General features: G+C 38.5%; 1 pseudogene across 1 annotated transcript; it reads right to left on the bottom strand.

Annotated features, from left to right (window-relative positions):
• Positions 1 to 13,752: 13,752 nt before the first annotated feature.
• On the bottom strand, positions 13,753 to 51,755 carry LOC117033810 (alpha-2A adrenergic receptor-like; annotated as a pseudogene). The gene is made up of 5 exons (XR_004424973.1): positions 51,749 to 51,755; positions 16,088 to 16,284; positions 15,590 to 15,886; positions 15,105 to 15,177; positions 13,753 to 13,897 (listed from the first exon to the last, which is right to left on the bottom strand). The product of XR_004424973.1 is annotated as an alpha-2A adrenergic receptor-like (transcript).
• Positions 51,756 to 72,089: the final 20,334 nt, after the last annotated feature.

Raw genomic sequence — 72,089 nt, 5'->3', positions numbered from 1 at the left:
AAGACACTAATTAACAAAATGAGAAATGAAAAAGGGGAAGTTATCACGGACACCACAGAAATACAAAGGATCATCCAAGAATACTATGAAGGACTATATGCCACCAAATTCAATAACCTAGAAGAAATGGACAAGTTCTTAGAAACATATAGCCTTCCAAGGCTGAACCATGAAGAACTGGAAAATCTAAACAGACCGATCACCAGTAACGAAATTGAATCAGTCATCCAAAACCTTCCCAAAAGCAAAAGCCCGGGACCAGATGGCTTCACTGGTGATTTCTACCAAACCTTCAAAGAGGATCTAATACCAATCCTGCTCAAACTCTTCCAAAAATTTGAAGAAGAGACAGTACTCCCTAACTCATTTTATGAGGCCAACATTACCCTGATACCAAAACCTGGTAAGGACAACACACAAAAAAGAAAACTATAGACCAATACCTCTGATGAATACAGATGCAAAAATCCTAAACAAAATTCTAGCAAATCGAATACAACAATGCATTAAAAAGATCATTCATCACGACCAAGTGGGGTTCATCCCCCGGGCAAAAGGATGGTTCAACATCCGCAAATCCATCAGTGTGATACATCACATAAACAAAATAAAGGACAAAAATCATATGATTATATCAATTGATGCAGAAAAAGCATTTGGCAACATACAACATCCATTTATGATTAAAACATTTAATAAAATAGGTATAGAAGGAAAATACCTTAACATAATAAAGGCCATCTATGACAAGCTCTCAGCTAGTCTCATAATTAATGGTGAAAAACTGAAGTCCTTTGCTCTACGTTCAGGAACATGACAGGGCTGTCCCCTATCACCTCTGCTTTTCAACATAGTGTTGGAAGTCCTTGCCAGAGCAATCGGGCAAGAGAAAGAAATAAAAGGCATCCACATTGGGAATGAAGAAGTTAAATTATCACTCTTTGCAGATGACATGATGCTCTATATAGAAAACCCTAAGACTCCACCAAAAAGCTACTAGAAACAATCAACGAATACAGTAAAGTTGCTGGCTACAAAATCAACGTACAAAAGTCCATTGCATTCCTATATACTAACAATGAAATCTCAGAAAAAGAAATACAAAAAACAGTTCCTTTTGCAATTGCAGCAAAAAGAATAAAATACCTAGGAATAAACTTAACCAAGGATGTAAAGGACCTATATGCTGAAAACTATAAGACATATTTGAAAGAACTTGAAAAAGACACAAAGAAATGGAAAGACCTCTCGTGCTCATGGATTGGGAGAATCAACATAGGTAAAATGGCCATATTACCCAAAGCAATATACAGATTTAATGCAATCCCCATCAAAATCCCAATGGCATTTTTTAAAGAAATAGAACAAAAAATCATCAGATATGTTTGGAACCACAAAAGACCTCAAATAGCCAAAGCCATTTTAAGAAAAAAGAACAATACTGGAGGTATCACACTCCCTGACTTTAGCTTGTACTACAGGGCTACAATAATCAAAACAGCATGGTATTGGCAGAAAAACAGACACATAGACCAATGGAATAGAATTGAGAACCCAGAAATAAAACCACATAAATATGGACAGATTATTATTGACAAGGAAGCTAAAAACATACAATGGAGGAAAGACAGCCTCTTCAATAAATGGTGCTGGGAGAATTGGAAAGCCACGTGCAAAAGAATGAAACTGGACTGCTATCTGTCACCATGTACCAAAATTAATTCAAAATGGATCAAAGACTTAAGCATAAGACCTGAAACAATAAACTGCATAGAAGAAAACATAGGTACTAAGCTTATGGACCTTGGATTCAAAGAGCATTTTATGAATTTGACTCCAAAGGCAATGTAAGTAAAAGCTAAAATAAACGAATGGGACTATATGAAACTTAAAAGCTCCTACACAGCAAAAGAAACAATCAACAAAATAAAGAGGCAACCAACTGAATGGGAGAAGATTTTTGCAAACAGTGCCTCCGATAAGGGGCTAATATCCAAAATATACAAGGAACTCATGAAACTCAACAACAAGAAAACAAACAACACCATTAAAAAATGGGCAGAGGACCTGAAGAGACATTTCTCCAAAGAGGACATACAAATGGCAAATAGACATATGAAAAAATGCTCAACATCACTAATCATCAGAGAAATGCAAATAAAAAGCACAATGAGATATCACCTCACCCCAGTCAGAATGGCTATCATCAACAAGACAAATAGTCACAAGTGTTGGAGAGGCTGTGGAGAAAAAGGAATCCTCATACACTGTTGGTGGGAATGCAGACTGGTGCAGCCGTTATGGAAGGCAGTGTGGAGGTTCCTCAAAAAATTACGAATAGAATTACCATATGACCCAGCAATCCCTCTCCTGGTTATCTACCCAAAAAGTCTGAAAACATCTACACATAAAGACACGTGTGCTCCAATGTTCATTGCAGCTTTGTTTACGGTGGCCAAGACGTGGAAACAACCAAAATGTCCTTCGATAGATGAATGGATAAAGAAGTTGTGGTATATTTACACGATGGAATTTATTCGGCAGTAAGAAAAGATGATATAGGAACATTTGTGACAACATGGATAGATCTTGAGAGTATAATGCTAAGCGAAACAAGTCAGACAGAAAAAGCAGAGAACCATATGATTTCACTGCTATGTGGTATATAAACCAAAAACAACAAAAGAAGAAGACAAGCAAATGAGAAACAAGAACTCATAGACACAGACAATAGTTTAGTGGTTACCAGAGGGTAAGGGGGGTTGGGGTGGGAAATGAGGGTAAGGGGGATCAAATATATGGTGATGGAAGAATAACTGACTCTGGGTGGTGAACACACAATGGGATTTATAGATGATGTAATGCAGAATTGTACACCTGAAATCTATGTAATTTTACTAACACTTGTTACCCCAATAAATTGAGAAAAAAAAGAGAAAGAAAGAAAAAAAAGTTGCTCAACTTGAAGCAAAAACAATATTCTTGGTTTGTGATTTAAGATTTTTCATGTTGAAGAAATAACTGCTGTTTATTGAAATACTGCTTTTAATTATTAAAATTAAAGATTATAAATCTTTAACTGGAATTTTTTCTGAATCAACTAAAGTATAACCTAAATCAGCACCTAATGCCCTGGGGGCAATATAAAGTTTTTGTCGTCAGAAATCTTATTGAAGTTATGTTTTTAACTTCAAACAGGTATATGCAATACAGTCGATCCTCATCCTAAAATGTAAGAGCTCTGTCAAAATTAAAATAACATACTTATGCATTAAGCTGAACTACGGTTACTTTCAAATTATTTAATACAGAAAACCATGGGTATGCTTGAAACAAATTAGAAGCAATGGCTGTAACAGCTGTTTCCCAAGCAATGCTTTTGAGCAGCTCCTAGAAATAGATGTAGTAATATCCCTGGTTTGGTGGCCACAGCAATTTACACAAATTAGAGATACTTAAGCTTTGTTGAATGACTATTCTGAAACCAAATTTGATATACTTTAAGAACCAGTATTATAGATAGTAATTATAACTGCTTCTGACAAGTTATTTGAGAAACCATCCCAGACCTCCAACATATGTAGCACAATATTTAAAGAGGATTCTCCCTTTCAGCACAATTCTGCATAAATCACTCAAAGAAACAAAAGAATAGTAGTGTTATGCAGGGTGTCATGCTGGGTCTCAGCTCCCGCTCCCCACATAAGGATGCAGGATATGGTGAGGCCAAAAACCATAGATAGGGGAGTCATACCACTATAGTCTTCTGGTGGCTGGGTTGGAGACACAGGAAGCAGGAGCCACACAATCTGCAACCTGCCCTCCACTTCTCTCTGACAACCAACCTCACTTGCTAGCTGCAATCCGCCGTCCTAACTGCAATCTGCTCTTGCTAGCTCAGCCACCATCTTCCTGCTAGCCCCCATTTGCTGCTAGCGTAGCCACGGTAGTTGTATTAGTGGCCAATGGCTCACTGGTTACAGCTGACAGCCAACTAGCCATAGTTGATGGCCATTTACTACCTGAGCCAGCATCTTTCCATGTGAGGTCGAGAGCGTGGAAACTGCACTCCTGGCTCTGTCCCCACACTCCACCCCTACAGAGTCTCGCCTCACAATTTACATGACAAACGTATTCCGCAAGGGGCCTTGTGCAAGGAGCCTGGAAGTGAATGCAATATCCTGGACACAGCCAGGCTCTCTGGGCACAGCCAGGGTTTCTCAGGGCACCCCCAGTCCTTCTGGGCACAGCCAGCCTTCCTGGGCTTCTCAGGGTACCACCAGCCTCCCAGGGTATAGCCAGGGCCTCTCAACACCGCCACTCTCTCTGGGCACAGCCAGACCTCCTGGACACAGCCAGGCTTTCTGGGCACAGCCAGGGCTTCTCACATATTCTCGATGGCAGCCAGTCGAGACACAAAAGCAAACATCCGCCACTTCCACTACATGGTGGTACATTCCCAAGCAAACAATCAAGCTGTCCATTAAATTAGGGATGGAAGGCAATTCCCCATAGTCCATAGTCATTCGCCAGAGCTGTGCATTGGCCCCATATCGGGTGCCCTCTCCACAGGGTGAGGACTCCAAGTCCTCCCCAACCTGGGGGTGAGGGCCTTAGCAAGCACTTCCCAGCCCACAGGGCCCCAACGACCTTTGCTTTCTCCAGTTTATGCTGATTGGAGAGCCGTTCACGTCTTCCCACCGCTCCACAAGGGTCCAGCTCTTCGGCAGCTGCTCCTCTTGGTTTTCCTGAGACTGAGTGTTCATACGCACAAACTGCTCCACCACCCTTTGGAGAGCTTTGGCCGGCGCCGTACCCTGCTCGCTGCGCCATGTGTCATGCAGGGTGGCATGCAGGATCTCAGCTCCCGCTCCCCACATACGAATGAACGCAGGATATGGTGAGGCCAAAATGGAACACCCACAGAGCCATAGATAGGGGAGTCATACCACTATATTCTCGCTGGCAGCTGGGTTAGACACACAGGAAGCAGGAGCCACACAATCCGCACACTGCTGGCCGCTTCTCTGCCAACCAACCAACTCCTTGCTAACTGCACTCCGCCGTACTAACTGCAATCCGCTTGTGCCAGCCACCATCTTCTTGCTAGCCCCCATTTTCTGCTAGTGTAGCCACGGAAGTTATATTACTGGCCAACGGCTCACTGGTTACAGCTGACGGCCAACTAGCCACAGCTGATGGCCATCCAATCAAAGTTGATGGCCATTTACTACCTGAGCCAGCACCTTTCCACGTGAGGCCGAGAGCCTGGAAACTGCACTCCTGGCTCTGGCTCTGTCCCCACAAGTAGTAATTATAAAACAGATACAGTTGTGCAACTTGGAGCTCCTAAAACATTAGAAGTGTTCTGGTATATAGTCAAAGTAATCTAGGGCTAGAAAACTTCTTGGAGAACAAGAGGACTTACTGGAATAATATGGAAGAGCTCCCACTTCACTGTTAACATAAACAATTATGGTTCCCCAAAGTGAACTTGCTTTTCACTGATCTTGTTAAAAATATTCACCATTAGATATGGTGAATATAACTCATGAGATTTTTCTCATATGTTCCTATAGAAGATAGGCTACGTAAAGCTGTTTAGGTATAGAAATATCCGGGCATCTTCCAACACAAGACCAGACATTCTTAAGCTAAAAGTGACATGAAGTTGGGATACTTAACAAATGTTGAGCTCTTTGACACCACTTTTCCTTCTACCCTCAGCTTGGCTGAATACTCTTTATTCATTAGCTCTTTAAATGAGGTTCTGTCCTGGGCACTCTCTGCTCTTCTCACTGCCAAGTCTTCAACAGCCACCCAGAATCAGATGTGTCCTTGGCTCTAGCACCTGCTGTCCCATCTCTCCCTGGATGCCCCAAAGACCTCTCTCAAACCTGCACGTACAAAAGCAAACCCATCATCTCTCTGCATCACCTCCACCATTTCACATCACTTTCCACAACCCTCTATCTACCACCACCACCTATTTATTACTCCTCTGTCCTTCAGCTGTGCTTGCCAGAAATTTGGGAGCCATTCCAGAAAGATGCAAGGAATAGGGGAAAAGTGTGGGCTTTGGAGTTACGTTACTCCAGGTGCCCACATTACAATTAGATGCACTATCAGCAAGATTATCCCACTTACTATCTGATTCCATATATAGCGTAGACACTAGAATCAGGCTGGATTCATAGCCTGACTCGGCTTCTTGTGGGCTGTGTCACCTTGGGCAAGTTATTTAACCTTTATGGGCCTCAGTTTCTTCATCTGTAAGACAGAGATAGAATTTCTTACCTCATAGTTTGTTATATTTAAAAAATATTGCATGTAAAGCACTAGCACAGTGCCTGGCACTTAGTAACTACTCAGTAAATATTACTTATTATTATAATTATCTATATTCTTCCCTCTTCCAATCATGTTTTTCTCTCAACATTTTATTATAAAAATTCCCAAACATGAAGAAAAGCTAAAAGAATTGTACAGTAAACACACAACTCCCTATCACCTAGGTTCTCAGGTTGGTGCAAAAGTAATTGCAGTTTTTCTTTTGCACCAACCTAATACTATTGTTCACACCTTACTATGTTGACTTTAGCACATATCTGTCTGTCAGTCTATCTGTCCATCAGTCCATCTTAGATTTTTATGCATTTCAAAATAAGTTGCAACATCAGTTCGTTTTATCCCTACATGCTTTAGCATGCTTAACGTTAACTAAAGTTCAATATTTAGTTTGTTTTTTAAGTAAAATTAACATATACTGTGTTTCCCTGAAAATAAGACCGGGTGTTATATTAAGTTTTGCTTCAAAAGACTTATTAGAGCTTATGTTCAGGGGATGTCATCCTGAAAAATCATGCTAGGGTTTATTTTCCGGGTTAGGTCTTATTTTCGGGGAAACATGTTAGTGAAATGCACAAATCCTAAGTATACTCTTTGATGATCTTTGACAAATATATAATACATACACCCTATGTAACCCAAACCCCTGCCAAGACACAGAACATTTCTACCACCTAGAAAGTTCTCCCATATCCCTTCACAGTTGGGACACCCCTACCTTCTCAAGAGGCAACCATTGTTGTGATTTTTTTCTACCAGAGATTAGTTTAATCTATTCTAGAATGTCACATAAATGGAGTTTTACAGTATGTACTCTTATCTCCAATCGTTTGAGCCATGGTAAAGTTAATATATTTTTTAAAATCTCACTGTTGTATTAGTTAACATTGATTAATACTGAGGATGAACTTTTAAGAACTTATTACTTTGGAATTTTTTTTTCTTTTATGTCCATTGTATTGTCTTGGACTCTGGAGACAGAAGATAGGGACTGGGTTCTTGGCTTACTAGATGTGCAAACTTGGAAAATTACCTGACCTTTCTGAGCTTCAACTTCTTCATCTCTAAAATGGAAATAATAATAGATTTATCTTCTAGACTATTACTCTCTTATAGGATTGTGAAAATTACGCAATAATGCATATAAAGCATTTATTATTGTGGTCCTTTGTAGATTAAGCACACTGTTCCCCAATATTCCCCAATAAAATTTATTTTAAAAAAAGAATAAACACAGTGCTCTTCCCTCAATATCTACATAGCTCATTGCTTCGTGATCTCCTCCTCTCCACTCAATTGTCACCTCAACAGTGAGAACATTCCTGATCACTGTATTTTAACAAAGCAACCAACCCAGCACTATTTCCCTATCTTGCTATACCAGGTTGAATTGTATCCCTTCAAAAGCTATGTTCAAGTCCTAACCCCCAGACCTGTAAATGTGACTTTATTTGGAAATAGGATCTTTTCAGATGCAATTGCATTGAGATGAGGTCACACTGGATTAGGGTTGGCCCTAAATCCAATGATCCTTGTCCTTATAAGAGGAGAGATAGAGAGACACATACAAACACACAGGAAGAGTATCATGTAATGGCAGTGGCAGGGATTGGAGTGATGTGTCTACAAACCAAGGAATGCCAAGGATTGCCAGTAACCACCAGAAGCCAGGAAGAGGCAAGGAAGGATCATCCATCCCCTAGAGCAGGGGTGTCTGCAGCCCGCAGGCCAACTGCGGCCCATGATCCATTCTGAATTGGCCCGCAGCAAATTCCAAAAATATATTTAGTTTACTTAAATAAACCAAGTGAGGCAATACGTACTTCACCTCGAGTGAGTGGCCCGGCTGTTTGTGTATTTTACCACATATGGCCCTTGGTGAAAAAGTTTGGACACCCCTGCCCTAGAGCCTTCAGAGGGCCTATCAAAACCTTGATTTTGGACTCCTACCCTCCAGAACCATGAGAGAATAATTTCTGTTCTTTTAAGACACCCAGTTTGTTTTGGCAGCCCTAGCAAACTAATACACTTGTTTTATTTTTTGGCATAGCACTTACCATCTAACATACTGCATATTTATTTTGTTTGTTTTCCCTCACACTAAAATGGTGCCTGGTACATAATAGATTCTCAATAAACATTCGTAGCAGGAAGGAGGGAAAGAAGGAAGCAAGGAAGGAAGGAAGGAAGGAAGGAAATTTACTGTTCCTATATATTGTGTTAAACACCATGATTTTTGAGTTTGTATTTTGCTTTTTAATCTTAAGATGGTTTTTGATGTGAAGATTTTATGTATTCAAATTCATCTTTTTTAAAGTGGTTTCTGTCATCAGTGTTATGCTTGAAACAGTTTTTCCCAATCTCATGGTCATATATTCACTTTATTTTATTCATAGTATTTTATAGTTTTGTTCTTGTTTTGTTTGCTATGAAAAATTTAAATATAGAGAAACGTGGAGAATAATATAATGCTCAGTTTCATATTTTATGTTCATCCATCTGGAATTTATTTTGATGTGTGGGCTAAGAGAGCTTTAGCTATTGTTTTGTTTTAGGTTTTTTCAACATAGTTAACCAATTATCCCATCAACTTTTATTGACTAATCTATCTCTCCTTTACCACTTTGAAATGACACCTTAACAGTCATCTAAATATATATGTGTGTATATATATATATATATATATATATATATACATACATACATATATGTACTTCGATCCATAGAACAGAATAAAAATCTCAGCCACAAGCCTCTATTTTTGTACTCGCATCAGTTTTAAAATGCTGCTTTAGAATAGATTTTAATATCTCTTCATATGAGTTCCACTTCATGATTCCTTCTTTCTCATTATTTTCTTGAGTGTTCTTCCCTATCTATTCTTACAGATGAACATTAGAATAATTGTAAAGTTTCGAAACCATCCCTTGAGATATTGGTTGGAATTGTATTAAATTTACCCATGTATTTGTAGGCGAAAGCTGCCTCTACCTCTGTCTGCCTCTGTCCTGATTCAAATCCTCACCTCCCATCTGTAAAATAGCCTCTTAGCTGGCTTCAGGCCCAGTGCTCTCCAAGCCAGCCTCCACATTATTGTCAGAGTGATCTTATTAAATGGGCAAATTTGGGTTATGTCCCTTCTCTGCTTAAAATTTTTAAGTGACTTCCCTTTGCAATTGGAACAAGGTTCTGTGACCTGGTCCTGACCTACCTATCCCCTCACACACACCAGACATTCTGGACCAAGTACAGTTCTTTGGAAGGTACTGGATCTTATCTGTTCCTTCCCTTGCCCATTTTTTTGTTTGTTTTTTTCTTTTAGTTTCAGGTGCACAAAACAATGTAATAGTTAGACATTTACACCCCTCACAAAGTGATAACCTCCCTCCCCCAATCTACTACCCCTCTGACATTGTATATAGCTGTTACAATTCCATTGACTCTATTCCCTACGCTGTACTCCACATCCTGTGACCACATATATATTAAATTACAGTTGACGTTCATTGTCATTCAGCTTCAGCCTCAGGTGTACAGCACAGTGGTCAGGCATCTATCCCGTCCATGAAGTGGTCTCCCTAATAAGACAAGTGCCCTTCTGACACCCTACAAAATCTTTACAACATTATTGATTGTATTCCCCAAACTGTCTTTCGTATCCCAGTGGCAATCTTGTGGTTACCAATTTGTGCTTTCTAATCAGTATGGCGATACCTCAAAAAACTGGAAGTAGAACTACTTTATGACCCAGCAATTCCATTCTTAGGTATCTATCGAGAGAAATCCAAAATGCTAACTTGAAAAAATGTATGCACCCTTCCCTTGATTTTTGCATAAACAACTCTCTGCCCCCTAAAGATCCTTCATTGGCCTTCTTGCCTGCCTTGACTCTCTTCAGGCTGCCTCCCCTGACACTGCACCTGGGAAGTACTTCCTGACCCAGCCACACTCCATTCCCAGCCCTGGGGTTATGGGTTACATGCTCTCCTCCCTGCCTCCAAACATGTAACATGGCACTTATCTACTGGTCCCCAATTGTTCATTTATCAAAACCTCAAGCAAGTCACATCTTCCTGGGCTTCTGTTTCCTCAGTTACTAAAGAATGAAGCTGGACTATGAAAGATCCTATGAAAAAAAGGATCTTTTCAGCTAAAATTTTATACAGTAGTTTAATCCATTTTGCTATTTGTCCTTTGTTTCAAAGCTAATATAACTGAGGATTGCCAAAAAAAGCAACTTTCAAGTCAACGTACGTTTGGGCTCAACATATGTTTGGGCTAATTAAACCTATGCCACATGGGCTCTTCTGTCTAGGAAAAATTAATGCTTATACTGATGACCTTGAAAAGCCATGGAATATTAAACTACCCTCTGAATCAAAGGATATTAAATTACCTGGTAGTGCTTCTACTGAACTTACTGTAATTCTTTAGAAATGAGTAAGTTATATATAGTGTATGTAGGTAGTACTAATTTTGCCCATAAGAAATTATTTAAATTACCCTTTTCCCCCAAAATTCTAAACAAATGACTTAAATGCAAAGCACCTTTAGAATTATTTGAGACGTCTGACTTTTAACAAGGACAAATCAGAATTTTTGAATCTAGAGGCCCTAAGATCATCCAGGTCACCCCTGATTTTAGATGAAGGAACTGAGACTCCAATGGGCAGAGTGGCCTACCGCTAAGGAACACAGCCTCTCCACACATGCCCATTAAAAATGGAAACTGCAATAACTGTCTGCATACTAGCCACCTTTGGTAAAGCACCAGTGAACCACTAGAGACAATAAACTTATATTATTAAAGCGGAGGTTTGGTGGTGTTAAGGATTATAACAAATAAGCTTTAATCCCCTCTTTTACTGAGCTACTTTATTAGAGAGGAGGGAGACCTTTGTTTTGCTGCCACATCAAACTTAACTATGATTAGGCACCAACAAAGTTGTAAGCATTAGACAGCACAGGAAATATCTGTAGAGTTCTTTATGCTTGTATAATTGCCTCAAGCATTAGTCACTTTTTAAAAAAATCACACACACACTTAATATTGGAAGACAGAATTTACTACTGAAAGTCTCTTTTCATTAAGATTTCACTTCATCACTAAGAATTAAAATCCATCCCCCCAACCACTACCACCAAAGTGAGCTACATAACCCGCATATCCTTGAGGTAGACCAACGTTATCACTGTTTCCCTTAATGAGGAAACGGAAGCCTTAGGCAACTTGCTCAAGGCTAATGCGCAATTCAGTAAGAACTCCTCTTACTGATTAAATTGGACCCATGTTATAAGAGAAAATTAAAAGGGTCTGAAAATTCAAAAATCTTATGGCGGCAGGAAATAAGAATGACACATATGTGTAACATCTTTAGTTTGCCAACATCTTGATGAGAACTAAATGCTAATGTTGATCCACAGTAAAGCTACCACATAGTTTTGTGTTTTTTTTTAATTTGCCAAAAACACTAGACTTAAAGGTTAACATTAAAATATGAAACATAGAAAAATGAACCAGGACCTGCCAAGACTCCTTTCAATTGCAAGAATTTGAAATTTAAAAGACAACTTCCTTTGTCCTAGCAGCTGAGCCTGTCTTATTGAGCAGCGGTTTCTCAAAGTGTGTTCTCCGAAATGGCGGCAGCAGCAATGTCACCTAGACACAGGTTAGAAATGCAAATTCCCCATCCTAGACCTACTGAATCCATCTCTGAAGGTAGGGGGTATCTAGCTGTTTTAGCAAGTGGTAACATTTAAGAACCACTAGAGGATCCAAACTGCCTTATCTAGGTGGCAACTGGCAGGATTTAACACTTAATGTATTAGTCAACACTTTCTACTTGGTGATCTGTCTCAAAACAGCTAACTAGTAGGGCATGAGTAATTTCTGCTCAAGGTTAGTCACCCTACAGAGCCCCTGAACCCCAAATCCTAATAAGACCACATCCAGGTTTATAACATTAGCCTCCCAAGCAAGGAAGCATCTTTCCCTCTCAGTGGCCCTTCCAAATGCTTTCATCATAGAACTCTGAAATTGAGTTTGATTGACAAGTTCACTGTTAGATCTCAAGTGTGCCCAATTCAAGGGCAGGTGTCCCACTGGTTTACAACTTTGCATCCCTCTCATAGGGATTAAGCACGTGTACTTAAAATAAACATTGTCTTATTATTTGTAAGCATAACAAAATTCCCAGCATTAGGTGTCTTGGTGCTTTATATAGACGTAAACTTAAAAAGCAGCTATGCCCAAGTTTTCCTTTAGGACCTCCCCCCACACAAGATTTGTTAAAAAACCTCTAGTGGTGTTAAATCTTTTTTTTTTAAAAAAGGAGTCCAGTTTTCAGATCCATAAATTTCCTTTATTTTGCAAATTTGAGGTCCATTTACATTAAATAAAAATCGATCATTTGCCGAACTGCCAAAACACACTTCTGATTTCAACTTTATTTAAAAAGATTTTATCATTTCAAAAAATCCAAATACATTTCAAAACATTTTGAATAGCAGTAACTAGAGAAAGGATTGTGCCATCTTACTTTAGTACTGATAGACTGCTGTCAAAAAGGTCCTGCGGTTTCCAGATGGATACCGTGCAATTTTTCTCCTGTTATACTGATCAAAATTGCATCGCTATCCACCCGACAACAGCAAAACAGCGCATTTTACAGTTACCGAATGGCAGACCTTACAACTTTCAAGTTAAAATAAGACGATAAAATCCTCTCTTCTTCCACAGGCCGGGACAAGTGCAATACTTTATGTATAATACAAGTAATGCAACAAATCCCCACCCATGGATGAATGGGCATGAATGCTGGAGATGGGTATGAAGAGACACAAAGCCGAAGAGAGCACACATTATCACAATCAGTTTTGCATGGATTTGCACAGCCATATACACATATATACGCTGAAATGCAAACCTGCAAAACTAACCGTAAGTAGCAGCGTCTTTGAATACTCTCTCCATCAACAAGAGATTCATTATCCAAGAGTACTGGAAGTGCCCACACTACAGTAGAGTAATGCCAAAACTACCTGCACTATGAGCACTTTGGTACTACTAGGACCTTGTCCTTGGTACACAGCTGTACACTGCACACAGTCCCCACCATCTGCTCCCATCAAACAATGACAAAACAAACATTTGAAATTTGTCCTACTCAAATGATTACCCAAAGCATACTTTTTTTTTTTTTTCAAAGCATACTTTTTAATGCTGTGTATGAGACAGCCTGTGCCAGAAGGGGCATTTAGGGCAGTAGATTCTAAGCTGCTTCACTAACTGCACTAGATGCACCTTAACACAAGAGACACATTACGAAGAACAGCTCAAAAGCACCAACAACCTAATTAGGCACAAATTACAGTTCTCAGTAGCCACTGATTAAATCACCATGGTAATGTAAGAAGTGCTTGCATTGCAGTAGATCTCAAAAAGCTACCTGCACTGTAAGCACTTTTACATGGCCAAGGCCTATCCCTGTAGCAAAATGGTCTTCCATGAGCTCTTCTTTTCCATCCTCACAGATCTATTCAGACTCACCTGGTTAAAAAAGAAAAACAAAAAATTAGACACAGAACAAGTAAATGACTAGTTAATAGTCCTGAAACATGCTTTCCTTTGGCTTAGAGTCCAAGCTAGGTTTTAGAGTCAGCCAAATCCTGAGAAATATTAATAACCTGAATTATTTAGAGTTGAACACAAATAACACTGGCAATTTCAAAAGTCCAATTCTTAAGTATAAGTGGATTTTGGACTTCTCTCCACATAACAAAACTTGACCTCTACATCCCAATAAATTCACCCATTAGGTCCACCCTGATTTTCTAAGAGGCTTATGTAGAGAAAAATGCATGTAAAAATCAGGGTGAGTATTCTCTTCTTGAGGTAGTGCTCTGTACAAAAAGTGAGTGTTAGATTAAATGAATATTCCCTGCCCCCACTCCATTAATAGAAAATGAGAGAAATTTTAGAGCTGGTTTAAGAAATAGCCTTCTGCACTCTTCACATAATGCACAGATGGCCTAGAGATGTCACATTTTGATCTATTTCAAAGGGCTCTTGTTCTGTTTAAACATTTATGGACCCATTTTCTCCATTAAACCCAAAGAAGGCAGATTAGCTCTTCTTTCCTTCATGTCATTATCATCCATAAGAAAACCTTCTCCCATTTCCAAGTGCTTATTTTACCTAAGACCACGCAGCAAAGAAGTAAGGCCATGCTTGAACGGGGCTCACAAGGCTCCCCCACCTCTTCCATGATGGGTTAAATTTTGTCAAAAAAAAAAAAATCAGAGACACAGCATTTGTAATACATTTAACTAGTGAGGGAATCTTAAATGTTGGGCTTGCATCATGGTACCCCATACCACTAATTCTAGTCTTTAAAAAAAACTCTTTAAACTGATGCATTAAAATTACACATAAATCTAAAATTGATTTCCTATGACTAAAGCTAGTATAAAAGAGTAACATTTTTCCTCTTAAATTGAGCTTCTATGCCTGTAACATTTTTTTCTGCATTACAAAAATTCTCCAAACTGGACTCAACTTGGCAAAATTGAGCCCCACACGGGTCAGAGTGTGCCTTCTCCAGTTAGTACCTTTAATTATTCGTTCATCTGGTGTACATCACTTTGGGCAGCCACTCTCCAACCTTTTTCTATTGTACAAGGGAACAAACAAAACCACCTCACTATCGACCGTTGTGAATCCCTTTGGCCTCCTCCCGCGACTCTCACACCCTTACCTAGTGTTCCCGTTGAAGCGCCGGTGCTCGGGGTGTGCTCCAGCTGCTCACACCACGCGCTCTGGTCCTCGTGCTGCAGCCGCGGCCGCGGAGATTAAAGAGAAAGAAACAAAGCATCATGGGAAACGGAGTTCTCCATTCAAAGCACCAAAAACGCGCCAAGCCCACGCCTCCCTCCTCCTCCATTCCGGGGTTGGTGAGAGGAGCCAAGGGGGAGGAAGTCCTTTTTTCCCCTCCACATGCACCCCCTCATCCCATACCCCAAGTTTTCCAGGAACCTAAAAGTCAGCGATGGAGGATAAAGGGGGATGCTTTCCCGCGTGCTCCCCACTACCCCTCAAATGCACGCTGGTACTTTGCTTTTCTCAAGTTCCGACCGCTCGGTCCCCTGCCACCCAACTAGTCAACTCTCCCCGATCACAGCTGCCCCCACGCAGGTCCCCCGTTCTGCCTCAGCCTCCTGCCTGGGCAACCCCGCGCGGGACCTGATTTGAGCCCGGGCTAGCCCCTCGCAGGTGGCGCGCGCGGCGATTCCGCACTGGCCATCCTTCTCCGCGTCCCCCTCCCCGATGCACCCTGGGCCGCGCGTCGCTCGAGCGCTCCGGTCCCGCGGAGCCAGAGGAGGAAGAGAAGCGAGAAAAAGCGTTCAGGAAATTCATCGTGGCCGCGAGAGCACGCCTCACCAGAAGCGTCCCTGTCTGGAACAGCGCGGGGCCACTAGCCTTCATGCCACCACTTGAGGAGCGCTCTGTCCCCTCAGCCCTCTGTCCGAAGCTATATCCCTGGGAAAAGCCCGCCCCTCCGCCTTTAATAGCCCAGGGAAAAAAGCCCGCCCCCGCCCACATGGCCCACACAGGAATTAGGAAACGGAACCCCCACCCCGCCAAAGCGAAAACCCCACCGAGTCCCAGTTACCCACGGACGAGCGCAGGCAGCATTTTCCCCGCTTTCCCCCAAGCCCGATTCCTTAATTAAAGGCGCGCCTGGGACGCTGGCCGGAGCGGCGTAGGTGCTGGAGCCGGTGCCACTGGCTCTGAGCCCAGGATGCCGCATTCGCCACCACCTCGTCTGGTCCCGCTCCCTCGGCGATCGCCCCCTCCCCCCGCTGGAGATAGACGACGAGGCCCACGGAGCCGTGGGACCCGGGTGTCCCTCACCCGGCGCGCGCATGCGCGCCACCCTGCCACCAGATTGAAAGTGTTCTAAGGCCCCGGGAGGAAAGAAATACACATCACGTTCATTCTAGGCATATGTGAAAGTTTTAACCTCTGGCATCTTGTGCTACTGTTAGGAGAGTTTCGCCTTTGCCAGGTGCCCCTTCCCACCCTCTAAACCAGAGTGTCTTGGCAGGCATCGCTAACGATAGCTGCCACCAAGTACACGCACAAATGCAAGGAGGATACGGTGAAATTATCTTGCTTCCTCTTCTTATTCCACAGCTAATGAGAACCAATTGAGGGCGGACTGCTTAAAGGCCAAAGCCCAAGTACACCCTAAAAAACAAGATGATGTCCTAGTTTAAAAAGCACAATAAAAATGGAATTAAGCATTCCAGACTTTGAACACTGGACAAAATGCGATCAGACTGCACCTACTCCACGTGCCTGGCAGACACGGGAGCGGGAGTTGAGGCAGGGGCTAGTGTGGAAGATGAGTTACAAATCAGAGAGTGCAGTGAGCACGCAGGGTGAGGGCAGAAAAGCACTGGAAGGCAAGCGGTGTGGGAGTAAGGAGGGAGAGGGGGAGGGGGTGCAAAATGAAGCCAGACTCCTCCATCCCCACGGGAGACCACGGGAGATTGTGGCAGCCCAAAGCCCAGAAGAGGACAAGGGCGCCATGTGATTCTCAATCTGGTACACAGTAGTAGCTCATGCAAGCAGATTACAAAAGACTGGACTCTCCCGCCCCTGGACGGTGATTGAGTCCAACCTGAACGGCCTGCGCCCCTCAAGAGTCAGCGGAGGATGCAAGGAAAGTCACACTCATTTTTCCAAAGGGGGTCACTCTTACAGGTGAGCTTTCTCCTCTGTTCATAAAATTTGCAAACAGACCTTGCAGCCCACCCTGGCATGTCTGCCTGATTCTTTCTAGAAACTCCGCAGCCCAAAGTTTGCTATCCAACCAGACCCCTCCTGTGAGATTGCACCGACTGCAATGCAACTTTCGACTAGCAGTGGAAAGAAGAGGATGGAAGGGAAGAGATTTTAAACGTGACTTTAAGAAACACTATATTAAAACAGAACAATACCTTTGAGCTCAAGCAAAACCTAGAGTAAAAAAAGGGGGGGAGGGTTGCAAAACTGGCGCGAAGATAATATCATGTGATCCAACCCCAGGGCGTCTCCTTCCCCTTTTGCCAAACTCCCCTCCCCCCCTCGAAAAAAGGGGGTAGGGGAGTTACATCCGCTGCTCACAAACTATTAGCATAATTAATTGTGTCCTGCAGCTGCAGCCAGAGCTCCAGGCCAGTGAGTAAATAGATCCTCATCCTCTTCACCATCAGAACAAAAAGACCCATTACCCTGATTTTGGTAAATGTTCCCAAATAAATCTCAATATCATCAAAAGTCTTAATTTGGCGTTCCAACTCTATGAGTCTTGGTTTGAGAGACGTAAGAGAGTTGGAAAAGGTGAAATCACCCTATTAAAAGGGAACAAGCATAAGTAGCTCCCCCAAAGTGAAGCATTTAAGTAGAGGCTTTACATGGAAATACCCTGTTGCGGGACTTCACTAGCTTAAAATTTTCCGAAAGTTTTTAACAGTTCTTTAAACAAGACATCCTCCCTCCCGGAGTCTTCCTAATCGGCCCCCCAAGTCCTACCCCTCCTCCCACCCCTCCTTCCCTTTAAAGCCAGAACAATACCCGGAATAAGGTATTTTGAGATTGTTTTACCAGGATATTTTCTTGTTCTTAATTTTTTTTCAAAGACTTGAAACATATAGAATGTCTGGATCAAGTTCCTAACTGGTGAAAATAATTTATTCCATCTCAATACCTGTCTAGCACAAGGTAAAATTTAGTACAAGATACAGGTTATTTAAAAAAAAAAAAAACTAGGACATTTTGATACACGAAGTAATTATTTTTGTCTTTTCTTTTGGAAAAAAAAATGCAATCAGCCAAAATACCTAGAGAATCAAAAAAAAGAAAAAAAAGAAAAAGCTAAAGAACAAAGCATTTCACACACCCCCAAAAAGTCAGAATAACTAACAGCTCAAAGAAAAGCACGTGATCCCTTCATGCTTTAAAACTTGTGGTCATGCTGAGGCTAAAAGCTAAGAGCTTGTGACCCCGCAACCCCGTCCCCTCCCCCAGACCACAGCCCAGGGCTTAAGGCTTCAGGCTCCCACCAGGCTTCTGCTCCCTCCCAGTATTGTGAGGCAAACAATACTTAGGCATTCTGCAAAATAAAGGAGCCACAGCTCCTAGCCCCAGTCACGTCATTTATGCCCTAACAGATTAGCCTGAGTGTGTGTGTGTGTGTGTGTGTGTGTGTGTGATATAAGTGTATATAGAGAGAGATCATATAGAACATATGCTTACACCGAAACCCAGTTGTTCTATTAGAATGTGTAAAAAAGGCATTGAAACTGGCCAAAGGGAGGGAGAACTTGTTATCTTTTGTGAGCCTAAGAATTCTCATCACAATTTAAAATTCTCGCCACTATTTTGAGTTTATGATGAAATAAAAAAAACAGATATCCTGTAACATATTCCCCCCAAAACAGAGATACTTTGAGCTTTTAATTGCCTGAAAAGGGGAGAGGGGTCCTCTGTATTGACCTCTAGATTTAACTGAGCCACATAAAGCAGCAATCCCAAGTAGTTTGGGTTTTAGCACCTTTGAAAATACTAGTAATTGACATTTTACCCAGTTGAGAAATCATTGCACTTGATTTAGAAATAATATGAAGTGACTCTGTTAAACCTAATGATTGGTATCTTAGAACAAAAAGGTCCCCATGGAAACCAGAAAGTAATTTAAGAGTATTATGTTCCTCACACAACTAGAATAGAGCTTTTGTTCTATGTGTATTTACTATAAATTTTTGGACTACACTTTCAGTTAAGGTCTCTTACATTCTAGTTTTACCTGGGATTAGGAATTCAGTGTCCTCCCGCAATATGTGTTTTGCTGCCTTTGTGTGGTTCTGTGTTCATGTGTGAGTGTGCATGCCCATGAGGCCTAAAACAAAGGCAGCAGATCAGAACACTCAGCGAACAAAATAGGATGGGGGGTGGTGTTCTAAGGAGAAAATATTTCAGATGCTATTTTGCTACTTGATTCTAGAGCAAGAACTGTGATTTCCTTGGAATCCGCTTAAACTGGTCTTCACTAACTTTGTTTTTTTTTTAAAATAAGTATTCCTTTATTTACAAACATGTCATGTTTTTAAAACAAATCCATCTTGTTTTGAATGACCAGAATGTTAAATCAACCTGATAATTAGAAATTTGAGCTTTTTTGTTACCAAGGCTTAATTTGTTTATGAAAACTTATGTCACCAAAACAAAGGGAAAAATCAGAGTTAATAATCAGCTTCTGTTATTTCTTTTCATCATGTTATTTCTTTTCTTTCTTTTGTGATTTATTTTTTATTTTATTTTTTTTAAATTAGTTTCAGGTGTGCAAAACAATGTAATAGTTAGACATTTACACCCTTCACAAAGTGATAACCACCCCGTGCCCCAATCTACTACCCCTCTGACATCCTATATAGCTGTTACAATTCCATTAACTCTATTTCTTTTCAATTGCATATACCAACATACATCATGTAAATAAAATAAATAATACATCTTCAGCTAACCAGTGTCAATGTAAGTTAAATATTAATTTCAAAAGATAAGAAGCAGAGAATTTCACTAATTGAACATGCACAGTTAATATAATTTGGTTTAAAAATGTACAAAGTAAAAATATTCCAATCTCAAAGGGTTTTATGAAGATCAAATGGCCGCAAGAGGTGGATACTTTCTGAAATGTGAATAAATTTAAGATATACATTTTATTAGATTTCATTTGTTAGTGAACTTTACTTTTATAAACTGGCCTTTGCTAACTTTGATTTTTTAAAACAATAAGTGTTTCATTATTTACAAACATTTATCTTTATTAATGAATTAATATTTGGAATCACAAGAATAAATTATAATAGAACTAAATTACATCTTACATTATTCAGATGAAGTGTGCTGGTACTAGCACTTGCAACATGGAAATACTTTTGTTAATATGTGATGCTTTCAAATTACATTGTTCTGTGGATCTTTGCTTCTTTCCGTAGTATGTTAAAACAGTTTCCTTTCACTAACAAATGTATTTTTTACAGGTCACATATTTTAAGTCAAAATACTTATGTAAATATTGAAAAAATATAAAAATAACCTGCCTTCCATCAGTAGAAAAATTGTTTTTCAAATTAATTCTCCTACCTTGAGAATACACTCAGTAGACATTAAAGTGATTCACTATTAAGATTAAATAGTGTTAAAGGTATTTTTACACTCTGTTTGAAACACTTTGATTTTCCTGTTTATGTGACCTTAGAAGTGGAACTTCTGGTATTACAAACCATAAAATTGCCAGCAGACTGTAATACTATAATCAAAGAAAAAGCTATAAAATAGAAATGTTTTACACACATCACTTTTTTCATTCACTTTCCTGATTAAATTTGTAAATCTTTGCACCATTATAAATTTTCTAAGTAAAAAATAGTCATTGTATGGAGCATGATGAAAGACAAAAGTTTTATTTTCAAAACACAATCTCCAAAATATTCTCACCGCAACATTTTCTTCCAAAGCCAGCAAATCATGGTATTAAAAATTATCCAATTATATAATAATTTTACACTAGTAAGTTTGTTATTTGAAAATATCATGATTAAGAAGTAAAAACTCTAGATCACAAACACTAATTTAAAGTTAGAAAAATTTTAATCATTTAGTATTCTCTCTGCTATAACTGAAATAAAGCATGATAAGATTCTACTACCTACGCAGAATGAGAGCACAATGGTATTTTTGGAGCTTCTCACTTTTTTGTTTCTCCTCAAAGAGGAGAAACATTTATCCTCAGCTTGGTAGTTCTCTGCTAAACTTGGAGATTCACTTTAACTGTCTCCTGACTTGTGATTGCTGAAGGAAGTAGGACTATTGTCTGGCCTTTTTCATGCTGAGGGAGGAAGGCGCAGTGAAATGTGTTGAATTATCCAGATGCCTAAAAGGACTGCAATGAAGTCTTGGAAGAACCTAAATAACAAAGCTAACACTCACTGTAAAAGGGAATCTTTCAACAGATACAGCCCACAGAGGACATCAACTTTAAAAATGAAAGAGATTTTGTCTTCTCAAAACAAATGTAATCTAGCTTACTTTTGAAACTTTTAGATGGATGTCTAAGTCAACAGGAAGACTAATGATTTAAAAATCAAACATGGAAAGACCCAGTTTTGTTTTGAAAAATCATATAATTTTTAATCTTGGTTGGAGCTCTGCATGTATTTTTATTCTTTCAGAAAGGAATGATCTGTCTATATCATCCCACACTTTTTCAAGTCCTGATGAATTTAACTACTTGAAACTTTACTCCCTAAATTTAAAAAAAAAAAAAAGATTCACATCACTAAGACAAACAGCTCTTTTATAGCTGTTAGTGATCCCATTTCTATAGCTGCTACTTATTAAAACATCTTTAAGAATTAAAGGGTTTATGCTCTAGACGATTAAATAAAGCAAGAAGAAAATGTGGAAGCAATGATCTAATATGGGTTGCACATTTGTGAAAATGTTTAGATATCAAATTGATAAACTTGAGAACTAAATAACATTATTATAAAATGTGTTTTAAGTACTCAAGAACTCAAGGTTAAAGAAGCAAACATGATATGTTGGTATGTATTACAAAAAAATACTGTATTACAGCATGTTAAAACTTTCATTTTTTTTTATAATTAATTAACTAGACCAAAGTTCAGTGTTTCCTTGGAGGATATTAAGGCTAATAAACAAAGCCAGTTTAAATATAGAGTTTGCTTGTTGATTTTGGAGAAATGGCAAGACAAATAATCCTACTGAATATCTAGGGTTAAATTATATATTTAGAATGTAATACTTGACCAATCTGTAAATCCTTTCACATTTATTTCATTTACAATTTTGCTTTAAAGACCATTTCAACAAAGGCATGGAAACCACTAGATCTCTATGTGGCTTCTTTAGAGTAAGACACCTTGAAAATGTTAGCAGCCTTTAGACCCAATTACACTACTTGAGGCTTTCTTTCATTTGATCTGAAATAAGTTTGTTTTCTTTCTTTGTGTGTTTTAATCATCCTTTCTCAGTTCTCAGAAATATACTTATTCTTCTGATATTATATTATTTATTAGTATATCTGGATGTTATATCTTTTATTAGTTACTAGATGTAGGTATAGCCTTATATTTATTCCTCAACTCAAATTATTTTTAAAATTTTGATGTGTCTAAGGATAATCAACAAATTAGAAACTGAGTAGACCCCATCATTTTGGTTAATCACCTAACAAAAGCAAGATCAATTTTTATTTGCTACATTAGTCCTACTCAACTAATTACACCTTTTCATTAAGCTTCAAAAAGCTCTTCTTTAAATACTAGTTTCTAATATTTTTTTAAATCTGGGGTTGGGGAGAAGTCATACATTTACTTGATTTTTTACTTCTGTGTCAGAAATGTAAGTATAAAAGTTAAGATAATTCATTTTATATTTTGGTCCCTCAACAAAGTACCCTATTTATGTTTGGTTTTGGTCTACAGTTCTTCGGTTTTCTGCAATTTCAACTATTTCATTTACAATTCAAACCTACCATTCTTAAACTAATCTCTATTCTTGGTTAATCCCTGCATGCCTGCTGCATCTTTCTTAAACTCCAGTAACAAAGTTACTAAATTTACATAAGTCTTGAATATTTAAAATCTAAAGCTCTTAGCTAATTAATCCTAAAATTAATTTTGCTGGCTTTTATTTGCAGCTACAGAAATTAACCTTAGTATTTGACAGATTAGCACAATCTGTTTAAAAAACATCCCAAATTCCAATTTGCCTTTCATTCTGCCTGACTCCTAGTCAAGTTCTTATGTTCTTTCAGAACTAAGTTTATGATGAAATACTGTACTTAACAGCATTAAATCTTGAGATCACAGAGCACGGTACCTTTTAAAGGATAGTTTAAGCCAATATTTTAGGTTGGCAATTCTTTAGTGGGCATCTAACCTAATCACTTCATTTTACAAATGAGGAAATTGAGCCCCCTCCCCCAAATAACTTGCCTAAGATGCTTCCAAGAATTGTCACAGATCCAAAATAAAGAACACCTCTAATTTGGTCAGTTTTGAAAGGAACTTTAGAAAGTCCTTGACTTATTTTGAAGCTCAATTTTCCTATAGGGCTGTTGTGAAGATTAAATGAGATAATGTGTGAAAGCAACAGAGTGATCACAATGCGTGGCACTTCTGAGTGTTTAATAAATATTCTTTCTCCTTCTTTTCTCTTTCTTTCTGATGCCTTATGACTATTTCTCAGACTTCTTGCCAAGATCCTGACTTCTTATTACCAAGATTTGGGGCACCAAAGATGCAAGCAAGACACTGATAGAAGGTTTGGGGAGATGTATGCTATCAAAAATGTAACAATCCAATCATCCTTACATTTTAACTACAGTCTGATTATACCAGCTGAAAAGATACGGAAACTACCATCCTCCTACTCAAGTGTCCCAAGAAACCTGGCACAGGGAAATGGGTTCATGCTTTATTTCTACCCTTCACACCCCCAAATAATGAACATTTGACCATCAAAATGTGACTTTATGCTCAAATTCACAAGCTGCAATTGAAATTTTCCTCACATGTTAATTGCTTCTTAGTTTTTCTTCAACTACATAGTTAAAAAGGAGAAAAACAGTTCACTCTCTGATGCCTTTATATGCACTGGCTTGACATTAAAAGAGCTGTTAATATTGTATAAACTGTTATACCATCTGCGTTATAATTCTGCCTCATCAGGTTTTATGGAATGCCCCCCCCATTTCCTTCATTCCACCAGGCATGTCATCAAAGGAGAATAAATTAAGTATTGTGCCAGAAAATGTGGTCCACTTTCTAAAAGGCATCTATCTCTAGCTTTCAGAAATGCCTTTTGGAATGAGCAATGTGGAAACAGTGTCCCCATTGTTGTATAGGAATGTCATGAATTGGATCCCCACCCCAGCCTTTTATAGAGAAAAAGAATAAAAAGCGTTCATCTAGTTTAAAATTATCATATTTTATAGCATATGCTAACATGCTAATGAGATGAGGTATTATCACATCTTTGCTGAGGCCATTATGGATAATTGAGCTTTGTCCATCCACCCAACTAGATTGTAAACTCTGCAATGGTGGAGACAACTTACACTTTGTAGTTTTATGAGACCCCTTTTAGAATGTGTTGACACTTCCATTGTTGGTCTAGCAACTAGGTTGAATATTTGTATTGGGGGATATCAGAAATGCCAGCTCCTTTGCACTTGGTAAATTCCATTTCAACACTGTTTACTAGTGACCAAAAACCATATAGATAACATGAGCAATTCTTTAACTCTGTCTAAAAATATATAACTGAGAGATCAAGCAGTGTACCCTAGTAAATAAAGATAACTCTAGGGAGTTTCTCTGTAAAGATTTAGACAGCTCACAGAGAAGTTCCTTTTGGTGGTTTGGAATAGAAAGGGGGTAGGGGAAGATTAAGGAAAGCCAGTTCAAAGTGTTGGAGAGAGGTTTTTGCATCTCAAAGAGGGGGAGGGGTTGGGAATCTAAGAGGCTGAGAATTTGGCCCTTTCCCTTCCTACTGACTGCTCTGAACTCCCTCTCCCCAAACCAGGTGGTGGTGGTGTCGAAAGGGACCTGGAGTAAGAATCAGGAGATCTCAGTTTGGCTATGCGTTCTGTCACTAACTAACTGAATGACATTTAAACAAATCACTTACTAGATTACAACTGAGGTCTCTTCCCACTCCATAAATCTTTGCTCTTTATCTCATTCCCCCTTCCTTTTTGTTCTTCCTTTCCCCCCACCCCCACTCCTTCTTTCTGGTCTTCCTTTTAACTGCAATAATAGCAATAATGAATTAGTTACCTCTGGAGAGAAAGAGCTGAGATGGTATGTGGAGAATTAATGGAGATTTTGGCTTTTTATCTCTGTCATGAACTTTTTTCTTTATTTCCATGGGTTTTCTTTATTGATTAAATTACAATTTCTCATAAATTTAAGATGCTTATCACATTTAAGTATTCAATAATCTGCCAAAAACGTTTCTTCTTTGTGGATATAAATGTCAACACAAAACATTTGGTCACAAAGAGCGCAGTAAATCAGGGATTAATCTGGAATTATTCCACATAGACCTCCATGTAGAAAAATACTCCACAAAAGTTGAGCATTGGAACCCACGTCTCAGGTTTCATTTTACCTCATCTTTTAAGCTATAAATAAGGGTTTGCAATCATGCAAGCCAGCAGAAAGATTCTGGGAACCCCTTGACTATGATTGTATCCAAAGTGGATTAATGCTTTACCTCATGACATGGACACGTGACTGACAAAGATTTGGGCAGATCAGTGATCTCTAGTTTTCTTGCTTTCCATTCTTTAAGGACCCTTATTCAAGACACACCTCCTGCAGGAAGCCTTCCTTGTTAAATCCAGCACATGGTGATTCCTGCCTTGTCTAAGGTACCATGGCACTTGAGTTCCATTTTGTCTAAATTGTGTACTTGGGTATTTAGAAAGACAATAGTGATCTGCGGCCTTTGTTTGAGAGCTCGACAATTTTCAAAGCACATCAGTATGCATATATTATTTTATTTGATATTAACCCAAAACCTGTGAGGTAGATGGTTGAAATTATCCCTATTTCCAATGGCAGAAAATGGGGCCTACAAAGGTTGAGTGACTCACTCAGGTCTCCACATAGCTTGATCAATCACTCCTTCTCAGCAATCCCAAATGTCACAATTCCACACAATCTCTGCTCCTTCACCTGTGTCACTTTCACGAAGCGTGCTCCTCACTCTCATCTGGACCCGAAAAAGTGATTTGAGCTACTATCTCTACTCCATCAGTTCCCTTAAACAAGCGGTACCAGTACCTGAAATGTGAAATCTTTAGCGATTCTGCCATTTTATCATTCATCAGCAGAATGCCTGGGTAGATTTTTCACCTAAACTCAAAACAGATTTAATAATTCAGACCCCTCATCCCCAAAACCACACCAGGTAAAGATGGGTTTAATAATCTATAACATTGGCTGAGGGCTTACTATGTGCCAGGCACTGCTTTAAATACTTTTTATAAATATCTCACACCATGACCCTATTACATAGGTAATTATTAGTGGTACCCTCTGTTCTGGATAATGAACTGAGACTCTGAGAGGTTAAGTAATTTGGCGTGATGGAGCCTGGGCTAGAAGCCTGGCCAAACTGTGACTCAGCACCATTTTAGAAATCTTTATTCTCACCACAAAGGAGACACAGCAAAGCCAGGATGGGAGCATTTGGATAAAGTAAATCCGACTAAAGCCCAGCGCTGGTATCAGTGATAGAATGTGACTTCCCTCAGAGCTTCTAAGAGGGAGAGAAGTAGAACTTTCTGGGACAGAGTGAAATGGTGGTTTAGCCTCCAATGAAAGACTTATTAGGGGAAAGTTTAAGGACAGGGATGGCTGCCTCCTTGAACACTGCACTGTCCAATAGAAAGATAATATATAAGCTGCACGTGTCATTTTAAATTTTCTTGTATCCACATTAAAACTTAAAAAGAAACGGGAAATTAAGTTTCATAGTACATTTTATTTAACCCACTGCACCAAAAATATTCTCATTTGAATGTGTAATCAACATAAAAATTAGCAGTGAGATGTTTTACCTTTTCTTGGTATTAAGTCTTTTAAATCTGGTGTGTATTTTATACTTACAGCACATCGCACATCAGGCAAAACACATTTCTAGTACTCAACAGCACATGTGGCTTAGTGGTGGCCATTTTGGACAGCACAGACTAAAGGGATTTTTGCTGCCTTCTGGCACGAACTGCTCTATTAACAGCACCAGTTATTCTGTCTCCCTCTTTCTTATTCATCATCCATGGTGTGGCTGTTAGCTGTTAATATTGCTTTGCCAACGTTTCCAGGTCATCAAGCCCTCCATGTCTGTTAATAAAGGGTTTGCTCCATATTCATCTCGTAATAATAGCTAACATTTGTTGAATGTGTATTATGTGCCAGGTATGCTTCTAAGTGCTTTAGCTTTATACATATTAAGTCATAAAATCCTCACAGCAACCCTATGAGTTAATCTTTTTACCATCTCCCCACTTTACAATTGAGGAATCTAAAGATATTTAACAGCCCAAAGTTACCCAACTAAGTAGAAGAGGCTTGATTCCAGCCCCAAAGCATAACCGTCTCTCCACCCCACTCCACCTTGGCCATACTCTAGAACTAGGGCTGCAGAGAACCTGCTAGGTAGCACTTCATTTGAGTCAGTGACAGAAGAACAACTTGGTCAGAGATCCTCCTGGGCTCTCCAGACCTGTGTGGGGATTTGTACACAACTGCTCTTCTTTTATATGGTGGTTGCCGATAGCAACTAGTTCGTATATAAGGTTTGTGCCTATCTGTGTGGGTCTGCCTTACACACACACACACACACACACACACACACACACACAAAACAAAATCAAACACAAACTATAGAGTTAATAAAAATCATAGAACTGTAGAGCCAGAGGGTTGTTAAATACCATCGAGGGGTAGTAGACTTGAGGGGGGTTATCACTTTGTGAGGGGTGTAAATGTCTAATCATTATGTTGTTTTGTATACCTGAAATTAACATAATAAAAAAATGAATTTGAAAAGTGCAGTGAAGCATGTTAAAGAGACTTGCTCGAAGTTCCACAATTTAGCTAGAACCCAGATCATCTGACTTCAAGAAATTTAGTATCCACTAAATACCTCTTATGCATTGCACTTCCTATTTGAAATGCAGGCGATGCAACAGTCTATTCTCACTAATCTACACTTTATCAAATGTTTATCATCCCTGCCAAAATACCATTTTTTAATTGTGTCAGCATTTGCAAAAAGTGTTTATGCTTTTTAGAAATTTAAAATTGGAGAACTCAGATTTAAGTGGATTCTTCTTGCCTTCCCTTGTTCTTGCCTTTAGTTAAGCATTTACATTGTTTTTTAAATGTTTCACCAGGTCAATAGCATATTGAGTTCTTTAAGGATTAAGACACTATCTCACACTTATTTAAATTCCCTGCCATCTTAATTCTGAGCCCTTAGTAAATGCATAATTTACAAAAATCGAAATTGTATAATTATTATTATAAAGAGGTTGGATTTAGCCCTTTCATTTTATAGATTTTTTTTTAATGATGTTAAAACGCACTACTCAGAAGGCATTGTTACTAGCTTGACCTTTAGGATTAGTGCTGGTCACCATTTCAGCCAAAGGGACAGCAGTAACATCTCACAAAGATTCTTTCAGCAACAAACTAGCCATCGCTCTTTCCTCGGATCCTTCTATTTCAAAGTAGAGAGCTCGAGCATAGTTTAAATGTTGAAATGTTTCCCACTTAAGCACACTTGATTTCTTATTAAAAAAAAAAAAAACACTGCTTTTATATATTATGTTTCAAAGTGGAGATGGCTGTGAAACTTGAGCCCTGACACACAACCTCAACCTGACTTTTTAAAAGTGCTCAGAGAACTGTTCTTCTAATAAGCATGACGAGAATCCACTCTTTAATGATTTTTTGCCAGCCTACATAATTTATTGTAAATCATTAAAAAATAAAAATAGTTTACAATAAATAAATCCTTGCATCCGAAAAAAGATGGCCTCACCCATTGTTGAATAAACACTGAAAGATAAAGACCGAAAACATAAGGCTAGTTCCAGTGTAGAAGAGTGATTCAGTAGTGACAGTTTAATTCTCAGGAGCTGTTACTTAACAGAACTTTAAAAAGAAAAATGACATATTCTTGAATTATTTATAAAATCATGGAAAAACACTTTAGGGACTATGGGAAATTAGTTTTGTTCTGGCTTTTAACATTTTCAGAGCCTTCCTCAGTGAACAAAATGCTAAGTACAAAAACAAATGAATTAACATTAAGGTGGTTGAGCAAGACTCCTGGTTCTTTTTATTGCTCTTTGATTTTTTTTTTTTTAGTAGCCCATTGTAAAAGCCCTGGGGCACACCTTCAGAATACATGAATAATGTCAATAATAACTGATAGGCCTGCTATGGAAAATACTCTGTTTTCAAAACCACAGGTTAGTTCCTGGAAATCAGCCCTTCAGAGAAAGGATGTGGTATAGCACCAAGTTTAAATAGCTTGTGCAACAAAGGGAAGGATAGATCTGTTGACTTCTGCCTCCTAGAGGGTTGAAAACGGAAAGGACGGTACTTGAACATAGCTCATTCAGAAAGCATTGAAGATGAAGACTTCACCACATTTTGAAAAGCTTCACTAATCACTTCTGGGAAATCGGGTGAGAAAGGAACTAATGTAGCAAGATACCGATAAGATGAAAATGTGTTAACTTTCGGTTCAACAAATCAACCTGGTTCATTTTGGTTGCCATACAGAAGGCATTGACATCACTTTTCAAATGGACCCCCAAATCTCTTTTCTCATTGTTGTGAACTGGAAGAGTCATTGTCGTTCACCTGGCTTAAAATTTCTGTGCAGTTGTAGAGTTATGTAGCCAAATAAGTTCCACCAAATAAACTCATTGCAGGCGCAGGAAAAGCAGCCCTTTTGAAAAATACCTTGTGATCAGGCTCTAGGTCACGACCTGGGTCTTGAGAAACTTGAGTTAGTAGATGTTAGTTTTAGTAGATGTTAGTTTTTCTTAGCTCTTTGTTTACCCTGGACTTAGACATTTTGTATTATTAAAAACCTGTGGCTTTTAAGGACATTCTATTTATCTTTCCAGGCTTTTTTGATGGAAATGCCTGGATATTCTTGGAAACAGGGATTTTATTGTGGATTCCTGGTGCCCCTTGGAGAGGCTTATTTTTCTGGACAATAGTTTTCCTTAGTGTCACTACTCTTTTCATCTCCCAATGGTCACAGGCTTCCAAGGTCGAGAAAAGTGCATCCTTTTGTTCTAATGAATCTGAAATTCCATTTTAAAAAGTCTGTAAAGGGGGCTCTTGGTTAGTAACTTAAGGCATATTTCCACTGCATGAAGTATTCAGAAGGTTAGCCTTCGAGACATTTGGAGAAAAAGAAAATCCAACTCAGTTAAAGTCAGAGAATTGAGGAGCTGTACCGTTTAGCAAATCGTACTTTGATTATTGCCACTTAAGAGTCTTAATCTTTTCTTATCTGTATTTTAAAGTGTGTTGTACAACATAGGCATGCTTGCTTGCCTTTGTTAAAAGAATAGGACCCAGTAAAATGCATAAAGAAGTCAATTACCATTGCCTCTAAGGGTATGAAAAGTTCTATTGCTCCAGACTGCATCTTGTCCTCGTGATAGCATAAACATTAAGATGTTGTTTTATACACCTGAGATAAATAAATAAATAAATAAATAAATAAATAAATAAATAAATAGTTTGTGAGTTCATGTGTAGTGGTGTATGGTATTTTCATCAATAAATCAATCTTTCAGGAAAAAGTGAATAGCCATTTTTATTTTATTTTATTGGGGTACAGTGTGTTTTTCTAGGACCCATCAACTCCATGTCAAGTCATTGTTTTCAATCTAGTTGGTGTGGGGGGGTGCAGCTCAGCTCCAAGTCAAGTCATTGTTTTCAATCTAGTTGTGGAGGGTGCAGTTCACTGGCCCATGTGGGAATAGAACCGGTGACCGTGGTGTTATGAACATTGTGCTATAACCATTGAGCCAACCGGCCACTCTGAATAACCGTTTTTAGTTAAAACTGCACCACTACCTAATAGCCACATGTGGCTATTTTATATTTAAAGTTTAATTAATGAAAATGAAATCATATGAAAAATGCAATTTCTCAGTCTCTCTAGCCATATTTCAAGTTCTCAACAGCCACACGTAGCTAGTGGCTATTGTATTAGCCAATGAAGATATAGAACATTTCTATCACTGTAAAAACTTCTGTTGGACAGCACTGCTTCAAAGTGTACCTATTCTTTGACATAAATCTTAATACCTGGTCTGTTAGCAGAAAATGCTGATTATTACTGTAGCTTGCCTTCTGCAGAATCTCAGCTTTCTAGAAGATGAATGGTATCTCTTCTCTGCAGTCACAACGTGGAGAAATTCAGTGAGTCTGGTAATTTGGTGTGATTATTAAGAATTCTGAAAATTTCCCTCAAGAGTTGTTTGTTACTCTAAACTATGATTTAAAACAAACAAACAAATAAAACCCCTCAGTGCTTCAGTGCCATCTAGCTTTGATTAAGCAAGGAAGAAATGTGGCTTCTCCTATTTTTTTTCCTAATCAGGCTATGCAGAACATTATAGAAACTGTGTTTGGTTGACATACATTACATGCACATAAGGTTATCATTGAAGATTGTTAGAAGATATAATGACAACATGTTGTAAAGTGACTACTATTGAAAAGATCCACATGATTTTTTTTTTTAAATCACCTATTTGGTCTTTTACTTTTTACAGTAATAATTATTTCTTTTTAATCCTTCAAAATACGTCTCATAAATAACTATGCTAATTAGTTTGGCTTTCTATCCTTCCCAAGTTCGTGGTCTCTCCAATTCCCCACAAGTCCTTTATTTACTCTGCAGCTCAACTGGGCTTTCTTCATCTCCCACCTTTGGTCATGCCCTTCTTGCCATAATGCTATCTCCATCTCTGCCTATCTGAGGCTCATCTATTCTTCAAGGCCCCATTTGAAATGCCAACACTTTCTGACCTCTCCAGCTGAAGTGACTTCTCCTTCCTCTGGTTTTTAACTGCATTATAATGAAGGGTTTCACCTCCTTTACTGGACTGTAAGCTCATTGGCACAAAGCTCTTGGTCTTACTATCACTGCATCCCACCACATAGTTGGCACAGAGTTGAAGCTATAAGCATGGGAAATTAAACCAATTTTCTAAATATGCACACAAGATTTCTTTGAGCTTTGTCTGCATTGAAAACCAAAGGCAGTAGCATTGCACACATGGCTTTACATTAAGTTTCAACAAATATTTTACACATGCCAATTCATTTTGGCTTATATAGATCATTTGTAATGTCACCACAGTTATATTGACCTACAATATTGTATTCATGTGAACTAATGAAGAAAGAAATTGGGCTGCAGCAAAGTGAAATCTGGTTCTAGTTAAGTCTAGGCTGCATTAACACTTGACAAGATAACATTTTTCACATATCAAATTGACAAAAACTAAAGAGCTGGATCAAGCAACGTTGATATGGGGAAACAGACTCATTTATTTCAGGAGGGAATGCAAGTTGGTACAATTTCTGTGGAAGGCAATTTGGTAATAGCCATCAAAATAAAAAATCAAACAAGCAATTTCACTAAGACGAATGTATCCTACAGTCAAACTTCCACCTATATACCAGAATGCTTATGGTCTCCTGAGGGAAGTACGCAGCACCATCTAGGAACTGTTCTTGCCTGAGCATTAAACCTGAATCTGATAAAGTTTCCTGATCACACCATCAGTTTGTAGGGACTATAAGAAAGAAGGGAGAACATGTTAAACACCATGCAATGCAGTCAGCAAAATCCAGAATGTGGGAAACTGTAAGGCAATCGATCCAGCTTTGCCAACAAATAAATTGCAAGGAAAAAAAGGAAGAGGGGGGATTTATAAATTAAAAGAGACTTAACATTTCTTGGTATAAAAAAAAAGTAAGTCATGGGGATATAATGTACAACATAGGGAATATAGTCAATGATATTGTGATAGCGTGGGACAGTGTCAGATGGTTGCTGGACTTATTATCATGGTGATCACTTCTTTAGGTATATAAATGTTGAGTAAGTATGGTGTATACATGAAATTAATATAATATTGTACGTTAGCTATATTTTAATAAAAATCTTTTTAAAAAATTCAAATAAAAAAGAGACTTAAGAGGTTATGTCAATCAAATGCAATGTATGGACCGTGTTTGGATTTCGATTTTAACAAATTAGTTGTAAACAATTGTCCATAGAGGAAATTTGAACATTGACAGCATGTTATTGATATCAAGAAATTAATGTTAATTTTTAGGTATGGTAATGGTATGCACTTATTTTTTAAAGGTGTGCTTCTCTTTATAGATATATAACGAAATGTTTATGGAAGAAATTTGCCTCAAAATAATCTCATGGGGAAGGTGGAGGAGGATAGACAAAACAACTTTGCCCATGAGTTTGTTGGTTATTGTTAAAGTTGGGTGATCAAGATAGAGAGTATTGTGCTGTTTTCCCTATTTCTTGTATCTCTCTCACATTTCCCCTTTTAAAGGGGGAAGTGTAATGTTTTATGGCAGTATTACTTGTAATAGAAAAGAAAACTAGGAACAACATATATCTAGAATAAGGACTGGTTAAATAAATGTAGAGTCACACAATGGTATACTATGGTATTGTTAAAAAATAAACACAGATGATAGATAAATAGATGATAGATTATAGATAGATCTGATATGGAACAATCTCTAAGATATAGTAAGTGAAAAATAATGTAGGACAGTAAGAATGATATGTTCCCATTTATGTAAAAAAGAAGGGATAAATACCTATACACATATGTACAAGTATTTGTATAGGTTATTTCTAAAAGTATTCTTAAGAAATTACTAACAGTGCTTGTCCCTGAAGAAGGGGCTAGGTGTTATAGGAAAATAGGGTGAAAGAGAGGCATTAGCTACTTTTCTAAATAAAAAAAAATGCTTTTCATTTTTAACACTTTACAATATGTCCCAGACCAGTAGTTAAGAACTAAACTTGTACTGACTCATGCTCATTGCCAATAGGTGCTAGAAACATTTTTGTTGACCGGTAAGAGTTTGGGGGTTAGAACACCTTTTCAAATTATCTGCAAATTGGCAAGCATTAATGCTCTCCTTTGTGTCAAAGGAAATACATGCATTTCTCACTCACAAAGAGAAACTTTCCCATTTGGAGATTCCCCAGAGGGACCCATGTTTATAACTAAACACATGTTTTCAAAGGCCTCGAAGCTGCAGAGGAAATTTGACCCTCTTGAGCAGTGGCAGAGATAATTCAAAACAGCAGATAATCCAAATCTCATAACATTTTGTTTTGAAATGTACAATATTATTTTTAGAAGTAGTCCATTATGTTCTTAATTATGTTTTGCTGAGGATAATAGACATATTAAAGTGAGTTTGTAGTCTCTGAGCATCCACCAATAGAACGTGGTGGAAGATATGGGCCAGAAATATGCTTTGTCGTCAAGGAGATACTGATAACCTATAACTAGGTCAGGAGGTGGTGACTGTAGATTTTTATTTCACTTCCCACCACCATTTAGACATTCTGCCTTTGCCTTCATATGACCTCCCTTCCAAAATCTTTCTGAGAGCATTCCATCTCATTTTCCTTCCAAACCAAAGTTTAAAATAACAATGCTGATCTGTAAAAAGAGAAGAAATCGTTAACATCCTTTCTATTTATAAAATAAAAAGATTAGGGTATTTTTCAATTAATATGTTCCACATGAAGAACTCAATTATACCTGCCTAGTAAAAGGTGAGTGTCCTATATACCAGTTCTTCCAGGTATACAGTTTAACAAGTAGGGCAGAAGCCTTAGGTAAACCATGTGGAAAGCTGTAGATCACTAATAAGAAAGCATTGCTTAAAAATGTTTGTTGTTTTGGGGGTTTTGTTGTGGTTGGGGATAGAGCTGTGGATAAAGCAAAAATTGCACAAGGTGAAACAAAGAAATAAATCTCTTTCCCGACCACTGCCTGCCTGACATTGTGCTGGGCACTTCTAGACATGGTACCTTGTTTCAGCCTCACAAAGACCCAGTAAGAGGTGAGGGTGGGGAGCAGCTTCCTGGGGCAGAGAAAGAAATGATAACACCTCCCAGATTTCCAGCTTGGCCGACTGGGTAGATATGATGCCTTTAACAGAGATGGGGAACACAGCGGGAGCTGCAGATTTGGGTGAAAATTAGGAAGAGTTAGTGAGTTCCATTTTCCACAGGATAATTGGTGGGTCAGTAGGTCCTGACAGGTCACGTGGTGCACGGTGGGTCATAACCTTTTAGCCAGTGAAAGAAACAAGCCATTCTTTCTATCCCTCTGAAAATCTTAATTCCCACCATATGTTTTACTGCCCATGGCACATTACAGATCATTGGTCAACTTTTTAAATGCCAGAAAACTGTATTTCTATTGTCCTTGTCTTTGTACGTTTCACACTTAATATTAGCAATAGAAAAGTTGTATTTCTTTAAAGCGCAAGTTAACATGGAAGTATGTTCATTTACTCTAATGGCTGTGTTCCCCTAAAGTGCCGTATACATCCATTCATTTTCAACTCTTTAGCAAAGTTCTTCTTTAAAGAAATACAAATATCCAGTAAAACATTAAAAAAATGCTCAACTTCACTCACAGTTAAAGAATGCCTATTAAAACAGCATTATTCACCTTCCATTGTTGGCAAGGGTGTGGGGGAACCAATGGGCACTCTCCAAACAATAATAATGGGAATGTAAATTCCTGCAACCTCTTTCGGACCAATGTCCATGCACTTAATCACTCTGTTATCCGAGTTTTGTGACTTTCTCCTACAAATATATGCGCACAAGTACAGCAAACACTGTTTAAGAATATTCATGCAATATTGAAACCACCAACAGGTAGAAAGAACTTAAGTATCCATGAATGAGTGACTAGTAGAATAAATTAAATAAATCAAGTTACATCAAGCAATGGACAATCATTCAGGTGTTAAAAAGAATAAGGGAGATCTATTTGTATTGGACTCTATGTTTAGTGTGATCCAGTTGGTGTCCAAACGGAACAAAACAAGCAAAAAATCCTTTCTCTCTCTACTTGTATATTGTAGAAAATTTTGGGATGAATTCATAAGACGCTATTATGATGGTAAAGCCTAGGGACAAGATTAGGGTGGGACAAGGACAGAGGAAGACTTCTCTTTTCATTTCTTACATTACTCTATTGTTTGACTTTTTTAAAAAATCCATGTATATGTATCTAAAACAACAGAAAAGGAGATGCTGGCAACGTTCTTTGGGAATAAAATATATTAATTTTGTAACCTTTAAAAACCCTCCTCTCTTTTGATGCATCTAAAAATGTCACGCTTTCCTTTAGTGCAATTTGAAATTTAAAAATAAGTTAGTTATTGTACCTGCAAACAAATCATGACAATGAAACAAAATGTTTTGTTTTCAAAACTCACACATGCCCCTCCCTAGAGATTTTAATACTATTTTATTCTACAATCTCAATTAATTCTCTCCAGAATGTTCAGTGTCCTCATTCCTCTTTTCTCTTCACTTTATTTTTTACTAGATATAATTGGCATATAACAATGTGTCAGTTTAAGGTGTACAGTGTGTTGATTTGATACATTTATATATTGCAATATGATTACACTGTAGCATTAGCTAACACCTGCATCACGTCACATAATTACCAATTCTTTTTGTGGTGAGAACATTTAAGATCTAGTCTCTTAGTAACTTTTAAATACAGAATTGTTGACTAATCACTATGCTGCACATTAGCTCTCCAGAACTTGTTCATCTTCTGGCTGCAACTTTCAAATATACATATTTTTTAAAGATCTTATTGGGGAAGGGGAACAAGACTTTACTGAGGAACAGTGTGTACTTCCAAGGCCTTTTTTCCAAGTCAAGTTGTCGTCCTTTCAATCTTAGTTGTGGAGGGTGCCGTCCAGCTTTAAGTTGTTGTCCTTTCAGTCTTAGTTGTGGAGGGAGCAGCTCAGCTCCAGGTCCAGTTGCCATTGCTAGTTGCAGGGGGCGCAGCCCACCATCCCCTGCGGGAGTCGAACTGGCAACCTTGTGGTTGAGAGCCTGCGCTCCAACCAACTGAGCCATCTGGGAGCTCAGCAGCAGCTCAGCTCAAGGTGCCATGTTCAAGCTTTAGTTGCAGGGGGCAGAGCCCACCATCCCTTGAGGGACTCGAGGAGTTGAACCTGCAAACTTGTGGTTGAGAGCCCACCGGCCCATGTGGGAATCAAACCGGCAGCCTTCGGAGTTAGGAGCATGGAGCTCCAACCGCCTGAGCCACCAGGCCGGCCCCCAAAATAATTTTAAACAGCTTTATTGAGGCATAATTGACATAAAATAAACGGTACATATTAAAACCATATCATTTGATAATTATTGCCACATGTATATGTCCATGAAACCATCAGCACAATCAAGATAGTGAACATATTCATCACCCCCAAAAGTTTCCTGATGCCCCTTTGCAGTCTCTCCTTCCCTCACCCCCATCCCTCAAAAACCTCTGACCTGCTTTATGTCACTACAGATGAGTATGTATTTTCTAGAATTTGTATATACATGGAATCATGTAGTATATAGTCATTTTGTCTGACATTTTACATTCAGGATAATTATTTTGAGATTCATCCATATTGTTGTATGTAACAAAAGGTCATTCCTTTTTATTGCTGAATAGTATTACATTGTGTAAATGTACCAGGGTTTTTTAATTCATTCACCTGTGAAAGGACATCTGAGTTGCCTTCAGTTTTTGGCTATTCCAAGTAAAGTTGCTATAAATATCCACAAGTACAAGTCTTTGAATGACCATATGCTTTCATATCTCTTGGATGAATACCTAGGAGTAGAATGTCTGGATCATATAATAGGTATATATTAAGACTTTTAAGAAATAGCCAAATTATCTCATCACAAGAAAAAATATTCTGCAACTAGGTATGGTAACAGATGTTAAGTAGACTTATTGTAGTGATCATTTCACAATATATACAAATATCACATCGTTATGTTGTACACCTGAAATTAATATAATGTGGTTATGTCAATTATATCTCTATTTTAAAAATAAATTAATAAAATAAAATAAAATGTCAAATTGTTTTCTAAAGTGCTTATACCATTTTACGTTCCCACCAGCAGTGTACAGGGGTTCCAGTTCTTCCACGTCCTAGCCAATATTTGGTATAATCAGTCTTTTTAATTTTAATCATTCTAATAGGAGTGCAGTGGTATCTCATTGTGGTTTTAGTTTGCATTTCATTTATGACTAATGATATTTAGTGTCCTTTCCATGTGCTTATTTGCCACCTGTATAGTGTCTGTTCAAATCTTTTGCCTTTTGCTCTTAGTTGGGTTACTTGTCTTTTTTATTATTGAGCTGTAAGAGTTCTATATGTTCTATGTACAAGTCCTTTACCAGATATAAGATTTGTGATTATTTTCTCCTGGTCAATGTCTTGTATTTACATTTCGTAAACAGTGTCCTCTGAAGAGCTGAAGTTTTAGATTTTGGTGAAGTCCAATATATAAATTTATTCTTTTATGGATGTGCTTTTGATGTTATATCTAAGAAATATTTGCCTCACCCAAGGTCAAAGAAGACTTTCTCCAAAGTTTTCTTTTATAAATTATATAGTTTTAAGGCTATAGCTTAAACTAGGTCTGTGACACATTTGGAGTTAACTTTTGTATATGATGTGAGCATAGATAAAAATTCTTTTTTTGTGTATGGATATAAAATATTCCAGTACCGTTTGTTGAAAATGCAATCCTTATTTTACTTGTTCAGTCATCACTATGGTGCTAGGAATGCTGTTTGAAACTTTGTACCAATATTGCTTCTTCTTGTTGTTTCACCCCAGGTCCTGCCTTTATCCCAGTAATTAAGGTAAAATATAAAAGGGAGCCAGAGTAGTATACTGGTCATAAACATTCTTTAATATAAATTTTAACGGTACAGGTAGGATAAGAAGGAATCTTTTTCTGTCATTTCCTTATGTTACTGACAATTAAGTTTATCAGAAAACCTACCAAAACTAAATATTTGTTTTGGAAATAGAACAAGAGAAAAGTTGTACAACTATAGTATTCCAAATAGGAAAGAGATCATAGTCAAATATAGTTACAGTTGGAAAAATTAAAGACCACCAAGTAGCGATTGAATAGTGGGGGCTGCCTGTGCACAGGAGTTACTATCAGCAAGAAGGGTGCTTTCCTTTTTTGCTCCTCATTTCTTTCTTCCTGGAATTTCAATTTTTGCTTTCAGCCTCTTACCCTCTCTAGCCACTGCCTTTTTGGAGATTCTGTCACAGGCTGTGATAACTTGTCGGTGACTTAAAGCCCCAGCAGCTATCTGCCTGTCTTACTGCTGTAGTGAAGGAAACATGTTTTTACAAAGTTTCCCAGTTGGAAGTCTTTCTTTGTATAAGTGTTTTATTTTATTTGTGATAATGAGGTTCTATAAATAATGTCTATCTTAAATCCTTTCGAATGGTATGGGATATAAATTCTACTAAGAAGAGGCTAAAATCGCATTCCCTCATTCCCTATACCTGTACTCTGCTTTGTTCTTCACTGTAGCGTATATCACCATCTACCATTCTATATATTTTACTTCTTTCTTTTCTGTTTGATCATATGGATATAAAAGCCATAAGGACAGGGATTTTGTATATTTTATTATTGTATCCTCAATGCTAGAATAGTTCCTGGCAAAAAGTAATGCTCAATTAATATTTTAAATGGATAAATGAATTATAAATTAAACATTATGAACTAACCAAAGGAACCTAACCACTGTATATAATGTTGGATCTGTGGGAAAATGTTTTCAGAGTTCCAAATAATGAATTTGCTCACCAACATGAGAAACACATGCTGTTTGTAGATGATTAGTTATTTGCTTTAAAGTGTAGCTAACAATAATAAAAAGCCATGTATTAAGTTATTGGGGAAGGTGCTGGTTTCATTCATCAAATACTAATCAGGGGACAGTAATCTAGATGCTATGGATTTAAGCATTATAGGTCTATTCACAGATATACCCTATTTCAGTCTGATTTCTATGAGTATTATTGTCTTCTAACTCATACCCCTTCGTTCCAAATCTTTGCTCAACATGTAGTTGTAATTATAATTCTACTTTTCATGTAGGTCTGCTTAAAGAGACAGAAATCAGTAATTTAGCATATGCTTCTTGGACTCCTATGTGCCAAACACTGTGCTAAGTCCTGGGCATAGAGTGGGAAGATAGCAAATAGGGCTTCCACATTCCTGACACTTAAAAATAATTGGGAGAACAGACCCTAAATAAAGAAATTTAGAATAAATATTTAATCACAAATTGTGATAAATTTTCTAAAGGAAAAGAACAGGATGCCATTGGATTAGGCGTCCAGGGAAAGTCTCAGAAAATAACAGTTAAAGTGAGATATAAAATATGAGTAGGAGTTAACTATGCAAAAAGCATGGAAACAATATTCCAGGAAGAGGGAACAGCAAGTGTCAAGGATCTGAGGTGAGAAAGAATGACATGTTTGAGGAACTGAAAAAAGGTAAGTTTGTCTATGGTACTATACAAGAGGACAATTATGGATATACAAGCAGGGTTTAGATCATACTGTTTTGTGGATAATGTCAAATAGTTTGTAACTTATCTAAGGTTCAAATGCAATATTTTGAAGGGTTTGACCCAGGCAATTTTCATTTTAAAAATATCACTCTGGTGGCTGTGGAAGAATGGATTGGTAAGAGAGAAGAGTGGGCAGAGGAAATCCAATGAGGAGGCTGTTAAAGTAATGTAAGACAGAGATGTAGCTTAAGGCAGAATGGTGGCAGAGGAAATGTAAAAATGAGAAGACCCAGATATGAGCCCTGAGGAATGGTCATTGAAGAGTTGTATAGAAAAGTGAGGTGTTGTGAAAGCCAGAAATGGTTCCAAGAGAAAAGGAGCAATCAGGTATGTCAGAAACAGTGGAGAGGTTGAATCAGATAGGAATGAAAAGTATGTCAAATCGATATGGCAATTTAGTGATCTTTTCTGACTTATGTGAAAGGAGTTTTAATGGATCCAGAGCTACGTTGAAGTGGACCAAAGAGAGAGTATAGGTTTTTTTTGTTTCTGGCATGTCATTACTGCTGAAAACAACAAAAAGTAATGGTTAATGGATGAGAAAACATCTAATTAAAAGCCTCAAAAATTTGTAAGGTAAGGAATTATTAGGATAAAACCTAAGAGACTGTGAGAACATAAAGAAGTGAAGTAATGAAATCAGCTTTTTTCTGATGACAATTGCAGAATTTGGGGAGTTTGAGGATTTTAACTTTGCAAAAGCCACCCAAAACATAGGGGTGAAAGTCACAAGTACAGCAACCAATTAAACGTGGCAAGTCTAACAGAAGTCCTTTTCCCAATAATTGGTGCCCAAAATGAATAAACCCTCAGTGAAGGAGAACCTAACTTGTTTTCTCACTCACTCTCCCAGGGGTCTACCAATGACCATTTCCTTAGTGGTGCCAAGGACAGGGAGGAAAAATTCATGTAGAATTTCTCACTATGCAGCCCCAATTCACACTACCCAGGTGATTCAAGAAATCTCTAGTCAGAAAATTAAAGTGATTCTGGCCTGTTAATGTTCCCAGATACTTAGCCAAAGCAGACATAAATCCTTTGTGAAGAAATTCACCTTTCTCCTAGATCTCAAAGAATTTATTCAAATTATTTTATAAAAGAAAGTGAGCACCTCACACAGAAAAATTAATAATCCAGCAAGCAATTGAATTACCACAAATGAGAATTGGCAAAAGTAACAGACAGCAGGGACATATCCTGAAATAATTCAGATACTGGAATATGAAGGAAACAGAGAATAATTCAGAAACACAGAATATGAAGAACTATGTTTACTATGTTTAAAGAACTGAAAATGTGTGTGGGGGGGATAAGAAATTCTGAAGAATTATCATATTTGAAAATTATGTAATCAAACTTCCTGAGGTAAAAAAATTAAAAATCAAAGAGATTGCCAGCAAATTAGACACAATTAGAGAATTCGTGAATTGGAAGACATTTCAGAAGAAGTTATTCATAAGAAAATAGATCTTAAAAGCTATCACAAGAAAAAAAATCTGTTCAACATCCGCAAATCCATCAATGTGATACATCACATAAACAAAATAAAGGACAAAAATCATATGATTATATCAATTGATGCAGAAAAAGCATTTGACAAAATACAACATCCATTTATGATTAAAACACTTAATAAAATAGGTATAGAAGGAAAATACCTTAACATAATAAAGGCCATATATGACAAGCCCTCAGCTAATCTCATAATTCATGGTGAAAAACTGAAGCCTTTTGCTCTATGTTCAGGAACACGACAGGGCTGTCCCCTATCACCTCTGCTTTTCAACAGAGTGTTGGAAGTCCTTGCCTGAGCAATCAGGCAAGAGAAAGAAATAAAAGGCATCCACATTGGGAATGAAGAAGTTAAATTATCACTCTTTGCAGATGACATGATGCTATATATAGAAAACCCTAAAGACTCCACCAAAAAGCTATTAGAAACAATCAACTAATACAGTAAAGTTGCTGGCTACAAAATCAACGTACAAAAGTCCATTGCATTTCTATATACTAACCATGAAATCTCAGAAAAAGAAATACAAAAAACAATTCCTTTTGCAATTGCAGCAAAAAGAATAAAATACCTAGGAATAAACTTAACCAAGGATGTGAAGGACCTATATGCTGAAAACTATAAGATTTTTGAAAGAACTTGAAGAAGACACAAAGAAATGGAAAGACCTTCCGTGCTCATGGATTGGAAGAATCAACATAGGTAAAATGGCCATATTACCCAAAGCAATATACAGATTTAATGCAATCCCCATCAAAATCCCAATGGCATTTTTTAAAGAAATAGAACAAAAAATCATCAGATATGTTTGGAACCACAAAAGACCCCAAATAGCCAAAGCCATTTTAAGAAAAAAGAACAATACTGGAGGTATCACACTCCCTGACTTTAGCTTGTACTACAGGGCTACAATAATCAAAACAGCATGGTATTGGCAGAAAAACAGACACATACACCAATGGAATAGAATTGAGAACCCAGAAATAAAACCACATAAATATGGACAGATAATTATTGACAAGGAAGCTAAAAACATACAATGGAGAAAAGACAGCCTTTTCAATAAATGGTGCTGGGAGAATTGGAAAGCTACGTGCAAAAGAATGAAACTGGACTGCTATCTGTCACCATGTACCAAAATTAATTCAAAGTGGATCAAAGACTTAAGCATAAGACCTGAAACAATAAACTGCATAGAAGAAAACATAGGTACTAAACTTATGGACCTTAGGTTCAAAGAGCATTTTATGAATTTGACTCCAAAGGCAATGGAAGTAAAAGCTAAAATAAATGAATGGGACAATATGAAACTTAAAAGCTTCTGCACAGCAAAAGAAACCATCGACAAAATAAAGAGGCAACCAACTGAATGGGAGAATATTTTTGCAAACAGTGCCTCCGATAAGGGGCTAATATCGAAAATATACAAGGAACTCATGAAACTCAACAACCAAAAAACAAACAACCCAATTGAAGAATGGGCAGAGGACCTAAAGAGACATTTCTCCAAAGACGACATACAAATGGCAAATAGACATATAAAAAAATGCTCAACATCACTAATCATCAGAGAAATGCAAATAAAAAGCACAATGAGATATCACCTCACCCCAGTCAGAATGGCTATCATCAACAAGACAAATAGTCACAAGTGTTGGAGAGGCTGTGGAGTAAAAGGAACCCTCATACACTGTTGATGGGAATGCAGACTGGTGCAGCCGTTATGGAAGGCAGTATGGAGGTTCCTCAAAAAATTAAGAATAGAATTACCATATGACCCAGCAATCCCTCTCCTAGGTATCTACCCAAAAAATCTGAAAACATCTACACATAAAGACACGTGTGCTCCAATGTTCATTGCAGCTTTGTTTACGGTGGCCAAGACATGGAAACAACCAAAATGTCCTTTGATAGATGAATGGATAAAGAAGTTGTGGTATATATACACAATGGAATATTAATTGGCGGTAAGAAAAGATGATATAGGAACATTTGTGACAACATGGATGGATCTTGAGAGTATAATGCTAAGCGAAATAAGTCACACAGAAAAAGCAGAGAACCATATGATTTCACTGATATGTGGTATATAAACCAAAAGCAACAAAAGAACAAGACAAACAAAAGATAAACAAGAACTCATAGACACAGACAATAGTTTAGTGGTTACCAGAGGGTAAGGGGGTTGGGGGGCTGGGAGATGACGGTAAGGGGGATCAAATATATGGTGATGGAAGGAGAACTGACTCTGGGTGGTGAACACACAATGTAATTTATAGATGATGTAATACAGAATTGCACACCTGAAATCTATGTAATTTTACTAACAATTGTCACCCCAATAAATTTAAAAAATTAAAAAAATATATAACATTAAATATAGCAAGTACCTTTTGTGATTGCTTGAATAAAATATATGTACTTTTTTGCACACAAAAAAAATGTATTACAGTAAAAGACACATTGCCATTAATACACCTCAAAATACTCCCCCTCGCTTCAAACACAATTACCCCATCGTTCTTGCCTCTTTCTAAAGCAGTTCTGGAAGTCCTTGTTCAGGTGTGTCTGTATTTGTACTGTTGTGGCTGCCTCAATGTCCTGCATTGATTCAAAATGTATACCTTTCATGGTCATTTTGACTTTGGGGAAGAGCCAGAAGTCGCATGGTGCCAGATTCGGTGAATAAGGTGGATAAGGACACAGTGTAATGTTTTTATTTGACAGAAATTTCCGTACCAGAGGCGATGTGTGACATGGAGTGTTGTCATGATGGAGGATGAAACTGTTTGCCCATTTTGTGTTAATGCATTGTTCATTATCCATGATTTACAGCACTTTAAAACACACCTTCTCTCAACCATAGCTCACACCTGACTGACTACAATGAACATGTTGAAACTTGTCACACACTGTTACTAAGGTTCTACACCCTGCTTCCCATATTGAAGATCCTTGACTTTCCATTGGATGGCACTCAGCTGCAGCTTGTTTTGATCACACCTCGTACATACAAACATCAAATCATTATGTTGTATATCTGAAATTAATATAACATTACACGTCAATCATATCTCAGTTTTAAAAAGAAGAAATTATTCAGAAATCAGCACCGATATGCAAAGACATAGAATATGGTAATCTCCCTTATCCCTGGGGGATAAGTTCCAAGATGCCTAGTAGATGCCTGAAACCACAGATAGTATTGAACCCTATACACTCTATGTTTTTTTCCTATACATATATACCTATGATACAGTTTAATTTATAAATTAAGCAATTTCACAGATGGAAGATTTGTTCTTACTGTAGATCTTAGCAACCTCAGCATATGATTTGTTTTCTTTCCTTATTAAGTTGACTTTCACCTTTTCACTTAAAGGAAGCACTTTACGGCTTCTCTAGGCATATCTGAATTGCCAGCATCACCACTCTTGTGCTTTGGGACCATTATTAAGTAAAATAAGGGTTACTTGTACACAAGCACTGTGATCTCATGACAGTGGATGTGAATGAAAACTGAGCCAGGTACTAACTGACTAATGGGTAGGAGGCATCTACAGTGTGGAGAGTCTGGACAAAGGGATGATTCCCATCCTGGGTGGGACAGAACAGGGCACGAAAGATTTCATCATGTTACTCAGAATAAGATATAATTTAAAACTTAAGAATTGTTTACTTCTGGAATTTTTTATTCAATATTTCGGATCTTGGTTAATCATGGGTAACTGAAACTGCAAAAAGCGAAACTGTGAATAAGTGGGGACTACCGTATATAGAAGAGGGTACAAAATGATTCTCTAGATAGGCTTTGCTATTGTTTGGTAAGTTTCAAATCAGATTGTATAATATGATGTCTAATAGATGTTAGAATAAAGCTTTTTTTCTGAAAACAAAAACAAAAACAGATGAAAACAGCTAACAAGAAAGAAACTTAGGGAGGAACCAAGATGGCACAGTAGGTGAACGCTGTGTTTACCTTCTCTCACAACCACATCAAAATTACAACTAATCTACAAAACAACCATTTTTCAGAATGACTTAAATTCAAGCTGAACTGAAGCCTTTCAACTAAGGATGTGCAGAAGAAGCCACCTCCAGACTGGTAGGAGGGTCAGAACGCAGAATTGGCTGGTCCCACATCCATGTGTGACCATTAAAGATGTGGAGGGCTATTTTGGCTGTGAGGATCCCTCACCATCCTCTAGAAGGGCAAGAAATCCCAACCCCACCCCAACCCAGAATTCCAGTGCTGGGGAGAGAAGTCCCCATAATTTCTGGCTGTGAAAAGCAGTGGAGATTGTGACTGAATGAGACAGAGCACGGCTGCACTCACAGGCGCTCCTCTTAAAGGGACCGCACACAAACTTCCCACCAATGGAATCACTCGCTTTGAGCTCCAGTGCTGGGGCAGCACCTGAAAAGGTGGCAGGGACAAATGGTGGGAAATTTAGTTGTCTGGCTTGGGACGGAGGCTGGAGAGGCAGCTTTCTCCTGGATGGGGGAGCTGGCAGAAGCGATTATTTCCTTGTTGAGCCCTCCCCCTTCCCAGCATGTGAACTGTTCCATCACCACACCCTGGCAATTCAAGACCTGGCCCCGCCCAGCTTTTGGGCACACCCAGGCTGTTTTCAGTGTTTTTTTTTTTTCATACAAACCACCCGACTTGGCTCAAGCTGCAAACTTTCCTAGATTCTCAAAGATTCATGGAAACTAGACAAGTTGCATCTGGCTTGAGCATGTCCTGTAGCTCTGGCTGAGCAGCCATAAACTGGCAAAAATGGTAGCCGGCCTTGGTTTGTGGCTTGGCCTCTCAAGGCGCTTCCAAGCTCAGCACGGGCAGCAGCCATTTGCGGATTTCCATCTGGCTCCCGCTGGATGAATGGGTGGGGGGTGGGGCGATGGAGCACGGACTGTGGCTGAAGTAGACCTATAGCAGATCCCCTCCAAGATGGTCCTGGGGCTGGTGCCTCCAGTGGCTGGCTTCTAAAAGAGCTGGAGCCATAAGATCAGCCCCTGCATAACTCTTCCAGTCCTCACAACTAGTGAGCCCAAGGGTCAGTCCCTCACATTGATGTGTAGTTATCAACCAAGACTCAACTATAAGAGGAGGGCACACACAACTCACCCAAGGGACACACTTGGAGTGTGTGGCTCAGGTGACCAGAAAGACTGTGCCACTGAACCCCACAGCACATCTACTACATAAGGCCATTCTACTAAGACCAGAAGACACAGCAGCTCTACCTAATACATAGAAACAAACACAGGGAGGCAGCCAAAATGGGGAGACAAAGAAACATGTCCCAAATAAAAGAACAGAACAAAGCTCAAGAAAAAGAAATAAGCAAAATGGAGATAAGCAATCTATCAGACACAGAGTTCCAAATACTAGTTATAAGAATGCTCAATGATCTCAGAGAGAACTTCAACAGAGAGACAGGAAGCATAAAAACGGATATGAAATCCATAAAAAGAATGAGTCAGAAATAAAGGATACAATAAAAGAAATGAAGACTATATTACAGGGAATCAACTGTAGATTAGATGAAGCAGAGGATCCAACCAGCGATGTAGAAGATAAGGTAGTAGAAAATACCCAATCAGAACAGCAAAAAGAAAAAAGAATCCAAAAAATTGAGGAGAGTTTAAGAGGCCTCTGGGACAATATCAAGCATACCAGCATTTGATTGTAGGGGTACCAGAAGGAGAAGAGAGAGAGCAAAGAATTGAAACCCTATTTGAAAAAATGACAGAAAACTTCCCTAGGCTGGTGAAGGAAATAGACATTCAAGCCCCGGAAGCACATAGAGTCCCAAATTAGATGAACCCAAAGAGGCCAACACCAAGACACGTCATAATTAAAATGCCAAAAGTCAAATACAAAGAGAGAATCTTAAAAGAAGCAAAAGAAAAGCAATTAGTTACCTAAAAGGAAGCCCCCATAAGACAGTCAGCTGATTTCTCAACAGAAACTTTGTAGGCAAGTAGGGAGTGAGAGGAAATATTCCAAGTGATGAAAAGCAACGACATACAACCAAGATTGCTCTACCCAGCAAGGCTGTCATTTAGAATTGAAGGACAGATAAGGAGCATCCCAGACAAAAAAAAAAAAAAAAAAAAAAAAGCTGAAGGAGTTCATCACCACCAAACCAGTATTACAAGGAATCTTAGAGGGACTTCTTTAAGATAGTAGGGGGCTTAAAGATGGGTGAAAGGAGAAGGGATTAAGAAGTACAAATTGGTTGTTATACAGTATTCATGGGGATGTAGGTTATAGCATAAGGAATATAGTCAATAAGATTATAATAACTAGGTATGGTGCCAGATAGGTACTAGATCTATCAGGGTGATAGTTGGGAATGGGGTTGGGGGCAGGGTGAAAAAGGTGAAGGCATTAAGAAATACAAACTAGTAGTTAATACAGTATGGGGTATATAAACAACAATGTTGTAAAGATCATGGAAGGTGCCAGATGGGCACTGGACTTATCAGAGGGATCACGTCATAGACTGTGTAGATGCCTGACCAATGCGCTATACACCTGAAGAGCTGAAGTAGAATAATATTGAATGTCAACTGTTAACTAAATGTATAGGTATATATAGTCACAGGATGTGGAGTACACATAGGGAAGATAGTCAATGGTATTGTAACAGCTATTTAAGATGTCAGAGGGGTAATAGCTTGGGGTGTGGGTTATCACTTTATGAGGGGTTTAAATGTTTAACTGTTACGTTGCTTTGTACACCTGAAACTAATAAAAATAAAAGAAACTTGGAATTTAGAGTGATACATTAAGGTCTAAAGTATACACTTAATCAGAGTTCTAAAAAGAAAGGAGAGAGAGGCAATAGCTGAGAGTTTTTCAGAACTGAGCAGAGACACCACAGTAGAGTGGCCAGAGAAAAATGACAGATTACTTTCAAAGAAAGGAGAGACATTAGCCAGCTGACAGCTAATTCCCAAGAGCAACAGTGGAGCCAATAGACAATTGAATGATAGCTTTAATGTGCCAACAGAAAATAACTACCAACCTATAATTGTATGCCTTGCAAAAGTATCTTTCAAGGAAGAGAGTGAAATATAATAAGAGAATTTGCCATCAATAGAACCTCAATAAAGGAAATTCCAAAGGTAGAATAAAAGTTATCTCAGACGCCAGAGATGCAGAAAGCAAAGCAGAGCAAAGCATGTGAAAAACATATGGATAAATCCAAATAAATGTTAACTGTATGAAAAAGTAAGTCTCAAAGGGTTAAAGTATATAAATATATAGAATTAAAATATAATATTAACAAATTGAGAGAGAGATCAGTAAATAAATCTAATATTTAAAGTTTCTTTTGTTGTTTGTAAAGAGAGTATTGATTAGTTCCAAAATTTTGTAAAATCAGAGGGCATAAACTTGAAATCAGGAGAGAAGGAAACCGTGGAATAAGAAAAGGTGAGAAAGAAGGGAAAGAAACATGGAAAAGAGGGACTTATAGCACAAAAATAAGGTGGTAGATTTAACCCAAAATTTAAGTAGCTAAAATGAACAGATTGTCAGACTGGACTTAAGAAAAGTACAACCAATTAAGTTATTTACTGAAAAATATCAAAAACAGAAGGAAGCAAAAAAGTTGAAAGAAAACAATGGAAAAACTTTATACCATAAAAGAGCATACAACTCAACTTGATCTATAGATTCAAGACAATTCCTATCAAGTCTCAGCTAGCTTCTTTGCAGAAATTGACAAGTTCTCCCTAAAATTAATATGGAAATTCAAAGGGATTGAAATAGCCAAAACCACCTTGAAAAAGAAGAACAGAGTTAAAGAACTCACACATCCCCACTTCAAATCTTACTTCAGAGCTGCAGTAATTGAGACAGTGTGGTACTGGTACAAAAATAGACATCTAGATCAATGAAACAGAATTGAGAGTGCAGAAATAAAGCCTCATATTTACAGTCAATTGACTATCTTTTTAAATTGGGGAATATTGGGGAAGAGTGTATATCTCCAGGGGCCATCAGCTCCAAGTCATTGTCCTTCAATCTAGTTGTGGAGGGCGCAGCTCAGCTCCAAGTCCAGTCGCCATTTTCAATCTTTAGTTGCAGGGGGCTCAGACCACCATCTCATGTGGGAATTGAACCAGCAACCTTGTTGAGAGCTCACGCTCTAACCGACTGAGCCATCTGCCCGCCCCAACTGAGCCATCCACCTGCCCCCAATTGACTTTTGATAAGGGTACCAAGACATTCAGTGAAGAATAAATGGTTTTGGGACATCAACTGTATGTCCACATGCAAAAGAATAGCTGGCCAATTCGTTGTTTTTTTTAAAATGTCACTTGGATTTATCACTGAGTTTCATGGAATCAACACAACTACACACTTTGTTATCTGTGCATAAACTGAGTAACAGCTGTGACGTGACCATTTGCCAATAAACTTTGAAGGAAGTGATGTCATTGGTAACTGATCATGATGCACGTCTGCTATTTACATAATTTTCAGTGGACTGAAGAGCTAGCAGTAAAGTCTGTACTTTATGCAATTACTCACTGTTGATATAGTGTGGTAACTAAAATTTGAACTGTGTTGTTGGGAGACTGCTATTATTTAACCAAAGAGTGGCAACTGAAGTTTGTGCATATTGGAACCAAGTGAAGTGAGAAGTATTTGCATACATGCTTTACTTATTAGATTCTACTTTTTTTTTAATTTATTGGGGTGACAATTGTTGGTGAAATTACATAGATTTCGGGTGTACAGATTCTACTTTCAAGTGATATATGACACTCACATATAGTATAGGAACCTTGCAATATTATGCTGTCATTTCTTCCTTTCCAACATTTGTGCTATTTTTGTCATGTTTCACTTTTACATATGTTATAAATCCACAACATATTGATCATTTTTACTTTAGATTGTTGACTGTCTTTAAAGAGATTTAAATGATAAGAAAAAAGTCTTTATACCTACCCACATATTTACTATTTCTAGTGCTCTGCATTCCTTTGTGTAGATCCAGATTTTTATCCTTTAGTGGAACTGAAGGACATCCTTTAACACTTCATGGAGTTCAGGTCTCCTGGTGATTAATTCTTTCAGCTTTTGTATACCTGAAAAAGTCTTTATTTTACCTCAGTTTTGAAAGATATATTTACTGAGTAAAGAAACCTAGGTTGACTTTTCTTCTTTCACTACTTTTAAGATGTTACACTGCCTTCTGGCTTACATTTTTCTGATGAGAAATCTCCTGTTGTTTTTTTTGTTGTTGTTGTGTTTTTTTTTTTTAAGATGTAATGTGTCTTTTCCCCCCTATTTGGCTGCTTGTAAGATTTTCTCTATCACTGGTTTTAAGCAATTTGATTACCATGTACCTTGGTGCATATGCGTTGGTTTTCTTCATGTTTCTTGTGCTTGGGATTCACTGATCTTACTAATTTTTGAGTGTTCAGTACTTAGCACACTTACCTGACATGTTGCAGACAAATCAATAAATATTTCCTGAATCAAACAGAACAATTGGGTAAGGTAAATCAACTACATGAATATGTCTATATGGATTTTCAAATATTTTAATTCATTAAACCAAAATCACTTTCACTTACCAGTACGATCTTTTTCTGTGGGCCTTACTCTTACTCCAGGTTTTTCCACCTACTGCCTTGCACTTTATATTCTAGTAAATCTAAATTGTTTTAGGTGTTCCAACCTGTCATGCTGTTTCATCCTTCTGTGCCCTTGCACATGTTATTCCCTTTACTTTTACCTCCTTTTTCTGCCTGAAGAACTACTATTCATCTTTCAAGACCGAGCTCAGATAATTCAACTTCCAAGGAGCTTAAGATTTCCGTGACTCAAACCCATTTCTTCATCTGAGGCCATCCTTATTTTGTAACATTTCCATCACTGCATTTACCACATTTGTCTACCTGGATTCTTCTAGCACTTAGCCCAATTCCAGGCACATCGAGGAGCTCAGTATTCATTACCTGAATAAATTGGAGTTGGGGGAAATTTAAGAAAACAGATAAAGAAATTATGAGACAGTGATTTAAGGCTGGATTCAGTTATTTTCAAATCAATTTTTTTTAATTTATTGCGGTGACAACTGTTAGTGAAATTACATAGATTTCAGGTGTACAATTCTGTATTACATCATCTATAAATCACATTGTGTGTTCACCCCCCAGAGACAGTTCTCCTTCCATCACCATATATTTGATCCCCCTTACCCTCATCTCCCACCCTCCACCCCCCTTACCCTCTGGTAACCACTAAACTATTGTCTGTGTCTATGAGTTCTTGTTTCTCATTTGTTTGTCTAGTTCTTTTGTTGGTTTTGGTTTATATACCACATATCAGTGAAATCATATGGTTCTCTGCTTTTCCTGTCTGATTTATTTCGCTTAGCATTATACTCTCAAGATCTATACATGTTGTCACAAATATTCCTATATCATCTTTTCTTACTGCCGCACAGTATTCCATTGTGTATATATACCACAACTTCTTTATCCATTCACCTATCGAAGGACATTTTGGTTGTTTCCATGTCTTGGCCACCGTAAACAAAGCTGCAATGAACATTGGAGCACACGTGTCTTCATGTGTACATGTTTTCAGATTTTTTGGATAGATACCCAGGAGAGGGATTGCTGGGTCATATGGTAATTCTATTCGTAATTTTTTGAGGAACCTCCACACTGCCTTCCATAATGGCTGCACTAGTCTGCATTCCCACCAACAGCGTATGAGGGTTCCTTTTACTCCACAGCCTCTCCAACACTTGTTACTATTTGTCTTGATGATAGCCATTCTGACTGGGGTGAAGTGATATCTCATTGTGGTTTTTATTTGCATTTCTCTGATGATTAGTGATGTTGAGCATTTTTTCATATGTCTATTTGCCATTTGTATGTCCTCTTTGGAGAAATGTCTCTTCAGGTCCTCTGCCCATTCTTCAATTGGGTTGTTTGTTTTTTTGTTGTTGAGTTTCATGAGTTCCTTGTATATTTTCGATATCAGCCCCTTATCAGAGGCACTGTTTGCAAAAATCTTCTCCCATTCAGTTGGTGGCCTCTTTATTTTGTCGATAGTCTCTTTTGCTGTGCAGAAGCGTTTAAGTTTCATATAGTCAGTCCCATTAGTTTATTTTAGCTTTTACTTCCATTGACTTTGGAGTCAAATTCATAAAATGCTCTTTGAACTCAAGGTCCATAAGTTTAGTACCTATGTTTTCTTCTATGCAGTTTATTGTGTCAGGACTTATGCTTAAGTCTTTGATCCATTTTGAATTATTTTTGGTACATGGTAACAGACAGCAGTCCAGTTTCATTCTTTTGCACGTGGCTATCCAATTCTCCCAGCACCATTTATTGAAGAGGCTGTCTTTTCTCCATCGTAAGTTTTTTGCTTCTTTATCAAAAATTATCTGTCCATATTTATGTGGTTTCATTTCTGGGTTCTCAATTCTATTCCATTGGTTTATGTGTCTGTTTTTCTGCCAATACCATGCTGTTTTGATTATTGTAGCCCTGTAGTACAAGCTAAATTCAGGGAGTGTGATATCTCCAGTATCGTGCTTTTTTCTTAAGAGTGCTTTGGCTATTCGGGGTCTTTTGTGGTTCCAAACAAATCTGATGACTTTTTGCTCTATTTCTTTAAAAAATGCCATTCGATTTTGATGGGGATTGCATTAAATCTGTATATTGCTTTGGGTAATATGGCCATTTTAACTATGTTGATTCTTCCAATCCATGAGCAAGGAATGTCTTTCCATTTCTTTGTGTCTTCTTCAATTTCTTTCAAAAATGTCTTATAGTTTTCAGCATATAGGTCCTTCACATCCTTGGTTAAGTTTATTCCTAGGTATTTTATTCTTTTTGCTGCAATGGCAAAAGGAATTGTTTTTTGTATTTCTTTTTCTGAGATTTCATTGTTAGTATATAGGAATGCAATGGACTTTTGTATGTTGATTTTGTAGCCCACAACTTTACTGTATTCGTTGGTTGTTCCTAATAGCTTTTCGGTGGAGTCTTTAGGGTTTTCTATGCATAGCATCATGTCATCTGCAAAGAGCTGACAATTTAACTTCTTCATTCCCAACTTGGATGTCTTTTATTTCTTTCTCTTGCCTGATTGCTCTGGCGAGGACTTCCAACATTATGTTGAAAAGCAGAGGTGATAGGGGACAGCCCTGTCGTGTTCCTGAACGTAGAGCAAAGGGCTTCAGTTTTTCACCATTAATTATGAGATTAGCTGAGGGTTTGTCATATATGGGCTTTATATGTTAAGGTATTTTCCTTCTATACCTATTTTATTAACTGTTTTAATCATAAATGGATTTTGTATGTTGTCACATGCTTTTTCTGCATCAATTGATATAATCATATGATTTTTGTCCTTTATTTTGTTTACGTGATGTATCACAATGATGGATTTGCGGATGTTGAACCATTCATGTGCCCTGGGGATGAACCCCACTTGGTCGTGATGAATAATCTTTTTAATGCATTGTTGTATTTGATTTGCTGGAATTTTGTTTAGGATTTTTTTTTTTTTTTTATTTATTGGGGTGACAATTGTTAGTAGAATTACATAGATTTCAGTTATGCAATTCTGAATCACATCATCCATAAATCACACTGTGTGTTCACCACCCAGAGTCAGCTCCCCTTCCATCACCGTACATTTGATCCCCCTCACCCTCATCCCCCACCCCCCAACCCCCTTACGCTCTGGTAACCACCAAATTACGTTCCCCAGATTAATTTTCAAACCCCGTGGCCATCCTGTGGTCACCGACTGCCCTCCAATCCCCTCGCCCTCCCCCCCACCCCCCACTCCCCCCGCCCATCTAGCAACCCTCAGTTTTTCCTCATTAGGATTTTTTTTAATTTTATTTTTTAATTTATTGGGGTGACAATTGTTAGTAAAATTCCATAGATTTCAGGTGTGCAATTCTGTATCACATCATCTATAAATTACATTGTGTGTTCACCACCCAGAGGCAGTTCTCCTTCCATCACCATATATTTGATCCCCCTTACCCTCATCTCCCACCCCCCAACCCCCTTACCCTCTGGTAACCACTGAATTACACTCCCCAGATTAATTTTCACAACCCCATGGCCATCTTGTGGTTACTGATTGTTTTCTAATCCCGTCACCATCCCCCTTACCCCCACCCCCCCGCCCATCTAGCAACCCTCAGTTTTTCCTCTTTGTCTCCAAAACTGTTTCTGATTAGTTCATTCACTTATTCTTTTCTTTACATTCCGCATATAAGTGAGATCATATGGTACTTATCTTTCTCTGTCTGACTTATTTCACTTAACATAATGTTCTCTAGGTCCATCCATGTTGTTGCAAATGGTAAGATTTCTTTCTTCTTTATGGCTGTGTAATACTCCATTGTATAAATGAACCACAGTTTCTTAATCCAGTCATCTACCGATGGGCAATTCGGTTGTTTCCATGTCTTGGCTATTGTGTATAGTGCTGCAATAAACATAGGAGTGCATAAAGATTTTTGAATTGGAGTTTTGGATTTCTCCGGATAGATACCTAGGAGTGGAATTACTGGATCATAGGGTAGTTCCATTTTCAGATTTTTGAGATACCTCCATACTGTTTTCCATAGTGGCTGCACCAATCTGCAATCCCACCAACAGTGCACAAGCGTTCCCTTTTCTCCACATCCACGCCAGCACTTGTTGTTTGTTGATTTATTGACGATAGCCATTTAGACTGGGGTGAGGTGGTATCTCATTGTGGTTTTTATTTGCATTTCTCTGATGGTTAGTGAGGTTGAGCATTTCTTCATATGTCTGTTTGCCATCTGTATGTCCTTTTTAGAAAAATGTCTCTTCAAGTCCTCTGCCCATTTTTTAATTGGGTCGTTTGTTTTTTTGGAGTTGAGTTGAGTGAGTTTTTTTATAGATTTGTGATATTAATCCCTTATCTGATATATCATTGGCAAATATCTTTTCCCATTCAGTAGGATCCCTTCTTGTTTTATTGATGGTTTCCTTTGCTGTGAAAAAACTTTTTAGTTTGATATAATCCCACATGTTTATTTTTTCTCTTACTTCCCTCGCTCGAGGGGATATATCAGTAAAAATCTTAGTCCGGGTAATGTCTGTGAAGTTTCTTCCTATATTTTCTTCTAGGTATTTTAGGTATTTTATGGTTTCAGATCTTACATTTAAGTCTTTAAGCCATTTTGAATTTATTTTTGTATATGGTGTAAGGAGATGGTCCAGCTTCATTTTTTTACATGTGTCTGTCCAGGTTTCCCAGCACCATTTATTGAATAGACTGTCTTTACCCCATTGTACCTTCTTGCTTCCATTGTCTTAGATTAAATGGCCATATAGACATGGATTTATTTCTGGACTCTCTATTCTGTTCCTTTGATCTATGTGTCTGTTTTTATGCCAGTACCATGCTGTTTTGATTACTGTAGCCTTGTAGTATAATTTGAAGTCAGGTATTGTTATACCTCCCACTTTGTTCTTATTTCTCAAGATTGCCTTTGCTATACGATGTCTTTTATGGTCCCATATAAATTTTAGGATTATATGTTCTATTTCTGTGAAAAACGTCGTTGGTAGTTTGATAGGAATTGCGTTGAATATGTATATTGCCTTAGGCAGTATGGACATTTTAACTATATTAATTCTTCCTATCCATGAACATGATATGTGTTTCCATCTATTTATATCTTCTTTCCTTCCTTTTTTCAGTGTCTTATAATTTTCTGAGTACAGATCTTTTACCTCATTGGTTAAATTTATTCCCAGGTATTTTATAGTCTTTGGAGCAATTGTAAATGGGATTGATTTTTTAATTTCTCCTTCTGATGTTTTATTATTGGTATATACAAATGCAACTGATTTCTGAATATTAATTTTGTATCCTGCTACTTTACTAAATTCATCTATCAGCTCTAAGAGCTTCTTGGTGGAGTCTTTAGGGTTCTCTCTATATAGTATCATATCATCTGCATATAATGATAATTTTACTTCCTCCTTACCAATTTGGATGCCTTTTATTTTTTTTTACTTGTCTGATTGCTGTGGCTAGAACTTCCAGCACTATGTTGAATAGAAGCGGAGATAGTGGGCAACCTTGCCTTGTTCCTGATCTTAGGGGGAATGGTTTTAGGTTTTCCCCATTGAGTATGATGTTAGCTGTGGGTTTGTCCTATATGGCCTTTATTATGTTGAGATATGATCCCTCTATTCTCACTTTCTTAAGGGCTTTTATCATAAATGGCTGTTGGACTTTATCAAATGCTTTTTCTGCATCTATTGATATGATCATGTGATTTTTATTTTTCATTTTGTTAATGTGGTGTATCACATTAATTGATTTGCGGATGTTGAACCACCCTTGCATACCAGGGATGAATCCCACTTGATCATGGTGTATGATCTTTGTAATGTATTGGAGAATTCTGATCGCTAATATTTTGTTGAGGATTTTTGCATCTATGTTCATTAGAGATGTCAGCCTATAGTTTTCTTTTCTTGTGGTGTCTTTGTCTGATTTTGGGATCAGGGTGATAGTGGCTTCGTAGAAAGTGTTTGGGAGTCTTCCCTCCTTCTGGATTTTTTGGAAGAGCTTGAGGAGAATAGGTGATAATTCTTTGTAGAACGTTTTGTAAAATTCACCTGTAAAGCCATCTGGTCCAGGGCTTTTGTTTGTTGGGAGATTGTTGATTATTGATTCAATTTCCCTGGTGGTAATCAGTCTATTCAGGTTTTCTGTTTCTTCTTGAGTTAGCCTTGGAAGGTTGTACGCCTCTAGAAAATTGTCCATTTGTTCCAAATTGTCAAATTTGTTGGCATATAGTTGCTCATAGTAATTTCTTAAAACTTTTTGTATTTCTGTGGTGTCCGTTGTCACTTCTCCTCTTTCATTTCTGATTTTATTAATTTGGGTCCTCTCTCTCTTTTTTTTAATGAGTCTGGCTAAAGGTTTGTCAATTTTCTTTATCTTCTCTAAGAACCAACTCTTGGATTCATTGATCTTTTGTATTGTTTTTCTGGTTTCTATTTCATTTATTTCTGCTCTGATCTTTATTATCTCCTTCCTTGTGCTCCCTTTGGGCTTATTTTGCTGTTCTTTCTCCAGATCCCTTAAGTGTGAAGAATAACTGTTGATTAGTGATGTTTCTTGTTTCTTTAGGTAGGCCTGCAAAGCTATGAATTTCCCTCTTAGGACTGCTTTCACGGCATCCCATAGATTTTGGGTCGTAGTGTTTTCATTTTCATTTGTCTCGAGATATCTTTTGATTTCTTCCTTGATCTCCTGCTTGACCCATTCATTATTTAGTAATAAGTTATTCAGCCTCCATGAATTGGTGTGTCTTCCAGTTTTTTTCCTGTAGTTCATTTCTAATTTCATAGCATTGTGATCAGAGAATACAATTGGTATGATTTCAATTTTATTAAATTTATCAAGTCTTGTTTTGTGGCCTAACATATGGTCTATCTTGGAAAATGTTCCATGTGCACTTGAGAAAAACGTGTATTTTGCAGCATTGGGGTGAAATGCTCTGAAAATATTGATTAAATCCAAGTGGTCCAATGTGTCATTTAAGGCTGTTATTTCCATATTGATTTTCTGTCTGGAAGACCTGTCCCTTGTTGTAAGAGGTGTGTTGAAGTCCTCTACTATGATAGTGTTACTGTTGATCTCTGTCTTTATGTCAGTCAGTACTTGTTTTATATATTTAGGTGCTCCTATGTTTGATGCATAGATGTTTACTAGGGTTATGTCCTCTTGTCGGATCGATCCCTTTATTATTATATAGTGCCCATCTTTATCTTTTAATATGTTCTTCATTTTAAAGTCTATTTTGTCAGATATAAGTATTGCAACTCCAGGTTTTTTCTCATTTCCATTTGCATGAAATATCTTACTCCAACCCTTCACTTTCAGCCTGTGTGTGTCTTTTGTTCTGAGGTGAGTCTCTTGTATACAGCATATACAATGGTCTTGCTTTCTTATCCAGTAACCCCCCGCTATGTCTCTTGATTGGAGCATTTAATCCGTTTACATTTAAAGTGATTATTGATAGGTACATAGTTATTGACATTTTAAAATTTGTAGTTAGGTTGTTTTGACCTTTCTTCTATTTACAGAAGTCCTTTTAGTATTTCTTGCAATGCTGGCTTCATGGTAATAAATTCCTTTAGCTTATTTTTTTTCTGGAAAGCTCTTTATCTCTCCATCAACTTTAAATCATAGCCTTGCTGGATAAAGCAATCTAGGTTGTAGGCCTTTGTTTTCCATCACTTTGAGTATCTCCTGCCACTCCCTCCTGGCCTTCAATGTTTCTGTAGAAAAGTCATTTGATAGTCTTATGGGAGTTCCCTTGTATGTAACCCTCTGTCTTTCTCTTGCTGCTTTTAGGATTCTCTCTTTGTCTTTAAGCTTTGCCATTTTAACTATAATGTGTCTTGGTGTGGACCTGTTTGGGTTTATCCTGGTTGGAATTCTCTGCACTTCCTGGGCTTTTATGTTTGTTTCCTTCATCAGGTTGGGGAAGTTTTCGGACATTATTACTTCAAATATGTTCTCAATCCCTTGCTTCTTCTCGTCACCTTCTGGTATTCCTATTATGCGCATGTTGTTGCACTTGATGTTATCCCAGAGGTCTCTTAAGCCATCCTCATTGTTTTTTATTCTTTTTTCTTTTTGTTGTTCTGTTTGGGTGATCTCTGCTATCTTGTCTTCTAAGTCGCTGATTCGATCCTCTGCTTCATCTAACCTGCTGGTAATTCCTTCAAGTGAGTTCTTAATTTCGGTAATTGTGTTCTTTAGTTCTAACTGGTTGTTCGTTATGATTTCTACATCCTTCTTTATGTCTTCTCTAAGCTCCTTAAACATTCTTATCACCAGTGTTCTGAACTCTGTCTCTGAAAGGTTAGTTACCTCTGCTTCATTTGGTTCCAGTTGTGGAGGTTTCTTCTGTTCTTTTATTTGGTTCGTGTATCTTTGTTTCCCCATTCTGGCTGACTCTCTGTGTTTGCTTTGATGTATCAGGTAGATCCCCTAGAGTTCTTAGTTCTTGCTAGGTTATCTTATGTAGTATGTGTCCTTTATATTTGACTTGCACTACTTCGTTTTTCTCCTCTGCATGTGCTCCAAAGGTGACTCTTGTGTTGTGTATATTGTCCTGTTCAAGAAGATCTTTAATTGCTTTTTGCTTGTGAGAAGGTGGGGTTAACTCCTAGGCTGACTCGTTGTGAGACTTGGCTTTGTCCACTGCAGGGTGTTCTGCTGCGTGAGGTTTGACCACTTAAATGTGGTTTGGCCTCTATGGGCTCTAGTGCCTACAGAGAATTCCCTCTTGGTGTGTGACTTGTAGGTCAAACCCAGTAGCACTCTGGTTTGGTCTGGAGTTGTCATCTTGATATGTTGAATCTTGTGCCTCTTAAGCTGGGCCCTGGTAGGGCAGTTTCAGAACAAAGCAAATCACCAAGCACAACAACAACAACAAAGAAAAAAATCAAATACATTCACATGTAAAAACACTCGGTAACCCCCACTCGACACAGACAAAGATATCAAAGATATAAAGACAAAACAAAGCAAAACAAAAAGCAGCTCCAGTCTTGGCTTAAGCCCACCACGTAATGTCCAGGTCGTCCTCTGTTGTACCAAAGAGCCCCCTGCTTATTTGGCAGGCAGAGCTGGTCACCTGGTGCCCAGAGTGACTTTGGGACTGTAGATTTAAATGTGTGGGCCTGAGGGGTCTGGATGATAGTTTTTACAAAGTCAGTGCAGTTTCTGCCCTTGCCTGCACATATGTACACTGAGTAGCACCATCAGCCCCGTGTCCAGTACTCCTGAGTCTTAGGGCACTTCTTCAGTGTGTGTGTGTATGGGTGGGTGCGGGCGGGAGATTTCTGAGCTGCTGAAAGCCCAGAGCTGAGTCTGCTACTTACTGCTGATCCCTGGGAGTGTCTCTGCAGTTGCACTTGCCCCGCCCTAGACAGGCCAGAAAGGGTGGGGGCTGGGGATGGAGGGGTCTTCTCTCTCCCGGGCCAGCCTCGCGTCACCCTCTTCCCGCAGGCCAGAAAAGGTGGTGGCTGGGGGTGGAGGAGTCTCTTCTCTCCTAGCCCAGCCAAAATCACACTCTTCCCAGCCTCTTCCCTGGGTCAGGGCTGCCTGTCAGTCTTCCCAGAGCCTGAGCAATACTACGGCTCCTCTGTAATCTGACACTACTGCTCAGTTCAGGGGCCAGTTTAAGTCTCTGGAAGGGCGGGAGTAGGATTGGAACAGCAGTGGGGAAGGGCCCAGGTATGGAGTCTGTGTTCTTTGTCAGCCCTAGGGCCCACTAGCCGCCCTCCCGGTGGGAGAGATCAGCCGTGGGACGCAGGGAAAGAGCCCACCTCCTGGTCTCTGTGCTCTCCGTTCCGCCCTGGGATCCCGTGGATGCCCGGAACTGCAGGTGCCACCGCAGATATCGCCGCCGCAACCGCCGCAGCTGCCGGCCGAGACTCTGCCGCGGGCCCGCACGTTTTCACTCCGCTCCCTTCCTTCTGTCCCCTGCTCGCCCAATTAGCGCACCTTCAAGTAATCCTTCCAGGAGACTCTTAGCTGTTCTGTGTGATGAGCAAAGAGTTCTTTGATGGGTTATAGGACCCGTTTGTAATAAGATCTGGAGGAGAACTCAGAAAGTGCGCCTGCTGCCGCCATTCCTATCATGTTCAGGATTTTTGCATATGTATTCATCAGAGATATTGGTCTGTAGTTTTCTTTTTTTGTGTTGTCCTTACCAGGTTTTGGTATCAGGGTAACGTTGGCCTCATAAAATGAGTTAGGTAGTATTGTCTCCTCTTCAATTTTTTGGAAGAGTTTCATCAGGATTGGTATTAGATCCTCTTTGAAGGTTTGGTAGAATTCACTAGTGAAGCCACCTGGTCCAGGACTTTTGCTTTTGGGAAGGTTTTGGATGACTGATTCAATTTCCTTACTGGTGATCGGTCTGTTTAGATTTTCCAGTTCTTTATGGTTCAACCTTGGAAGGCTGTATGTTTCTAAGAACTTGTCCATATCTTCTAGGTTATTGAATTTGGTGGCATATAGTCCTTCATAGTATTCTTGGATGATCCTTTGTATTTCTGTGGTGTCCGTGATAACTTCCCCTTTTTCATTTCTGATTTTGTTAATTAGTGTCTTCTCTCTTTTTATCTTAGTGAGTCTACCCAAGGGTTTGTCAATTTTGTTAATCTTTTCAAAGAACCAGCTCTTTGTCATATTAATTTTTTCTATTGTCTTTTTGTTCTCTATTTCATTTAGTTCTGCTCTGATTTTTGTTATTTCCTTTCTTCGGCTGACCTTGGGTTTCCCTTGTTCTACTTCTTCTAGTTCTTTAAGGTGTAACATGAGGTTATTTATTTAGGATTTTTCTTGTTTCTTGAGATAGGCCTGTAATGATATGAATTTCCTTCTTAAAACTGCTTTCGCTGCATCCCAAAAATTTTGGTAGGATGTATTTTCATTGTCATTTGATTCTATGTATCTTTTGATCTCTCCTCTAATTTCTTCTTGACCCAGTCGTTCTTTAAAAGTATGTTGTTTAATCTCCATGTATTTGTGTTTTTTCTTGCTTTCTTTTTGCAGTTGATATCCAATTTCAAAGCCTTGTGATCAGAGAATAGGCTTGGTATAATTTCAACCTTCTTAAATTTGCTGAGGCTGATTTAATGTCCCAATATATGGTCTATCCTTGAGAATGTTCCATGTACACTAGAAAAGAATGTATAGTCTGACGTTTTAGGATGAAGTGTTCTATGTATGTCAATTATGTCCATTTTATCTAATGTGTTATTTAGGGCTGCTATTTCGTTATTTATTTTCTGTTTGGATGATCTATCCATAGCTGTCAATGATGTATTTAAGTCCCCTAGGATAATTGTGTTTTGGTCAATTTCTCCCTTTAGTTCTGTTAGTAGTTGCTTGTTATATTTCGGTGCTCCCTGATTGGGAGCATAAATATTGATGACTGTTATGTCTTCTTGTTGTATAGTCCCCTTTACCATTATGAAATGTCCATCTTTGTCTCTCGTTACCTTTTTCACCCTGAAGTGTGTTTCATCTGATATCAGTATGGCTACACCTGATTTTCTCTGCATACCGTTGGCTTGGAGTGTCAATTTCCACCTTCACTTTGAGTCTATGCTTGTCCTTGTAGCTGAGATGTGTCCCTTGGAGACAACATATGGTTGGGTTTAGTTTTTTGATGCAATCTGCTACTCTGTGCCTTTTTATTGGTGAGTTCAGTCCATTGACATTTAGGGTGCTTATTGATATGTGAGGATTTCCTGTCATTCGATCTTTAGTTTTCTGGTAAGGTTGTGTCTCCATTGTTTCTTTGCCTTTTTTTTGTTGTCTATTATTTCTGTGTGGTGGTATTCTATGAGGTTTCTCTCTGTTTCTTCTTTTATTACAGTATATATTTCAGTTCTGGCTTTTTTTTGAGTGGTTACCCTTTAGTTTATGTAAAAGAAAGTTTGATATTCAGAGTATTCCATTTTTCTCAGCACACTTACTTTCTCCATTCCCATACTCCGGTTCAAGCCTTTACTCTCCCCCTTTTTATGTTTTGGTTGCCACAAATTTTCCCTGTTGATGGTGGTCGAATAGCTTCCTTTAGTATTTCTTGTAGTGCAGGTCATGTATTAGAAAATTCCCTCAGCTTCTGTATGTCTGCAAATGTCTTTATTCCTCCTTCATATGTAAAGGATATCTTTGCTGGATATATTATTCTTGACTCATAATTTCTCTCTTTCAATAGTTTGAATATTTGTTTCCAATCCCTCCTGGCTTATAGAGTTTCTGCTGAATAATCTGATGATAGTCTAATGGGCTTTTCTTTGTAGGTTACCGTCTTCTTTTCCCTGGCTGCCTTGAGGATTCTTTCTTTGTCGTTGATTTTAGACAGCTTCAATACAATGTGCCTTGGAGAAGGCCTGTTGTGATTGAGGTAATTACGTGTTCTATTTGCTTCTTGGATTCGAAGATCCAGTTCTGTCCACAAGTTTGGGACGTTCTCATCAACAATTTGTTAGAATATATCCTCTGTTCCCTTCTCTCTTTCTTCTCCTTCTGGTATGCCCATTATTCTTATATTGCTCTTTCTGATGGAGTCAGAAAGTTCTTGTAGAGTTCTTTCATTTCTTTGAAGTCTCAAGTCTCTTTCTTCTTCCATCTGTGTAATTTCCAGTTTTCTATCTTCGATGTCACTGATTCTTTCCTCCATCTGGTCAACTGTACTACCTATTCTGGTTATTTCATTCTTAATTTTTTCTATTGAGTTCTTAATCTCCAGAAATTCTATTTGGTTCTTTTTTAAATTTTCAATCTCTTTCATAAAATGCTCATGTGTTCTTTGATTGTGTTTCTGAGTTCATCAAACTGCCTTTCTGTGTTTTCTTGCATCTCGTTGAGTTTTTTCAGAACGGCAATCTTGAATTGTCTGTCATTTAAGTTACATATTTCCAATTCTTTAAGTTCCTTTTCTGGAGACTTTTCACTATGTTTGTGAGCTGTCTTGTTGCCTTGGTTATTCATGGCAATTACTGATTTATTATTTCTCTTCCTAGACATCTACTGGAGTGGCTTCTGTAACAGGTTGATAGGAAGAGGTCTTTCTTTTGTTTTCCAGTACTTGTTGGTAGAATGTTTTCTTTTCTCTCTGACTGCAGCCTTTTTTTTCTCTCTCACACTATGTTTTCTCTGCACTCTTCCAGCTTCTCACACAATGGGGGCATTCCCTGGGCACCGGGCTTCTCCTCTGTTAATAGTCGCCTGGGTCACACAGCACAGTGTCCTTGTGGGGGGGGGGAGAGCTTTTGAAGTTCGAAAGCTCTTCCTGCACCAGATTCAGAGCCCGTATGTTTTAGCAATTCTGTTTACTCCTGTATTGATCCTCCCAGATAGGTGGGGCCAGAGGCGTTGTGAGTTGTGAGAGGTTGCCCAGAGCAATGGTGGTGACCACCACCACAGCCGGTCCTGCTGCCACAGCTTCCTCCCCTTTGCCGGAACTAGTTGGGCTGTGAATCTGTGTCTGGGGTTCACAGTTCTCAGAACAGCAAATATTCTGTTCTTTTGATCTGACATTGCTACTGTTCTGCTTCTAGCACCAGGCAGGTGGGGGCAGGTTGAGCTCTGGCAGGGTATGGAGGGGGTGGCTACTGTCAGTGCCTAAGGCTTCTGTTCTCTCCTCGGCAGTGAGGGCTTAAACCACCGTTTTCAGCCTTCTTCCCTCAGTCTTTTCTCCCAGGTCTCTGCCGTGAGCGTTGGGTTCAGCCGTGTTATATGCTGTCCCCTCAGCCCTGTGTGCCATAAACGGAGCCCTAGCAGTCTGAGTTCTTCCCTCTCCTGCAGCTGTGGTAGTTCCGGAATGCAGCTAGCTCAGAGCACTGAGCTAGGTCTGGTTCCTGCACCCGCGTGGCTCCATCTGCACACTTCTCCCGTCCTTCCTCCCCAGCTCACGCAATTCGCCCACCTTTAGGTGAATTCAGTAGTGGCCGTCTTCATCTTGCCTGTCTGCTGTGCAGGGAGTCCTTTGTGGGGTTATAGTTTTTCGATTAGTTGTAAATTCCAGGGGAGATTTCAAGAGGCTCACCTCAAGCCGCCATTTTGATGATGCAACCTCAAATCAAAATTTTATTGAGGCACACAAACAGAAAAAAAGTGTGCAAATTTTAATTGTACAACTACATGATTCTTCATAAAGAAAATGCATTCATGTAACAAGTGCCCAGATGAAGAAACGAACATTACGAGAACCCCCAAGGCCTGCCAGGTGCACTTTCTCAGTCACTCTCTCTCCTAAGGTAACCATTATTCTAAATTCTAACACCGGAGATAAGTTTTACCTGTATAACAACTTTTATATTTTAGACAAAACTGGATCAAAATTTGATACCTTTATTACACACGACTGCTATTACCAATAATAAAGACTTATTGAGTGCTTCTATATATTAAGTACAGTTCTAATTGCTTTAAATACATTAACTAATTTATCCTCGCAGCCACCCTGTGAACTAGGTACTATCATTACTCCCAAATTTCCAGTGAAGAACCTGGGATACAGAGAAGTTAAGCAATTGCTCAAAGACACATAATGGCTGAGTGGTAGAGCTGGTATTTGAACCTAGATAGCAAGCCTCCAAAGTTTGTGCAATGCAATGTACAATCATCATCAAACTATACCTTAGTAAAATATGGCATGTGAGTAGTTTTAAAACTATTAATGTTTGGCCTCCATTCAAAATGGGAGAGCAGGTAAACACTGTGCTCACCTCCTCCCACAACCACCTCAAAATTACAACTAAACTATAGAACACCCATCATTGAGAATCACATGAAGTCTGATTACCAGTACTTTCGTTTTCTGTGGGCCTTACTCTTACTCCAGGTTTTCCCATCTACTGTCTTGCACTTTATATTTTAGTAAATCTAAATTATTTTATGTGTTCTAACCTGTCATGCTGTTTCATCCTACTGTGCCCTTGCACATGCTATTCCCTTTACTTTTACCTCCCTTTTCTGCCTGAAGAACTACTATTCATCTTTCAAGATCCAGCTCAGATAATTCAACTTGAACAGAAATCCTTTAACTAAGGACATACAAAAGAAGCCACCTAGAGACTAGATGTGGAACAGGCTGGTCCCACAACCATGTGTGGCAGTTAAAAATCAATAGGGAGGGGCGGCCGGGTGGCGCAGGTGGTTGGAGCGCTGTGCTCCTAACACTGAGGTCGCTGATTTTATTCCCACATGGGCCTGTGAGCTGCGCTCTCTACAGGTAGATTGTGAACAACGGCTCGATCTGGAACTGAGCTGCTGTGAGCTACCATGAGCGGCTGGCAGCCAGTGAGAGCTGCTGTGTGCAGCCAGTGGTAACACCATCATGGACCAGTGAGCTGCGTCTCCACAACTAGACTGCGAACAACAATGGCTCTAATCAGAGAGGGGAGAGGAGGAAAGAAAAGAGGGGGGAGGAGAAAAAATCAAGAGGGATATCTTGGCTGTGGAGGTCCCCTTTGAAAAGTGAGGCATCCCAGCTCCATACCAGGCTCTCTAGCCCAGGGCTTCAGTGCCAGGGAGAGAAGTCCCCATAACTTCTGTCCCCATAACCAGCAGAGACTGCAGCTGACTGAGACAGAGGGCTGCTAGAGTCCCAGGCATTCCTCTTAATGGGTCCATGCACGGTCTTATTCACTGATGGACTCACTGACTCTGAGCTTCAGTGCTGAGGCAGCGGTTTGAAAGGTGCCAGGAACAAACAAGGAGGAACTAAATTGTCTGGTTTTAGAGCAAGGGCTGGAGGGGCAGCTTTCTCCTAGACAGAAGTGCTGATGGAAGCCACTGTTCTTTTGTTGAACCCTCCCACCACCCAATCTGAACGCAAAGGCAGGCCCCATATCTGAGTCTTCATCAACCTAGTTAAAAATCTTTTGTTTGCCCTGCCCTGGTGATTCCCTGAGACCCCCACCCCACCCAACTTGTGGGCCTACCCAAGCCCCTTACAGTGGCTTTTCTGTACACATAGCCTGAATCTGCTCATGCTGTGGACTTTCCCAAAATATCTCAAAGGCTTGAAAGAGGCAGCATCTGGCCTAGGTGTGCCGCATACCTCTTGCTAAGCAGCCCCAAGCCTGGCATTAGCATCAGCCAGCCTTATTTTGCAGCTTAGCATCTCTCAGGAACCTCCAAGCCCAGCACAAGTAACAACCATCTGCAGATCACTTTGTAGCACATACCAAGTGGCCCCGGGCAGGGAACAGGCAATGGTTGACCTTTGCCTGCACCAGACCTCTTCCCAAGAGGTCCCAGAACCAACACACCTGGTGGCCAGCTTCAGACCACACCAGAGCACTACCCAACAACCTCCACAAATGACACATCCAAAGGGTAGACTTGGTAGATACCAGATCCCCAATAAAGCGAATCCTGTGCCATTGGGTCAGCCCCTACACAAGAGCTCCTCCACTGTAGTCACAGCTAGTTCTCACAACCAATCAGACTGAGGGTCAATCCTTCCCACTGATGTGCCAAAAGCAATCAAGACTCAACTACAAGAGGGGAGAACACACAACCCAAACAAAGGATACACCTGGAGCACCCAGCTCAGATGATCAGGGAGACAGCACCACTGGGCCCTACAGGACACCTACTACACAAGGCCATCGTACAAAGACTGGGACAATCAAGAGCAAGCCTACCCAATACATAGAAGCAAACGCAGGTAGGCAGTCAAAATGATGAGACATAGAAATAAGTCCCAAATAGAAGCTGTAGAAAAAGAACTAAACAAAATAGAGACAAGCAATCTACCAGATGCAGAGTTCAAAATACTTGTTATAAGGATGCTCATTGATCTCAGTTAGAACTTCAACAAACACGTAGGAAACATCAAAATGGAAAGAGAAAACACAAAAAAGAAGTCAGAAATGAAGAACACAGTAACTGAAATGAAGAATACGTTAGAGGGAATCAGCAGTAGATTAGATGAAGCAGAGGACTGAATCAGCAATTTGGAAGATAAGGTATCAGAAAACACCCAATCAGAAACGAAAAAAGAACTCAAAACCAAAATGAGGATAGTTTAAGTTGCCTCTGGGACAACATCAAGCATAACAACATTCATATCATATGGAGACCAGAAGGAGAAGAGAGAGCGCAAGGAATTGAAATCCTATTTGAAGAAATAATGACAGAAAACTTCCTTAACCTGGTGAAAGAAATAGACATACAAGCTCAGGAAGCACAGAGAGGTCCAGTCAAGATAAACTCAAAGAGGCAAACACCAAGACACATTATAATTAAAATGCCATATGTTAAAGACAAAGAGAGAATCTTAAAAGCAGCAAGAGAAAGGCCACTAGTAACTTATAAGAGAGCTCCCATAAGACTGTCAGCTGATTTCTGAACAGAAACTTTACAGGCTAGAAGAGATTGGCAGGAAATATTCAAAGTGATGAAAAGCAAGGATCTACAACTAAGTTTACTCTACCCAGCAAAGCTATCATTTAATATCAAAGGACAGATAAAGAGTTTCCCAGAAAAGAAAAGGCTAAAGGAATTTTTCACCACCAAACCTGTATTACAAGGAATCTTGGAGGGACTTCTTTAAGAAGAAGAAGAAAAAAAATCAGTCATCCAAAACCTTCCCAAAAGCAAAAGTCCAGGACCAGATGTCTTCAGTAGTGAATTCTACCAAACATTCAAAGAAGATCTAAAACCTGTCCTACTCAAAGTCTTCCAAAAAATTGAAGGAGAGACAATACTCCCTAACTCATTTTATGAGGCCAATATTACCCTGATACCAAAACCTGGTAAGGATAACACAAAAAAAGAAAATTACAGACCAATATCTCTGATGACTACAGATGCAAAAATCCTAAACAAAATTCTAGAAAATCGAATGCAACAATGCATTAAAAAAGATTATACATCACGACCAAGTGGGGTTCATCCCAGGGGCACAAGGATGGTTCAACATATGCAAATCAATCAAGGTGATACATCACATAAACAAAATAAAGGACAAAAAAAAATCATACGATTATATCACTAGATGCAGAAAAAGCGTTTGACAAGATACAACATCCATTTGTGATTAAAACACTTAATAAAATGGTATAGAAGAAAAATACCTTAACATAATAAAGGCCATATATGACAAACCCTCAGCTAAAATCATAATTAACAGTGAAAAACTGAAGACCTTTGCTCTACGTTCAGGAACACGACAGGGCTGTCTCCTATTACCTCTGCTTTCAACATAGTGTTAGAAGTCCTCGCCAGAGCAATCAGGCAAGAGAAAGGAATAAAAGGCATCCAAACTGGGAATGAAGAAGTTAAATTGGCACTCTTTGCAGATGACATGATGCTATATATAAAAAACCATAAAAACTCCACCACAAAGCTATTAGAAATAATAAACAAATGCAGTAAAGTTGCTGGCTACAAAATCAATATACAAAAGTCCATTGCATTCCTATATACTAGCAATGAAATCTCAGAAAAAGAGAAAAAAAACTTCCTTTTGCAATAGCAACAAAAATAAAATACTCAGGAATAAACTTAACCAAGGATGTGAAAGATGGGTACACTGAAAACTGTAAGACATTTTTAAAGAAGTTGAAGAAGACACAAAGAAGTGGAAAGACATTCTGTGTTCATGGATTGGAAGAATCAACATAGTTAAAATGGCAATATTACCAAAGCAATATACAGATTTAATGCAATCCCCATCAAAATCCCAGTGACATGTTTTAAAGAAATAGAACAAAAAATCATCAGATTTGTATGGAACCACAAAAGACCCCCGAAGAGCCAAAAAATCCTAAGAACAAAGAACAATGCTGGAGGTATCACATTCTCTGACTTCAGTTTGTACTACAGGGCAACAATAATCAAAACAGTATGGTATTGGTGGAAAAAGAGACACACAGACCAATGCAATAGAATCAAGAATCTAAAAATAAACCCACATAAACATGGAAAGTTAATTTTCGACAAGGAAGCCAAAAACAACAAGTGGAGAAAAGACAGCCTCTTCAATAAATGGTGCTGGGAGAATTGGAAAGCCACGTGCAAAGAATGAACCTAGACTGCTATTGTCACCATGTACCAAAATTAATTCAAAATGGATCAATGACCTAAACATAAGACCTGACACAATAAATTGCATAGAAGAAAACATAGGTACTCAACTTATGGACCTTGGGTTCAAAGAGCATTTTATGAATTTGACTCCAAAGGCAATTGAAGTAAAAGCTTAAATAAACGAATGGGCTATATCCAACTAAAAAGCTTCTACACAGCAGAAGAAGCCATTGACAATATAAAGAGGCAACCAACCGAATGGGAGAAGATTTTTGCAAACGACACCTCCGATAAGGGGCTAATATCCAAAATATACAAGGAACTCATAAAACTCAACAACAAATAAACAAAGAACCCAATTGAAAAATGGGCAGAGGATCTGAAGAGACATTTCTCCAAAGAGGGCATACAAATGGCAAATAGACATATGAAAAAATGCTCAACATCACTAATCATCAGAGAAATGCAAATAAAAACCCCAATGAGATATCACTTCATCCCAGTTAGAATGGCTATCATCAACAAGACAAATAGTAACAAGTGTTGGAGAGGCTGTGGAGAAAAAGGAACCCTCATACACTGTTGGTGGGAATGCAGATTGGTTCAGCGGCTATGGAAGGCAGTGTGCATTTTTCTCAAAAAACAGAGAATAGAATTACCATATGACCCATCGATCCCTCTCTTGGGTAGCTACCCCAACAAATCTAGAAACATTTATCCATAAAGATATATGTGCTCTGATGTTCATTGCTGCTTGACTTTAGGTGGCAAAGACATGGAAACAACAAAAGTGTCCTTCCATAGATGATTAGATAAAGAAGATGTGGTACCGTGTTTCTCCGAAAAGAAGACCTAGCCGGCCTATCAGCTCTAATGCGACTTTTGGAGCAAAAATTAATGTAAGACCCAGTATTATATTATATTATATTATATTATATTATATTATATTATATTATATTATATTATATTATATTATATAGACCCGGTCTTATATTAAAATAAGACCAGGTCTTATGTTAATTTTTGCTCCAAAAGATGCATGAGAGTTGATGGTCCGGCTAGGTCTTATTTTGGGGGAAACACAGTATATATACACAATGGAATACTATTCTGCCATAAAAGATGAAATAGTGACATTTGCAACAACATGGATGGACCTTGA

Source organism: Rhinolophus ferrumequinum, chromosome X (assembly GCF_004115265.2).
Source record: "Rhinolophus ferrumequinum isolate MPI-CBG mRhiFer1 chromosome X, mRhiFer1_v1.p, whole genome shotgun sequence".
Taxonomy (NCBI): Eukaryota; Metazoa; Chordata; class Mammalia; order Chiroptera; family Rhinolophidae; genus Rhinolophus; species Rhinolophus ferrumequinum.
Note: the sequence above shows the minus strand (reverse complement) of the source record. Positions and strands in the feature narration are given on the sequence as shown.